At 40.2% G+C, this 72,089-nt stretch overlaps 3 protein-coding genes across 6 annotated transcripts; 1 reads left to right on the top strand and 2 right to left on the bottom strand.

Moving 5' to 3' along the window:
- Nucleotides 1-22,627: 22,627 nt before the first annotated feature.
- LOC140852227 (uncharacterized) lies at nt 22,628-23,263 on the bottom strand. The gene has a single exon (XM_073245200.1). The coding sequence runs from the start codon at nt 23,261-23,263 to the stop codon at nt 22,628-22,630; it is 636 nt and encodes a 211-aa protein (XP_073101301.1).
- Nucleotides 23,264-39,423: 16,160 nt separating this feature from the next.
- Nucleotides 39,424-49,427, top strand: LOC105052184 (very-long-chain aldehyde decarbonylase GL1-11). Of its 4 annotated transcripts, XM_019853157.3 has the most exons (8): nt 39,499-39,637; nt 40,537-40,692; nt 40,832-40,969; nt 43,876-44,021; nt 44,301-44,420; nt 44,491-44,703; nt 44,788-44,868; nt 48,874-49,412. In XM_019853157.3, the coding sequence occupies exons 4-8, from the start codon at nt 43,957-43,959 to the stop codon at nt 48,938-48,940; spliced, it is 546 nt and encodes a 181-aa protein (XP_019708716.1). In that variant the 5' UTR covers nt 39,499-39,637; nt 40,537-40,692; nt 40,832-40,969; nt 43,876-43,956; the 3' UTR covers nt 48,941-49,412. The 4 variants fall into 4 exon arrangements, with proteins under 4 accessions (XP_010931225.1, XP_010931226.2, XP_019708716.1 ...); XM_010932923.2 differs by lacking the exon at nt 40,537-40,692 and having other exon boundaries at nt 39,424-39,637; nt 48,874-49,417; XM_073244236.1 differs by lacking the exon at nt 39,499-39,637 and having other exon boundaries at nt 40,531-40,692.
- Nucleotides 49,428-51,619: 2,192 nt separating this feature from the next.
- LOC105052185 (probable protein phosphatase 2C 68) lies at nt 51,620-53,717 on the bottom strand. Its single transcript, XM_010932925.4, has 4 exons — nt 53,058-53,717; nt 52,621-52,953; nt 52,418-52,523; nt 51,620-52,335 (listed from the first exon to the last, which is right to left on the bottom strand). The coding sequence occupies exons 1-4, from the start codon at nt 53,589-53,591 to the stop codon at nt 52,019-52,021; spliced, it is 1,290 nt and encodes a 429-aa protein (XP_010931227.1). The 5' UTR covers nt 53,592-53,717; the 3' UTR covers nt 51,620-52,018.
- Nucleotides 53,718-72,089: the final 18,372 nt, after the last annotated feature.

Genomic DNA, 72,089 nt, shown 5'->3' with positions numbered 1-72,089 from the left:
AAGAGACAGCACCGGCACCTGAAGAATGTTGGGTTCTCCACGTAGACAATTCCTTGGATACCATGGGTTTAGCAGTTGGACTGATCTTGACCAATCTTGATGGGGTGATTGCAGAGAATGCACTACACTTCGAATTCTCCACTTTGAATAATGAAGCTGAGTACGAGGCATTAGTGACTAATCTACGAATAGCAAAAAAATTGGGAGTTTGGCATTTGAGGGTCCATAGTGACTCTCAACTCATCGTCGGTTAGATTTAGGGAGAATATGAGGCACAGAAGCCGAACATGATGAAATATCTACAAAAAGTCAAGGGCCTTGCCTCCAGTTTTGTCACCATGAACATCCAACAAATACTGAGATCGAAGAATGTGAGGGCTAACCTCTTGTCTAAGCTCGCGATGCTTGATAAGGCCGATCTATAAAGAAGCTCGTACCTAAAAACTCTTGAGAAGCTGAGCACTGAAGAGTCCCTTATGATGCAAATAGATCCTAAGTCAAGCTGGATAGATCCGATCTTCCAATATCTATAAGATAGAGTGTTGCCAGCTGACCGAGATGAAGCCAAGAGGCTAAGGCATTTTGTACCCCAATACCTCATATATGATGGGAGACTCTACAAAAGGTCCTTCACTCAAACTTTACTTCAGTGTCTCCATCCCTCAAAAGCAAAATATGTCCTACGAGAAGTCCACGAGGGGATCTACGATAATTACTTGGGGGGTAAGGTGCTTTCCCATAAGGTGCTATGACAAAGATTTTTTTGGCCGACCATGCAGAAGGATGCTGTTGACCTAGTGAGCAAATGTGACCAGTGCCAGAGGAACTTGAACATCCATCGCCAACCTTCCACCCCTCTGGCTCCAATCACCACATCCTAGGCCTTCACTCAATAGGGGATGGACGTCCTCAAATCTTTTCCCATTATGGTGGTATAGAAGAAATTTTTACTCTGAGCAATCGACTATTTTATCAAATGGGTAGAAGCGGAAGCATTGACCACTATCAATGAGGCCAAGATTTGAGACTTTATGTGAAAGTTAATCATCTATCGGTTCGGCTTATCTTCAGCCATTATCATCAATAACGGGCGTCAATTCAATAATCCGAAGTTCACAGGATTCTATGAAAGGCTCAGCATCTCCTACAGGTTGACTTCAGTAGCTTATCTCCAAAGCAATGGTGAAGCTGAGGTGACAAATAGGACCTTGCTACAAGGATTCAAGGCTCACCTAGGCCAAGCTAAAAGATTATGGGTTGAAGAACTATACCACGTACTTTGGGTATATCACACAACTCTGTGAGTTCCAACCATAGAGACCCCCTTTAAACTGACTTCGAGACTGAGGCCGTCATACCTCTTGAGATCGACTTACCCACATTATGAGTGGAAGAGTTCGATGAAGATAGCAACTCTATTGGGCTGAGAGCGAAGCTAAATTTACTGAAAGAAATTTGAGAAGGAGCACGTATTCGGATGGCCAACTACCAACAAAGAATAGCTCGGTACTATAATTTATGAGTTAAGAGAAAAGTCTTTTGAGTCGATGAACTTATCCTTCGAAGAGATGAAGTTTTACATCCGACTAAATGATCAAAGCTCATACCAAACTGAGAGGGTCCGTACCGTGTTGATGAAACAATTCGACCAAGAGTTTATCGTCTTCATCGACTGGATGGAACTCCGATCCCTAAGACTTGAAACTCCAACAATTTATGTATTTATCATCCTTAAATTATAATTTTTATTAAATTAAATAATAAAAAAATATTTTTATAGATCTACATGTTTACCTAAAATAATGCGTGCTCCTCGTCCATGGATGAGTTGAGTGGAATACATCTCCAAATAATCTCTAATAAGCATTTCTCGTCCATAGATGAGCTGAGCAGAATACATCTTCAAATAGTTTTCAATACGCACTCCTCATCCATAGATAATTGAGCAAAATGCATCTCCATGCGGTTCTCCAACACCCACTCCTCATCCACGAATGAGCTGAGCAGAACATGTCTCCAAATGGTCTCCAATCCATGCTCTTCGTCCACAGATGAGCTGAGCAGAATGCATCTCCAAACAATCTTCAATGTGCGCTCCTCATCCACAGACGAGCTAAGTGGAATGCATCTCTAAATTATCTTCAATGCATGCTCTTCATCTACGAACGAGCTGAGTAGAATGCATCTCCAAATGATCTTCAACACATGCTCCTTATCCATGGACAAGTTGAACAGAATGCACCTCCATGCGGTTCTCCAACATGCGCTCCTCATCCATGGATGAGCTGAGTGAAACGTGTCTCCAAAATATCTCCAACATGCACTCCTCGTCCATGGATGAGCTAAGCGAAATGTATCTCCATGTGGTTCTCCAATGCATTTTTCTCATCCACAAACGAGCTAAGCAAAATGCATCTCTAAATGGTCTCCAATGTGTACTCCTCGTCTATGAACGAGCTGAGTGAAATGCATCTCTATATGGTTCTCCAACACTCGCTCCTCGTTTATGGATAAGTTGAGCAAAATGCATCTCTAAATGATCTCCAACATGTGCTCCTCATCCATGGATGAGCTGATCGGAATGCATCTCCATGTGGTTCTTCAATGCACGCTCCTCATCCACAGATGAGCTGAGCAGAATGCATCTCCAAATGATCTCCAACGTATGCTCCTTGTTCATGGATAAGCTGAGCGGAATGCATCTTCAAACGATCTTCAACGTGCGCTCCTCATCTATGGATGAGCTGAGCGAAATACATCTCGATGCGGTTCTCTAACGCGTGCTCCTTGTCCACGGATGAGTTGAATAGAATGCGTCTATAAGAGATCTCCAATGCGCGCTCCTCATCCACGGACGAGCTGAATGAAATGCATTTTTTATAATCTCCTACAAGTTCTTCATCCTCCTACGAGTTGATTGATCAGCCCCAAACAATCTCAAACTCGATGTTCTCCCTACCGAAGTACGATCGCTCAAAGTTTGAGTCTATTCAGGAACATCATTGGTTTCTACATTTCATCTGTGAAAGATGATCTAAAGGCGACGGGTGCAGTTCTAACTAATGACTACCTATGACGATATCCAGCTAAGGTCAGATACCAAACTCAACTCATCTCATTAACCGACATCCATGACATGTGAAAAAAGTGATTTCATTAAAGAGAAATTCTTATAAAATTTTGTTCGATTTGGTACAAAATACCTTGGCATCCAAAAGAGACCGACCAATAATCAAGCCTGGACATGCTCGAGCAGAAGTACAAAAAATTCTAAGCCCCATCAGGGGCATGGACTCACCGGCATCACCAAGGTCAGAGAGGATGACTGCAGGAGGCTGAGTTGATGCTACTTCCTCAACTGCCTGATCTCCATGAGTTGGGTTGAAGAAGTCCTTGACTTGCACTCCATCATCTCTGACCTTGTCGACCCCCTCCTTATCATCTGACTCCATAGGCTTGAGGTCAAGGTTGGGAAAGCAGCTCCTAACCTTTTCCTTGAAGTCCACGACCCCTTGCAGATATAAGGCAAAGTCAAACTCCACCTTGATATCTCAAAATTCATTGGAAGAGTGGAAGGCTTCGATCGTGGCAACTTTGGCGACTTCCAGCTTCTCTCACCACTTATAGTTCTTGATGGATAGTCGAGCCTTGGAAAGCTCAGACTCAAACTACTTTACCTTGGCCTTCAGTGATGTGGCCCCTTGTTTGGCCTTAAGCCTTGAGAGTTGGGCATCATCCACCCTTCTGATAGCCTAGTTGGCCTTTTCCTTGGCCTTCCGGGAGATCCGTCGAGCTTTTCGGATCATCTCGACCAAGTGATCTATGTGATGGATGAGCTAAAAAAAAAAGAAAGAGATCAGAAAGCATCAAATAGAAAAATTGGAAGAACTGAGAATCGGTGGAAGATCATTGCTTACTCAGAGAAGAAAATCATATGACTTATGGACTCGAAAAGCACTACCTTCAGCATCGAAGGCCTCAACGTCGACAGGTGTCATTGCCGACCAAAGTAAAGTCCGAGCAACTCGATAGTCCCCTATGCCCTTCCCATTATCTTAGGTTTCAGCATCCAATGGAGCTCCCACCAGTGGAGAAATCTCAATCGATAGGTCGGCTGGGTGCGATGACATTCACACTGAAATTCGAGGGGCACCCGAACTCTGCTGCGATGAGGAGGTGGAAGGATAGTGGGCTGAATTCCCTGGAGTGGCAGATCTAAGGGGTTGCATAGCCTTCAGCATCGAAGACTTCTTCCTTAGAGGAGCATGACTGGGCTTCGAGAAACCATCGACCGCGGGCTGGGCAAGAACGACCTCAGTTCGGCCGCACTTTGAAACTGGGGTTATGCTTGCCTTCTTTCTTTTGACAACTTGATGAAGAGCTTCAATATCCTCAGATCTCATTGCTGCATAAAAGATGAGGTTAGCCGGAAAGAAAGAGCATTGAATTAAAAATAAGATCAAAACCTACTTACTCGCAAGGTCAGTCGGGCTCAACCTGACCTTGAACAAATTCTCTTCGACAAGGAGCTTGGATAATGGAGGGAGAGTGAGACTGAAGATTTACACTAATGTCTCCTTCTGTTGGGGCTCTGACTACTGACCTTTGAGGTCGACCCCATGACATATTGAAGTTCCAAGATTGCTCGATCGAGACAAAGAAAAATTGCTCCTTCTAGTTATGAACCGAGAAAGGAGCACCTCGAAAGAGACATTACCCCTTCCGAAGAGATGCGTACCATCACCTGACCTCTGTAGGATGCTTCTTCAATGTGAAGCATGCCCTGAAGAGGCAGGAGGTCGGTTCGATCCTGAAGAGAAGATAATGGGTGAGAAAACTTAAGATTTGATGCCATGAGTTCAGCACTATGCTATAAGGACTTACTTGGTACAAGTTGAGAAATTCTACAACTAAACAATGGAAGGGTAGCCTAAGGCTGGCCTTCAATGACTATTTGTAAAGGCTTACTTGACCTCGACATAGAAGAGCTATGCACTCCTTAAGAACAACAACCTCCGGTCTGAATTCGATTGAAATTTGGTACTTTAGTCTGATAACCTCCAAATCCTCTGGGGTGAGGATGGAGTTCATCCTAAATGGACCAAAGTCCGATACCTCGCTTGCTTCAGGTCTATCCGAAGAAAAAGCTACATTGGACTCAGGGTCTGCACCTCTCAGATCATCATTTGAACTCCAAGTGGATGGGGATGAACTCGATGCACTCATAGTGAGGATAGGAAACTAACCTATGGGGATGATGCGGTCGAGCAAGACAAAGGATGAAGATGGGGTCGATCATAGCTCAGCTTTAGTCGAACAAAATTACCGAAAGACAAAGTCCCAGAGCTCCCTCACTGAATAGCTAGAATGGTAAAAAAGTAAAATCTCAACAGTGCCTATTTATAGGGGCTTGGACGGCTCCGATTTATTGGTGAATTACCTCCTCCTATCGATATGCGCCAAGTGGAAGCCCATGATTGGTTGGAATGTGACTCTTGTGGATCCGATGATTCGACGGTCCAGATTTGCTGATGGTTCACCTTAGAAAGTCGATCCTTGACACATGTCAATAGAAAATAGTTCGATAAAATCAGCCTCGACCTCAGACTAATACTCTCTTCGACCAATCTTATACAACTTCGATCTTGAGAGTGGGGGGCATCTATTATGGATCTGTACCTCGACCTCGGCTAGAAGGATCTTTGGCTCTAATCGAGCTATGATAGATGGATGCTTGTCAGATCATGCATGTATGACAGACATGAAGGTTGTCGAACACACCCTATTAGCAGTGATTCCTGTTCATTACCCCGTACCCAGTTCACCTCAGCCTTGATGAGTTATTCTAGCTCGTCCACGATCAAGCTATGTTTTCCTTCAACCAGATCCACCTCTCTAAAATTGAAAAAAATCTAAATAGAGAAGAATTCCTCCATGATTGAATCTCCCATAAAAAAAAATAACTTCTCTGAATCAATTTGCACGTCAAATCCGAAAAGCTATCATGACTTTCGAGATGTATACTACTCCAATTCCTCTCTTATAAATAAAGGGTATTGAGACTCTCAAAGTAAGCTCTTGACTCCCTACTCTCTCCTTTTCATTATTCTTCATCTCCTGACTTGAGCGTTGGAGGATCTTTAACGAAGGACATCTCGGTAAGAACTTTTTGCAGGTATTCGAATGGAGCTCCAATAGTAGTTCACCTTGGCCATCTCCATCTCGATGGTCCGATCTCAAGTGGGGAGATTAGGAGCAACAATAGCAATGGTTATTTCTTTAATTAGATACATTGATGAAGAGCTAGATTTGTATTGTTTACACATGAATTTAATCAGGATCTTAGGTATAGATTGTATCTGTTGCCATCAAAATTCAAGTTGAATGATGGAATATGAGGTAAAGCAATGAGATCGATCAAGCTAAGAAGTTCGATTAAAGGAGCTCTCATGGCATGTCTGATCCAATTTGAAATCATAAAAGAAAGTTTAGTTAGTAGAGTTGGTCTGACGAAGGACTCTCCAATACTTAACTTTTTCGAATTCTGGTGGAACAAAAGAGAATTAAAAGAGTTGTAGAGCATGGGTGAGTGTAAGAGCTTCAGAATGTAATACTCAGAGGTCCTCTTGATGCACCTTATATAGGAAAGGGACCATTATCCATTACACAATAAGACAAACATGGGCCTCAACTCCTCTAGCTCCTTAGTAACAATCTCCATGTCATGCACATGGAGAGTCTTAATTACATTGATAGTGCAACAATTATATATCCACTTGGGATGAGTTGTAACCACCTCTCTATTAGCAGAATTGTGTTCGTGCCTTTAACAACTGTTGCTGTCGATCTCCTCACCTGAGATTGGTCATTGAGGTGGAACTGCCGCTGGAGCTTTGCTCGAATGCCTGGTGTTGGGTATAAAATGCCCATAGCCGAAGTCCTCAGTGGAATCGACTACACGACAACTTCGCCCGGGCTCCTACGGGAGCCAGGCTCCGTCACCAAGAACTCCAACAACTTCAGCCGCAAGCAGACTCCGCCCGGACTCCTACGGGAGCCGGGCTCCGCCGCCGACATCGACTACAGGATAGCTCCACCCGGACTCCTACGGGAGCCGGGCTCCATCCTCAGCGTCAACTGCTGGTAAGCCATGTCCGGACTCCTACGGGAGCCGGACTTCGCCTTTAACCTTGACTGCAGGAAAACTTCGCCCGGACTCCTATGGGAGCCGAGCTTTGTCCTCGACTCCAAAGACTGCAAAGCAGACTCCGCCCGGACTCCTACGGGAGCCGGGCTCCGCCGCCGACATCGACTACAGGACAGCTCCACCCGGACTCCTACGGGAGCCGGGCTCCGTCCTCAGCGTCAACCGCTGGTAAGCCTTGTCCGGACTCCTACGGGAGCCGAACTTCGCCTTTAACTTTAAATTGCAGGAAGACTCCACCCGGACTCCTACGGGAGCCGGGCTTCATCCTCGACTCCAACGGCTGCAGACAGACTTTGTCCGGACTACTACGGGAGCCGGACTCCGCCAACGACATCGACTACAGGTAGACTCCGCCCGAACTCCTACGGGAGCCGGGCTCCGTCCTCAACTTCAACCGCTGGTAAGCCTTGTCCGGACTCCTACGGGAGCCGGACTCCACCTTTAACTTTAAATTGCAGGAAGACTCCGCCCGGACTCCTACGGGAGCCGGGCTTCATCCTCGACTCCAACGGCTGCAGACAGACTTTGTCCGGACTCCTACGGGAGCCGGATTCCGCCAACGACATCGACTACAGGTAGACTCCGCCCGAACTCCTACGGGAGTCGGGCTCCATCCTCAACATCAACCGCTGGTAAGCCTTGTCCGGACTCCTACGGGAGCCGGACTCCGCCTTTAACTTTAAATTGCAAGAAGACTCCACCCGGACTCCTACGGGAGTCGGGCTTCATCCTCGACTCCAACGGCTGCAGACAGACTTTGTCCGAACTCCTACGGGAGTCGGGCTCCATCCTCAACATCAACCGCTGGTAAGCCTTGTCCGGACTCCTACGGGAGCCGGACTCCGCCTTTAACTTTAAATTGCAAGAAGACTCCACCCGGACTCCTACGGGAGTCGGGCTTCATCCTCGACTCCAACGGCTGCAGACAGACTTTGTCCGGACTCCTACGGGAGTCGGATTCCGCCAACGACATCGACTACAGGTAGACTCCGCCCAAACTCCTACGGGAGTCGGGCTCCGTCCTCAACATCAACCGCTGGTAAGCCTTGTCCGGACTCCTACGGGAGCCGGACTCCGCCTTTAACTTTAAATTGCAGGAAGACTCCGCCCGGACTCCTACGAGAGCCGGGCTTCATCCTCGACCCCTACGACTGCAAGACAGACTTCGTCCGGACTCCTACGGGACCCGAACTCCGTCACCAGCCCCGGCCACTGCCGAGCTTCGACCGACGGATCTACATTTCCAGGCTGTATCAACGGTCATGATTCTGCCCCACTCATTGCGGCAGACCCTACGCGACTCCATTATTCTCTGACAGGCTGTATCAACGGCCATGATTCTGCTCCACTCATTGCGGCAGACCCTACGCGACTCCATTATTCTCTGACAGGCTGTATCAACGGCCATGATTCTGCTCCACTCCCTGCGGCGGGCGCCGTGTGACTCCACTGCCTGTAACAGATTTCACGTGGTGAGCTACGACGATAGCCACGACTCTGCTCCACTACTCTTCGCAGTAAATTTCTCTTGACTGTGGGCGGCCCACTACCTGACGGTTACAAACATCGCCATCGATCCATTACCTCCCCCGCCTATAAAAGGGGGGACCCAGATACGTTATTCTATAAGCTCATTTTTTATCTCAAAACTCTGCTAAATTCTCCGTTCGAGCACTCCATTCTTGTTGAGGCAGAGAACTGACTTGAGCGTCGGAGGGTCTTGCCGGAGCAACCCCACCTCCGGTTTAGACTTCCTTTGCAGGTCCCGACGGTGACCGCGGCTTCCCCAACTCCAGCTTCTCCGGCGCAAGCAGATTTTTGCACCAACAGGATTGGCGCTAGAAGAAGGACGTGAACCCTCGCAGTACCCTTGTTCTTAAAGGAGTGTTCAACGGAGCCGCCTCCGATCGTCTCTCCGACACCCACTCTTAATTTTCCCCCGTGAGATCCACGCTCGATGCCTCCGCGCAAGGCATCCACACGACGGTCCACGGCCTTCGCGGCCAAATCTCAGGCTCCGGCCTCCCCTCCTGTTTCCCAGCCTCCTCCTCCTCCTCCGGTGGCGGCGGTCGGTGCGGAGCAATTTGACTTGCTGGCATAGCAGGTCAGAGGCCTCATCGAAGCTGTGCAAGCAATGCAGCAGCAGCAACCGCAGGCGTCGGCGCACCCGAAAAGGGCATCTCCGGAATGTCAGAACTCGGCGGCAGGGCGGGCCACCTGGGCCAGCCGCCCCGTCCTTCCCGGGAAAATAAATCCAAGAGTAGAGAGCCCTCAATCGGACCATGACTCCACCCCTGGAAGATCCCTGCCCCCGCTCTGCCAGAGGACCCTCGAGACTCGAAATCGAGAGAATTTTCTGGACCGGAGGCTCCAGGAGATGAACCGACGGATTGAAAAACTCCGCCACGCGCCCCTCGCTCATGGTGAGGATATTTGTACTGACCCTCCTTTCTCTCAAATGATCATGCAGGAACCGATCCCGCCAAACTTCAAGCTTCCCCAGTTCGAAAGCTACGACGGGACTTCAGACCCGGTTGATCATCTGGAGGCCTTCCGGACGATGATGCTGCTTCACGGCGCTCCTGACGCCATCTTATGCCAGGCTTTCCCATCTACTTTGAAGGGAGCAGCGAGGAACTGGTACTCGGCTTTGAAGTCGGGTACCATCTTTTTCTTCGATCAAATGAGCCACCAATTTGTGGCCCATTTTGTCAGCAGCCGGTGCCCCCGGAAGGGTTCGGAGTCCCTCATCAACATCAAGCAGAGGGAAGGAGAGTCCATACGGGCCTACGTCAACCGCTTTAACATCACGGCGTTGGAGGTCCGAAACTTGGACCAATCAGTTGCCATGGCCGTCCTGAAAGATGGCCTTCAGAAGAATGATCTTTTGTTCTCCCTGGAGAAGAAGTACCCCAGGAATTTCGCCGATTTACTGGCTCGGGCTGAAGGATACGCCTGAGCGGAAGAAGCCTTCAAAATGAAGGACGAAGAGACAGCAAGGGAGCGGCAAGCGGGAGATTCGAGTAAGCCCGCAGTTGAGAAAAGGCCAAAGGAAGCCCGACCGCGTTTTCGATCTCCTCCTGGACATAAGCGCGCCCATACTCCACCCCGGGCACGCAGGCAGAGAAGCCCAGACCGCGGGGTTCGGCGGGGCTCCCCACTAGGGAGATTTCGCAACTACGCCCCCCTCAACGCCTCGAAGGCCCAGGTATTAATGGAGGTCAGGGAGCAGCTCCCTAGGTCGGAGAGGATGCGCACACACCCCGGGAAGTGCAACCCCAACAAGTTCTGCCTCTACCACCGCGACCACGGCCACGACACAGAGGAATACATCCAGCTCCAGGATGAGATCGAGGAGCTCATTCGGCGAGGTCGACTCGACAGATTCATCCACCGCAGGCTTGAGGGTAGAGGAGACCGGTCAAGAGCCCTCCCACAGCCTGAACCGCAGAGAAGGGAGGAGCAATCCGAGGACTGGCCTCCCATCGGGACCATCGACTCCATCACCGGAGGGCCTCAAGGAGGAGCGAAAAAACTGTAAATGTATCACTTACGATTTCACCTGGAATCTACTTTCCTTTCTACCTAACGTGCCCTTCCCACCTGGCGTGAATTTATTATGACTGGATATGATCCCTCCAAAAATAAAGCCATGTCAGGAACAGGAGGAGAACCTCGTCCTGACATGAGCAAAGTCAAAGGCCCGGTTCTTTTAGACCGGATGGGGGGAGAGGCCTTACAACGCCCTAATGTGCCCCCACAGCCATGTCAGGAACAGGAGGAGAACCTCGTCCTGACATGAGCAAAGTCAAAGGTCCGATTCTTTTAGACTGGATGGGGGGAGAGGCCTTACAACGCCCTAATGTGCCCCCACAGCCATGTCAGAAACAGGAGGAGAACCTCATCCTGACATGAGCAAAGTCAAAGGCCCGGTTCTTTTAGACCGGATGGGGGGAGAGGCCTTACAACGTCCTAATGTGCCCCCACAGCCATGTCAGGAACAGGAGGAGAACCTCGTCCTGACATGAGCAAAGTCGAAGGCCCGGTTCTTTTAGATCGGATGGGAGGAGAGGCCTTACAGTGCCCTAACGCACCCCCACAGCCAGGCTGGTAACGAGGGGAGAACCTCACACCGGCTCGAGCAAAATGGAAGGTCCGGACTCCTACGGGAGCCAGGTTCTGTTCACGACGCAAAGGAAGACTTCACTCGGACTCCTACGGGAGCCGGGTTCCGCCCGCGAGGAAGACTTCACCCGGACTCCTACGGGAGCCGGGTTCCGCCCGCGAGAAAGACTTCACCCGGACTCCTACGGGAGTCAGGTTCCGCCCGTGAGGAAGACTTCACCCGGACTCCTACGGGAGTCGGGTTCCGCCCGCAAGGAAAACTTCACTCGGACTCCTACGGGAGCCTGGTTCCGCCCGTGAGGAAGACTTCACCCGGGCTCCTACGGGAGCCGGGTTCCGCCCGCAAGGAAGACTTCACCCAGACTCCTACGGGAGCCGGGTTCCGCCCGCGAGGATGACTTCACCCAGACTCCTACGGGAGCCGGGTTCCGCCCGCGAGGAAGACTTCACCCGGACTCCTACGGGAGCCGGGTTCCGCCCGCAAGGAAAACTTCACCCGGACTCCTACGGGAGCCGGGTTCCACCCGCGAGAAAGACTTCACCCGGACTCCTACGGAAGTCGGGTTCCGCCCGCGAGGAAGACTTCACCCAGACTCCTACAGGAGCCGGGTTCCGCCCGTGAGGAAGACTTCACCCGGACTCCTACGAGAGCCGGGTTCCGCCCGCAAGGAAGACTTCAGCCGGACTCCTACGAGAGTCGGACTCCATCCACGACTTCTGCAGCAAGGGTTAATGGTGGCGAAACCTGGCCAGCTAACAAGATCAGATGAAAGGAAAAAGCCCCCTCCCAATGATGTCAACATCAGGCAAGACAGATGGCAAGAAAGGTTCGGCAGACAGCAATATTAGTGCAGCGCGCAGACGAGGTAACACAAAATGCCCTTTTTATTCCATTTTCGATATACACACTACAAAGCCAGGAAGGCCAAGGAAAGGAGGGCAAAACGACAAAAAGGAAGTAACTACATGATAAGACAGAAAGGCAAAAAGAGCACTAAGGAGGCCTTGCTCCCTCCGACCTAGAGTTATCTATTCCGTCCCTCAACTAGGACTGCCTCAGATTCTCTATTTCTCCTTCTAGCTCTTTCCTCTTCCGCAGCGCATCCTGGAGCGCCCGACGAAGTTGCTGGCTCTCAGCCTCCGCTTCTCGACGCCTCTTCCTCAAAACTTCGGACTCCACCTCTGCGTCTGCGACGGCCCGCCGCTCAAGCGCCAGTTGGATCTTCACTTGTTGCAGCTCAGCTGTCTTCTCCCCGAGGGAGACAGAAATCCCTTCAACAGTGCCTCTCAGGGCTTGGAGCTCTTCAGAATCTTGGGCGGAAGTAAGCTGCATCCTGTTAGCCAGCTGTCTCTGGAGACGAACGACTTCGTCGGTCGCCGTCCGGAATCTCCCTTTATACTCTTCCACCTGCCGGCGCCAGCTGGCCCGCTGCACGTCGTGGCTCATCTCGGCGTCTTGGAGCTGCTTCTGAAGGTCGGAGACTTTCTGCGACCACTTCTGTTCATCATCAACCCGGGCCAAGAGCCGGGATGAATTTCCTTCCAGCTGGCCGATCTTCCTCTTCACAGCTGACAGTTCCACCTTAAGGGCGCTGATCCTGGCTTCTTGAGCCCAAATACGGTCGCTGGTGCTCTTCTTGCACTCCTCGAGTTCCTTTGCGAAGTTCTCCTTCCTCCGGCTGTAATCCATGATCGCCTTCACATGGAGACTCCGAAAGTGGATGGCCTCAGCGGCGGCTTCAGAATGGCCTTCTCTCGATTTGCGGAGTTCGCCTTCCGTCTTCTTCAACTTCTTCGTCAGGTGAAGGACCTCCTTTTTCAACCGCTGGATTGTCGATTTCAGCGGGACCCCCAGGGGCAAGGGGAGTGCTTCTGCAGGGCACTGCCATCGGAAGGCAAAAGCATCAGGGAACGACTCATTGCAAGGAGAAAAGCAGAAAGAAGGAGGAGGGGGAAGGAGAAGCCATCCACAATAAGAAATTCGACTTTATTGATTAAATAATTGTGAAGACAAACAGAAAGAAAATATTGCGACAAAATAAGGGCACAAGATCAGAGGTCTCAGACCTCAAGGGTGGGAGGTGGAGAACCCGGCGTGGGGGGTGCGACCGTAGTGGCGGCAGACGAGGGGCCGGCCTCGTCTTTGGACTCCTCAAGGAAGCCGAGGTCGAGCTCGGGGAATTTGCTGGCCACCTTTTCTTGGCAGAGCTCGAACCCCTTGGTGAACGCCTCCTGGCCGAACTGGATATTCAGGTTCCTCATCTCCGTGGAGGCCTTGAATTCCTCCACTGCAAGGGCCCTGGCCTCCGAGACCAGGACCGGAGTTTGCTCGACCAAATGGGCGACCTCGGCCTCCGCCTTCCTCGCCGACTCCTCCAAGATCTGCCTCTCCTCCTCCCGGGCTTGCTTCTCTCTTTTCAGGGCCTCCTGGAGGGCGGCTACTTCAGCCAACTTCGCTTGGAGGCGGGCAACCTCGGCTTGGCAGCGTTCCTCCGCCTGGAGGATGTCCCTCCTCATGCGGCTCACCGCCTCGATGTAGGCGAAGAGCTGGTGCCCAATCTGCAAGGACGGATAGAGAATTACGACAGAGGCCGAGTGACCGTATAAATAAAGATCTGTTTACCTCGAGGAAGGACCCCAAAGAGTCCCAAGCCCGCTGCTCAGGATCGGCGCGGTCGATCCTCCCCACGACGTCGGACAGGATGCAGCCGTCGATCAACCGCCTGATCAAGTCTCTGTCGTTGAAGGGATTCTCCGATCCCTCCTCGGAGTAGACGGATTCATCTACAGCAGCTCGGTGGCTACTCGCCCTGCGAGCCACCGATTTCCTCCTCCTCCCCGCGGCGGGCGCCTCCGTGGAGTGAACCCCCAGAGCGGGGGCCCCAGTCGGCGGGCTCCTCGGGGAGGCCCGGGGAGCCACTGGCTCGGCATCTGAGGGAATGTCGATGGCCGGGGCCGCCTGGACGGGCGCAGCCAAGCTCGTCTCCTCCGCCCTGGCCCTCTTCGCCGATCCAGAGGCCGCCGCGCCCTTTCTCTTCTGAGCTCTCATGCCCCTGGCGAGCATCCGCGTCGCTTCGGCGTCCATTCCTAAAAAAAAAAAAAAAAAAAAAGAGAAAGAGAAGAAAGAAGAAAAAGAAGCAACACCGATCAATCAAGAGTCAAAAAAAAAAAAAAAAAAGAGAGAAAGAAAGAAAAAGAAGAGAGGGGGAAGGAAAAAGAGGTAAAGAGAAGAAGAGGAGAAAGGCAAGAAAAGAAAAGATAAGATGAATACTCGCTGGATCCTGGGGGCTCAGGCCGATGTTGAAAAGAAGCTGCTCCCTCAGAAGATTAGGAAAGGAAGGAAGCGGAAGCCGGAGTCCGGCACGGAACGCTTCCTGATACAAACAAAAGCGATCGGGAGGGAGAGTGCTGGCCCGGTCAGAGGGGCCAGGTAGCTCCAGGTCGTACTCCGGAGGAACCCCATACTGAACCCGTATCAGAAGGAGTTCCTTCGAAGTCGAGGAACATGGAATAACGCCCGGTGCGAAAACCGGACGAAGCCCAGCCCCAGACGCGGGTTCGTCCACAGAGACAGGGACCTGGGGGTTTGAAGCAGAAGAACTCTCGGAACTGCTGGGAGCAGAAGAGCCAGAGGACATTTTGAGTAGTTTTGAAGGGGGGATCTAAAGGACCCTAAAAAGACGGACCGAAAGGGGAACGAGAGGCCGAAGACTAACTCGGAGGGATGCACAAAAGTAATGACGAGAAAAGAAGCCCCTAGGCGGTGAGAGGAAGGTTGGCACTAACCTATATTACTCTAAGGGACCTGAAGGACGAAAAACGGGAGGCGCCTACGGCTCGAGAATACGCTCACTGAAGCAGGGCTCTCGAAAAGAAGACAGACACTAGCAAGAACTCAAGAATGAAGTAGGACACCTAAAGGTGGGAGGATGAGTTTAAATAGACCCTGGGATCCGACGCCATAATGATCGCGAATCCCCCAGGCCAGTCCGCATCCGACATGTGTCCCACTCCCCCTGACAGACGGCTAAAAGCGGCTGACGGTTGGTAGGATCATAATTGCGCCGTACCTAGACCAGTGTACCTACGGGAATTTCGAAGCGTCCCTTCGTACCGCTCCAATTCAAAAAGATTTCGGCACGCGCACATTTAATGCCAAAATATATGGAGGCGGCAGTGCGCAGGATTCGAAGGGACGGTTTCGGCTGTGCCCATCTCTCTCTCTCTGTACTTTCTTCATTTGAAATTCAAACTCGAAAGTAGGGGGACTGGTGTTGGGTATAAAATGCCCATAGTCGAAGTCCTCAGTGGAATCGACTACACGACAACTTTGCCCGGGCTCCTACGGGAGCCAGGCTCCGTCACCAAGAACTCCAACAACTTCAGCCGCAAGCAGACTCCGCCCGGACTCCTACGGGAGCCGGGCTTCGCCGCCGACATCGACTACAGGACAGCTCCACCCGGACTCCTACGGGAGCCGGGCTCCGTCCTCAGCGTCAACTGCTAGTAAGCCCCGTCCGGACTCCTACGGGAGCCGGACTTCGCCTTTAACCTTGACTGCAGGAAAACTTCGCCCGGACTCCTACGGGAGCCGAGCTTCGTCCTCGACTCCAAAGACTGCAAAGCAGACTCCACCCGGACTCCTACGGGAGCCGGGCTCCGCCGCCGACATCGACTACAGGACAGCTCCACCCGGACTCCTACAGGAGCCGGGCTCCGTCCTCAGCGTCAACCGCTGGTAAGCCTTGTCCGGACTCCTACGGGAGCCGGACTCCGCCTTTAACTTTAAATTACAGGAAGACTCCGTCCGGACTCCTACAGGAGCCGGGCTTCATCCTCGACTCCAACGGCTGCAGACAGACTTTGTCCGGACTCCTACGGGAGCCGGACTCCGCCAACGACATCGACTACAGGTAGACTCCGCCCGAACTCCTACAGGAGCTGGGCTCCGTCCTCAACTTCAACCGCTGGTAAGCCTTGTCCGGACTCCTACGGGAGCCGGACTCTGCCTTTAACTTTAAATTGCAGGAAGACTCCGCCCGGACTCCTACGGGAGCCGGGCTTCATCCTCGACTCCAACGGCTGCAGACAGACTTTGTCCGGACTCCTACGGGAGCCGGATTCCACCAACGACATCGACTACAGGTAGACTCCGCCCGAACTCCTATGGGAGTCGGGCTCCGTCCTCAACATCAACCGCTGGTAAGCCTTGTCTGGACTCCTACGGGAGCCGGACTCTGCCTTTAACTTTAAATTGCAGGAAGACTCCGCCCGGACTCCTACGGGAGCCGGGCTTCATCCTCGACTCCAACGGCTGCAGACAGACTTTGTCCGGACTCCTACGGGAGCCGAATTCCGCCAACGACATCGACTACAGGTAGACTCCGCCCGAACTCCTACGGGAGTCGGGCTCCATCCTCAACATCAACCGCTGGTAAGCCTTGTCCGGACTCCTACGGGAGCCGGACTCTGCCTTTAACTTTAAATTGCAAGAAGACTCCGCCCGGACTCCTACGAGAGCCGGGCTTCATCCTCAACCACTACGGCTGCAAGACAGACTTCGTCCGGACTCCTACGGGAGCCGAACTTCGTCACCAGCCCCGGCCACTGTCGAGCTTCGACCGATGGATCTACATTTCCAGGCTGTATCAACGGCCATGATTCTGCCCCACTCATTGCGGCAGACCCTACGCGACTCCATTATTCTCTGACAGGCTGTATCAACGGCCATGATTCTGCTCCACTCATTGCGGCAGACCCTACGCGACTCCATTATTCTCTGACAGGCTGTATCAACGGCCATGATTCTGCTCCACTCCCTGCGGCGGGCGCCGCGTGACTCCACTGCCTGTAACAGATTCCACGTGGCAAGCTATGGCGATAGCCACAACTCCGCTCCACTACTCTTCGCAGTAAATTCTTCTTGACTGTGGGTGGCCCACTACCTGGCGGTTACAAACATCGCCATCGATCCATTACCTCCCCCGCCTATAAAAAGGAGGACCCAGATACGTTATTCTATAAGCTCATTTTTTATCTCAAAACTCTGCTAAATTCTCCGTTCGAGCACTCCATTCTTGTTGAGGCAGAGAACTGACTTGAGCGTCGGAGGGTCTTGCCGGAGCAACCCCACCTCCGATTTAGACTTCCTTTGCAGGTCCCGGCGGCGACCGCGGCTTCCCCAACTCCAGCTTCTCCGGCGCAAGCAGATTTTTGCACCAACACCTGCAAAACAAATTCACACCGGAGGGTGTTCTCTAGTGTAGACCCTCCGATGCTCAAGTCAGAAGATGGAGAACAATGAGAGGGGAGAGTGAGGAGTCGATTGATTGCATATCTTGGAAAGGTCCTGAAGCCTTAATTTATAGGGGAGGAGTTTAAGTCGCATCTGTCTCGGAGCCTTAATTGATTCAGAGAAGAATTTTTTTTATGGGAGACTCAACCTTGGAGGAGTTCTAATCTATCTGGACTTTCCCAATTTGAAGGAAGGATGGATCAGTTGATGAAAGAAATAGCTCAGTCACCATCGATCTAAGATGGGTCGTCGGAGCCGATCCATAATAGGTCATTGGAGCTAACCTATGGTATGTCATCATGGGTGAGGTACCAGAGCGTATGGAGCTCATACTTGTCTTCTTGTTAATTGGCATAGGTCGGTCGAGTGCAAGCTATGTCAAGTCATCCAAAATTGAGGTCATGGAGATGAGTGGACATCGATCTCTAGTTATAGGGATTGGTCGGCCTAGGATGACCTAAAATAGATTGTCCAAGACTGAAGAGATGAGATTTGTTGCTAATGAGGTCTTCTACCTCTTGTCGCATTTGCATCCATGTTAGGTCATCCACTTCCCATTGCTCGACAAGAGGTTTGCTCAGTCGAGATCGAGATATAGGTCTACAATAGATGCCCCCCACTCTCGAGGCCGAGCTACTTATAGATCGACCGAAGAGAGTACTAATCCGAGGTCAAGGCTGACCCAGTCGAGTTGTCTCATACTGACACATGTCAAAGATCGATGCTTTGAAGTGAATCATCTTCAAATCTGGGCTATTGGTTGCTTGGATCCATGGGAGCCATGTTTCAAACATCAATCGGGGAAGGTAAATCGATGATAGATTGGAATCATCTTGGATTTCTATAAATAGGGCCAGGGTAACTTCATTTTTATTGTTTCTACTGTTCAGAGGGGAGAACTCTGGCACTTGACGATTCTACCCAATTGCTCGGGTAAAGCCAAGCTATTTCTGATCATCTCCCCATGATTGCTTGGTTGCCTCATCTTTAGGTCAGTCCCTTCTTTACCATGGGTGAGGTTAGGTCATCCTCCACCACCTGGAGCTCGAGTGGCAGCATTAGGAGTGTGGAGCCTGAGTCATGGAGCTCGGGTGATGCCGTTAGGAGTGCAGATCCTCAAACTGATGTTGCTTGTTCTTCGGGTAGATCCAAAGTTCTAGACTTCAGTCCATTTAGAGTAAACTCTGTCCTCACTCTCGAGGACTTGGAGGTCATTAGGTTAAAATACCAAATTTCAGCTGAGTTTCAGCTAGAGGTCGCCGTTTCTAACGAAAGAATAGCTCTTCCTCATCAGGGTCGGGCTAGCTTGTATGAGGAATCCTTAAAAGCTGGCGTACGATTGTCCTTCTACTATCTCATAGTGAAATTTCTTAAATTATATAGAATAAATTTCTATAGCATTGCGTCAAACTCATGGCACCCAATTATAGGCTTCTTTGCTCACTTCTTTCTCCTCAGGGTCGAACCGACCTCCCGTCTTCTTCGTGCTTGCTTCACATTAAAGGAGCATTCTATGGAGGTTGGGTGGTGGTACGTCTCTCTTTGGAGAGGACGCCATCTCTTTCGAGGTGCTCCTTCCTCGATATATAGTTGGAAGGAGTGCTTTTTTGTCTCAACCGAGCAACTCTGGGACTTTAATACGTCGTGGGATAGACCTTATAGGTCGGTGGTCAGAACTCCAATTTTGTCAAATATTGAGGAGGAGGTATTGAAGCAGATCCTCAGTCATACTCCCCTTCGGTTGACCAAGCTCTTTATCCAGAAGAATTTATTCAAGGTCGGGTTGAGTTCAACCGACCCTAAGAGTAAGTGTCCTGTTAATAATACTTTAGTTCGATGTCTCTTTCCCTTTTTTTTGACTAACCTCATCCTTTATGCAGCAATGAACCCCAATGACATTGAAGCTCTTTGTCAGGCCGTGAAGAGGAAGAAGGTGAAAACCGTCTCGACTCTGAAATGAGGCTATACTGAGGCCGTTCCTGCTCAGCCTGCTGTTGGGGGCTCCTCGAGATTGAGCAGTACTCCAAGAAGGGAGTCTTCGATGCCTACCAAGGCAATGGTGCCACTCCAGTCAGTTGCACCGAGGGGACCTGACCCTCGACCTTCTGTTTCCTCGACTCAACGTAGTTTAGGCAAACCCTGAATCTCAGTGTGTATGTCCTCACGGTCGTTCGATGATCCGATCGAAATCTCTCCTCCGATGGGAGTCCCCTCAGAGGTTGAACAAGACACTCAGAAGGGTGTTGGTGACTACTGAGCTATGCAGTCTCTTCTTCGATCGATCCTTCTGTCGGTCGATGTCGAAGCCTTCAATGCTGAGGGCAGTGCATTCTGAGTTCAGGACTCGTATGATTGCATACTTCAGGTACATGATGACCTTTCTATATTCTTTGGTTGTCACTGATCTTTTCATTTGATACTGATCTTATATATATACATACATATATATATATATTACTTATTTATTTATTTATTTTTAGCTCGCCCACCATGTTGACCACTTTGTGGAGGTGATGCGCGAGGCTCGACATATTTCTAGGGAGGCTGAGGAGAAGGCCAGATAGGCCACCAGAAGGGTGGATGACGTCGAGCTCATGAAGTTGAATGCCGGGGGTGAGGCTAGGTTGTTGAAGGAGGAATTGAAGTGACTAGGGTCTGAGCTGTCCAAAGCTCAGACTGAATTTGAAGCTCGACTGTCGGTTAAGAAGAAGAAGTATGAAGAAAAGCTGGAGGCCATCAAGGTTGCTGTGATTGAAGCCTTCAAATCTTCGATTGAGTTTCAGAACATTAAGGCGGAGTTCGACATGGCCTTGTACATGCAGGGGGCAGCTGACCTCAAGGAGAAGATCAAAAAGGCTGCCCCTGATTTCAACCTCAACCTCCTAGAGTCAGATGGCAAGGAGGAGGGGATCGATGAAGTTAAGGATGAGAGTCTGCATGTCCAGGAGATTTTCGACCTAGCACAAGAAGATCAGGTGGTCGAGAATGCAGCATCGGTTCTGCCTCCGATCGTCATCATCCTCTCCGATCATGCTGAAGCCGACGAGCCACATGCCCCTGAGGGGGCTTAAGCTTTCTTTTTTTTTTCTTTTTTATATGCAAGCTCGGGTATGTCCGAGCTTGAACATAGGTTGGCCCATTTTGTAGACCTTGACATTTGTCGGGACATTTTGTATCAAATCTAACCAAAGCTATAAAAATTTTCCTTCAATGAAGATTCTCTTTTCCTGCAAGCTGTTGAGGTCGGTATTCGGTCTTTAGGTTACTTTCTAGGCAATGAAGAACAGAAATTACTTCTAAATAGGACAACTATTATATCTCGATAGATAAAAGATCAGACTTTAGGGCGTTCGATCTTCGACCATGCTCGAGGATCGTGCATTGATGTAGTGATTTCGAAGTTCATGTGAGGGCACGTTCTTCTCCTCGATCGTAGCCGAGGATCACATATTTTGAAGAATCGCAAAGAGAATGTTTAACTCCTCGGTCATTGCTGAGGATCGCATGTTTTGAAAAATCATATGGAGAACACGTTCAGTTCCTCGATCATAGTCGAGGATCGCATGTTTTGAAGAACCATATGGAGAATACATTCTGTTTCTTGACCGTATCTAAGGATCGCATGTTTTGGAGAATACATTCTGCTCCTCGATCATAGTCAAGGATTGCGTGTTTTGAAAAATCGCATGGAGAACACATTTTGCTCCTCGACTGTAGCCGAGGATCATGTATTTTTTGAAAGAACACAAAGTTTAATAAAAGAAATACTTTATTATTTGATTAATAATAAAAATTATAATTCAAGGTGGTAGATACGTAAGTTGTTGGCATTCCAAGTCTTGGGGATTGGAGTTCCGTCCAGTTGGCAAAGTTGATAAATTTCTGATCAGACTATTTCAGCAATGCAGTAGGGGCCTTCCCAATTCAGTGTAAGTTTCGATCATTCTGTCGAGTGAAAAATCTCAACTCGATGAAGAACTAGTTGTCCCATCAAGAAAGATTTTTCTTTAACTCGAGAGTTGTAGTACCGAGCTACCCTCTGTTGATAGTTGGTCATTCGAATCGGTGCTTATTTCTGAGTTTCCTCCAGCAAATCTAAATTCACTCTCAGTCCAAATGAATTATTATCCGCTTCAAATTCTTCCACCCATAGGGTCAGTAAGCCAATCTCAAGTGGTATAATAGCTTTAATTCTGAAAGCCAGTTTAAAGAGGGTTTCTCTTATTACAAGCCGCTAGGTTGTGTGATATGTCCATAGCATATGATATAACTCTTCAACCTATAGTCCCTTGGCCTACCCCAGACAAGCTTTAGCCCTTACAATAAAGTCCTGTTCATCACTTCGACTTCGTCGTTTCTCTGAGGATGAGCTATTGAGGTCAGCCTATGGTTGATGCCCAGTCCATTACAGAACCCCTTGAACTTTGGATTGTCGAACTGTCGTTCGTTGTTGATAATAATTGCTCGTGACAAGTCGAATCGACAGATGATTGACTTCCACATAAAGTCACAAACCTTGGCCGAAGTGATAGTTGCCAGTGCTTCCGCCTCTACCCACTTGGTGAAATAATTGATGGCAATGAGCAAAAATTTTTTCTACGCCACTGCCATTGGGAAAGGCCCGAGAATATCCATTTCCCATTGAGTGAAGGGCCAAGGGGTCGTGATCGGAGCTAAAGGAGTTGAAGGTTGGCACTGAATGTTTGAAGTCCTCTAGCATTAGTCGCACTTATTCATTAGGTCAACAGCATCTTTCTGTATGGTTAGCCAAAAGTACCCCAATCACAAGATTTTAAGAGCAAGGGCTTTGCCCCCAAGTGATTGTCGTAGATCTCCTCGTGAACTTTTCATAGGGCATATTCAGCTTTTGAAGGACGAAGACACCGAAGTAGGGGTAGAGTGAAAGATCTTTTGTACAGCCTCCCATCATACATGATGTATTGAGGTGCGAGGTGTCTCATCTTCTTGGCTTCATCTCGATTGGTAGGTAGCACTCCATCCTATAAATAGTGTAAAATAGGATCTATCCAACTTGGCTCAGGATTTGTTTGCATCAGAGCAGGCTCTTCAATGCTTGGCTTCTTAAATGTTTCAAGGTATGAGCTTCTTTTTAGGTTGGCCACACCTATCATTGCAAGTTTTGAAAGGAGATCGGCCCGCACATTCTCCACCCTTGATATTTGTTGGATGTTCATGGTGGTGAAGTTAGAGGCAAAGTCTTTGACTTTCTGTAAATACTTTATCATGTTTGGCTCTCGAGCCTCATACTCTTCCTGAACTTGGCCTACGATAAGCTGTGAGTCACTGTGAATCTTGAGGTGCCGAACTTTCAAATCTTTCGTCATTCTCAGCCCGCTCACCAGCACTTCATACTCGGCTTCATTATTGGAGGTAGGAAACTCGAAGCGCAAGACGTGTTCTGCGACTACTCCATTTGGGCTTATTAAGATCAACCCAGCTCCCGAACCCATGGTGTTTGATGAACCATCCACATGAAGAACCCAACATTCATCAGTCATTGAAGCTGCTTCCTCAGTATTCTGCTCCTCTTCTAGGGTGGTGCATTGCAGGATGAAATCAGCTAATGCTTGAGCCTTGATGGATGGCCGAGGTGGTGAGTCGATTGAGCACGCCATCCTGTGCTGTCCAAGAGCCAAGCTGATTTGGAGGAGGACAGGCGGTCAACCTTAGGACACGATCGGAGACCATTGGCTGGTGTCTTTTTTGGATATGATCCATCGAAATATTGTTGACAGGATGACCTCCACTTGTAGGGGCAGGCTGGTCTACATTGTCTACCAAATTTGACTTTCTAGAAATAATTTGATCTTCGATGGTAAGGTGTTCCTACACATCAGGTGCTGGAGAGAGCGATCTATTTATCTGTGGAGTACAGTCATTTCAATGCTGCTAGCCCATCCCTTGATGCCCCCATTCTTTGGGACTCCCTTGCTACCCCTGCAGCGATCCGGAGGATCATTTTTATTTCCTAGGAGCCCCCTCCTTTTGAATTTGTCAAGGTGAACTTTGATGGCAGTGTCAGAGATGGAGAGAAGGTGAGGGGTTTGTTATTCGAGGTTTGGATGCTAGGCTGTTGGCGGCTGGAGGTTTTTATCTCTTTGAGCCTTTAGTTCTAGGGGCTGAGCTTCATGCCGTCTGGGCTGATATTATCTTTACCAGATAGGAGCTGCGGACGGAGAGGATCTTCATCGAGGGTGATTGTACTCTCATCATTGGATGGATCCATGATAGCATAAAACAGCTAGAAGCTCATCCACTCCTCACTGATATGTGGATGGTACTTCACCTTGCAATAAGAGTGGTGGTACGGCATGTCTATCGAGAGATAAATAGTGCGACAAACTAGATCACATCTTTTGTTGCAGAGTACTTTGAAGATTGGGCTTGGCAATAGGATGATAGTGTTCTGTCGGCTCTACGAAAATTTTTATATTCTGATTTTCTGAACTACTCTCATACTAGAATGGTGTGATAGTCCGTATTGTTAGAATTTGGAGTTTGAAGCATGCATATGTATTTCAAAAACTTAATTTTCTAAACACTGTAGTGGAGAATAAGATTAAAAAAATTTTAATCTGAATTTTGCATGTATAAAAAATATAAAATCACATGGATCTATTTCATATGCTGAAATTGATATATGCTGAAATTTAAATTATGATCAAATCACATACCATTTTCATAATCTCTTTCTTCAAATCTAGATCTGAAAGAGACAAGGCTCTCTGTTAGCCGCATAAGTGTTTGGTCTCTACAAGTATCCACTTAGGATCAGCCTGAAATAGTCCTCTAAGATCTAAATTTTGATTCTCCAAAATTCAGCCTGCTGAATCTGAACAAAGCCTGGATCGCGATCAATATTTGATCTTTCTCCTTGATCCTTATCTTTTCTTCTCTAATCTTTTTTCCCTGCTTATGTGCCACTACCAATACTAGAAACTAGTAATCAATGGACGCTCAACACCTTGGGCATGTGCAAAACTTGGGATGCACATCCCAAGTAGTATGGCATGGGGACGCATAAGGAGAAGAGAAAGAGGGAGGAAGAAAGGGCGTTGGAGGTTCTCTTGGGGTGGAGAGGGGCTGGCTTGGATGATTTTAGGACCTTAAGGAGGTCTCCTTTTATAGACACAAAGATTGAATCCTATTCAATCATTTAATATAAGTCCTACTTGTATTAGGATTCTTATTAACTTAAGTTATCCAACTTACATTAGGAAGCCCATTAGACGGCAACTATTAGAGCCCTTGCACCCATAAATAGACACCCTATTTTGCACCCAAGAGATACCCCATATGAGAACTAAAGGTTCTTTAATCAATGGATACGTCCAAATTGAACAATTCAAAGTGGCACCCCATAATAACTATCAAGGAGATTCATAAGGGACTTGCACCCTTAATTTATGTGATCCATAACCTTAGACACCCAACAATTAGAGTCTCATGAATCTTATTCATGTAGATAATTAGCAGGTAATTAAGTTAGAATTAACTTATCAAATAAGTAATCCCAACAAAAAGAAGAATTGGGTCTAACCATGTGCTAGTAAGGTTACCATGAATCCAATGGATTTCTCTAAACCCAATTGACACTTCATAAGTTCAATTTCTTATTCCAAGCCTAATCCCTTTGTTGTGTGACCCCATAGGTTCAATTCTATCTGGTAGTGAGACATACAATGATCTCTATCATTATATCATTGAAACTCTTTTCAATGGATCGGAACAATTTCACTCTAACTTAGCAAGGATTGTCGATCCGAAACAATCCTAGTGAGCTCTCACAATCCATCAGTGACACCTAGTAGTATATGGTGGCAATCCAGTAGAACTGAAATGAACCTCTAGGTGTAGTTAACATGTGATTCAGTCCCTCTATCGTGAGTCCCGACTAGATGACAGATCATGGATAAATCGTCAAACCTCAACATCAGTCATATGATAGATTCGATTAGCTCAAGTCTAGATGTGATATCTATGAAAATTTTTTTTCATCAATCACTCTATTGTGACCACAGATTCATGGACTTACCTTCTTAAATCTCATAGGACTACTCCTTTCTATCAAGATTGATAGATCCTATCTTGATGTGCACCTTACTCCTACAGTAGATCAACTATCGTCAATATCCACTACAAGAGCTCATTGAGATCCATATTTATATATCAATCAAACTTCAGCAGCCTCACTGCGAGTAGTAATACCATCTCAAGTTAAAAGATCAGTTACATAACTCAGCATCGAGACAATCACTGACATTTGAATCGAAATCCAAGTGATCTCTCGTATGGTCACACTCAGTGCTAGTTGTTCTCTAACAACCACCTGTACTCATCGTCCTGTGTCTTTACACAGTAGATTAGAGACCTATCTATCTCAAAAGAAGTGATTTATATGCCAGTCTATCTGAATCTATCACCATCCTCATGATGATCCTATGATCAGAAGCCTTTAGAAATTAAATACATATCTCTAATTCTCAACATCTTGAGAGTATGTATCGAAACTAATTTCATGGACGATTCAAGGACATATTATACTTGAATAAAAAAGAGTTTGCCCTTTTATTGATCATATCAATATATTAACTATAAAATTATGTCCTAGATTAATTACAATGTGTCAACCATATTGGCTTCTAGGACATACATCTAACAATCTCCCACTTGGACTAAAATCAATTAGCCATAAATCTAAGTCTCATCTTTTCAAGGTGGACTTCCATTTTCGGTTGGCTCAGCTGCTTGTCAGTGAATCTGCCACATTATCTGTGGAGTCTACTATTCGCACCTCGATATGAGGTAGTCATGTATATTGATGCTCTATGTGTTTGAACTTTCGGTGAGACTTTGACTCCTTAGCAAGGGCTATAGTGCTATTGTCTTTACAGTACTGTGTCATGGCATGATATCCAGTTCTACAGCTAACATTAAAATCAAAATTTGTCCTGCACATCTATAACACACTCAGCCTCCGTTGATTGATTACTCAGAGTCCCTAGTAGATCGAACAAGAATACACCTTCGAATCGCAACTCAGAATCATCTCCAAAGATTAAGAATAGATCTTTAGTCCTTCTTAAGTACTTAAGGATATTCTTCATAGTTGTCTAGTGCTTTTCATCTGGATTCAACTGATATCTGCTCGTGACACTCACGGCAAGGACAATATCAGGTCAGGTACATAGCATGACATACATGAGGCTCCCTATTGTCGAAGCATAAAAAATCTTATTCATGCACTGAATCTCCTCAGATGTGATCGGACACATCATCTTGGAGAGACGAATACCATGCCTAAGAGGTAAAAGACCTCTCTTGAAGTTTTTCATGCTGAACCTCTTCAGCACCTTCTCTATGTATAGCTTTTGTGACAGGTCAAGCATCCATTTAGGTCTGTCCCTATAAACCTTTATTCTGAGAATATAGGATGTTTCTCCTAGGTCTTTCATGGAGAATTCTTTGGACAACCATCTTTTGACCATGGTCAGCATCAGAATATCATTCCCAATAAGGAGAATATCATTTACGTATAATACGAGGAAGGTGATCGCGCTCCCACTGACCCTCTTGTATACACAAAGTTTCTCTTCATTTTTAATGAAATCAAATGATTTGATTGCCTCATCAAAATGATGGTTCCAACTCCAAGAAGTCTGTTTTAATCCGTTTATGGACCTTTGCAGCTTGCAGACTCTATGATCACCATCACTAGACGTGAAACCCATAGGCTACTTCATATAGATATTTTCTTCAAAATATCCATTCAAGAAGGTATTTTTCACATCCACTAGATACAATATCTTTAGGTGGATCCACTAAAGTCCATATTTGGTTCGAGTGCATCGAGTCAATTTCTGACTTTATAGCATCTAACCATTTCTCGAAATCGATGTTAAACATTGCCTCATCAAAGGTATTAGGATCATCAGTATGATCCCTATCTCCCATAAAGAATATTTTCTTCACTTTCTCCGTAAGCATACCCATATACCTTTCAGGAGGTCGGAAGACCCTGCTAGATCTATAAGGTGGTAGAAGAATATCAACTACTGGCTCATGAATTACAGATTCTTGAGGATCTATAGCTCTGAGCTCTTCAGAGACCTTCTCTTCGAGCTCCACTAACCTCCCACTGCCGTCATTCTGGATAAACTATTTTTTTAGGAATATGGCATTTTGACTCACAATCACATTGTGATTTTGTAGAAAATAAAAGTAGTATCACATAGATTCTTTTAGATATCCTATAAAATGAGCTATAATAGATTTATTCTCCAACTTTTTCGCTATCTGTTGCTTGACATAGGTTGGACATCCCGAAGTCTTAAGATAACCCAGACTCGGCTTCTTACCGAACCATATCTCATACGGTGTGGTAGGAATGGACTTTGAAGGAACCCTATTCAATAAGTGAATGGCAGTTAATAAGGCATATCTCCAAAAAAATAAGGGTAGATCAGTGAAGCTCATCATGGATCGGACCATATCCAATAGAGTCCTATTCCTCCTTTCGGATACCTCGTTGAGCTGAGGTGTTCCTGGAGGGGTCCACTAGGAGACTATACCATTTTCCTTAAAATATCTCAGAAATTCGTGACTAAGATATTCACCTCCTCGATCAAGTCGAAGAACCTTAACGGGTTTACCCGTCTGCTTCTCTACTTTATGTCTGAATTCTTTGAACTTTTCAAAGACCTCAGACTTGTGTTTGATTAGTACACATACCCGTACCTAGATAAATCATCAGTAAAGATAATGAAGTAGGTGTAACCACTCCTGATCTGCACATCAAATGGCCCACACACATCAATATGTACCAGGGCAAGTAGCTCTGTGGCCTTTTCCTCATGTCCTATAAAGGTAACTTAGCCATCTTTACTCGAAGGCAAGATTCACAAGCTGGATATGGCTCTGGACAAAGAGAGCCAAGGATCCCATCATTTTTCAGTTTGTTTATCCTATCCTTTTCAATATGACCTAGTCTATGGTGCCACAAGTACTTCTGGTTAATTTTATCTCTGAGTTTTTTTTGACCTACGGCACTCACTATTTGCTCGTTTAGGTTCACATTCACATTAACATGCAAGTGATAAAAACTGTCAATTAAAAGACCTCATGTAATCAATTTATTTCATAAATAAATATAACAAAAATCTTTATTAAAATTAATTTTAAAACCTTCCTGTGCTAGCAGAGACATGGAACTTAAATTCTGACTAGCTACAGGAACATAATAACAGTCTTTCAAATCTAATCTAACACCAGACGGTAATCAAAGAGGGTAAGTACCAACGATCTCTGCAGCTATCTTTACTCTATTGTCGATCCGAAGGATCATGTCACCTTCCCTCAACCTCCTACTTTCTATCAGACCCTGCATTGAGCTTCACATATGAGCACTCGAACCAGAGTCCAATATCCAACTAGAAGTAGAAGAAATCATAAGGTTAGATTCAATTACGAGCATACCTTCGAAAGGTTTATCATCCTTTTTAGTCTTTAGGCTCTCTAGGTATTTTGGACAGTTTCTCCTCCAGTGGCCTTCAGCATGACAGTGGAAACACTTTTCCTTTGCCTCAGCTGCCTTTGGACCATTCTTTTTCGGCTTACTCTCTTTCTTTTGCTTCTTTGCAAATTTAGCCTTCTTTTTTCCAACAGACTTTTTCTTGGAAGAAGAAGTCTGCTCCACAGCAAGAACAGAGTCCCTTGAACTCTTTAAGGTACCCTCCGTTGTGACCAATATGTTGACAAGTTTGAGATAGTGCAGTCAAGTTTGTTCATATAAAAATTAATGATGAATTGACTATATGAACTGATAAGAGATTGAAGGATCAGATCCATCTGCAATTCCTTTTGCATATCTAGCCCGAGCTTCCAAACATCCTCAATGTCCTTGATCACTGTCATACAATGCTCATGGATAGACTACCCTTCATGCATCTTCAGGTTGAAGAGTCTCTTAGACACTTCGAAGTGCGTAGTACGGCTCTACTCATCATACAACTCTTGTAGGTGAGTAATCATGATCTGGACAGTGGGCATATGCTCGTGCTGATTTTACAACTCATTTAACGTAGACGCCAGCATATAGCACTTAACCCAACTATCTTCATCCATCTACTTCTCAAAAGCAGCTCTCTGCTCAGCAGTAGGATGGTTTGGCAACACAACGAGATCCTGATCGAGAACATGGCTTAACTTTTCTGAAGTCAGGATAATCTTAAGATTTCTGAGCCGATCTTTGAAATTATTATCGATCAAACGATTGATTTCAAAGATGCGAGCTAGAGGATTTGAGGCTGATATAATGGTTTAACTACAAGAGTAAAGATTCAAGTTAGACTTTTGTACTTAACTTTTTAATTTACTTCTAGGGACTTTAAGATGTAAATAATGACTTCCACTAATTTTTCAGATCCCTCCACTCTCCGAAAAGCAAACAAAAATCCTGACGCAACAAAGAATTTCTAGTGGGTGCTGTAGTCCCACCGATGACATACACCTCACCTAATAGTTATTGGTAACATGCACACCGATGCGTAGGCAACTCCTTGCCCCGATGCTTTACTAAGCATGTTACAGCAACTTGATCTCTAAGTTATGTGGGCTCACCTAACAGTTATTACCCATATTTTTTAGTTAAGTCCGACCCACCATTCACTTCTCAAAAGCAAGACCATCATTGGATCTCTCACCTAACATTTATTGGGTCCAATCCCATCTTTACCTTAGAGCAACTCTTTGCTAATAGAGTGGTTGCGTGTTCTCGATGCAACTGAACCATTGTGACCAGCTGAGAACAATCAACGTCGGTAGTATGCCCGCACATCTACAACAGTGGAAGATCTATGGACTTAATATTTATGGAGAGATTTGGGTTTAGATCTCATCTAATCAGTCATCATATGATTGATCTAACTAGCATGGGCTAAACCAGATTGCTAAGCAACCTAATTTAAGACCCAATCTTTCAAATTGACCAGGTAAGTGGAGAACGGTGGGGGTCCCCCTGTTGCCTTCTTTAGACACCAATGAATTGATCAGATTGGCTAATGTAATCAATTAAATAACCATATCTCATTAACTTGTCTTAGACACCAATAGGTTGATTGATCAGAATTGATTAGCTCAAACGTATCAGACTCAAACCAGCGAGGCAAATTAGGTCCTTAAATTAATCGATTCTACATATGGGATTCATTCAATTTGATCAATAACAATTATATGATCATTAACTTAATTGAGCTGATCTTTATCAATACTTAACTTGATTTGATCAATTATTTAATCGAGTTAGACCCATATGACTCAAATCAAAAACCTTAGATGTAATCCTATTACATGGTCTTTTTTTTTTTTGATTTTTTCATGACCAAAATCTTTATGCACAAACATAAATTTTAGATTCTAAAATTATATTTCAGATCTAAATTCTTTGCATGAAAGTAAATATTAAAATATGAAAATAATTTTCAAGTTCTAACATACAAACATATATCACATATATGCATTTAAAATCAGATCTAAATAAAATTTTAGATCTAAATATGATATCATATATCTCATATACTAATCATAGATCAGATTAAAGCTAAATTTATGATCTAAATATGTAATCATATATCATATATATGAATCAAAATTTATATCACAAAAAAATTCAGATTTCATGCATGTAACTATTTCATATGAACTAGAGCTCTTTTTAGATCGATTTTTAGATCTATGCATGCATCAACATATCAACTATATATTTTAGAATTAAATCTAAAATTAAATTTCAGATTTGAAGATCCATCCATACATCTTATGTATTAAGAAAAAAATTAATTTTGAAACCTTTTCAAAAATATGTATATCAAAATTTACTATATGAAACTCCGTGGCTCTGATACCACTGTTAGAATTTGGGGTTTGAAGTATGTATATGTGTTTCAAAAACTTAATTTTCTAAACAACGCAATAGAGAATAAGATTAAAATAATTTTAATCTAAATTTTGCATGCATAAAAAAATAAAACTACATAGATTTATTTCATATGCTGAAATTGATATATGCTGAAATTTAAATTATGATCAAATCACATACCTTTTTCGCAATCTCTTTCTTCAAATCTGGATCTAGAAGAGACGAAGCTCTCTATTAGCCATACAAGTATCTGACTTTTATGAGTATCCACTTGGGATCAGTCTGAAACATTCTTCTAAGATCTGAATTTTGATTCTCTAAAATTCAGCCTGCTGAATCTGAACGAAGCCTGGATCACGATCAATGTTTAATTTTTCTCCTTGATCCTTATCTTCTCTTCTCTAATCTTTTTTCCTTGCTTATGTGCTACTACCAGCACTAGAAACTAGCAATCAATGGATGCCCAACACCTTGGGCATGTGCAAAACTTGGGACGCGCATCCCAAGTAGTATGGCGTGGGGACGCCTAAGGAGAAGAGAAAAAGGGAGGAAGAGAGGGCATGAGAGGTTCTCTTGGGGTGGAGAGGGGTTGGCTTGGATGATTTTAGGATTTTAGGAGAGGTCTCCTTTTATAGGCACAAAGATTGAATCCTATTCAATCATATAATACAAGTCCTACTTGCATTAGGATTCTTATTAACTTAAGTTATCCAACTTACATTAGGAAGCCCATTAGGTGCCAACTATTGGAGCCTTTGCATCCATAATTAGACACCCTATTTTGCACCCAAGAGATACCCTATATGAGAACTAAAAGCCCTCTTATCAATAGACATGTCCAAATTGAACAATTCAAAGTGGCACCCCATAATAACTATCAAGAAAATTCATAAGGGACTTGCACTCTTAATTTATGTGATCCATAACCTTAGACATCCAACAATTAAAGTCTCATGAATCTTATTCATGTAGGTAATTAGTAGGTAATTAAATTAGAATTAACTTATCAAATAAGTAATCTCAACGAAAAGAAGAGTTGGATCCAACCATGTGCTAGCAAAGTTACCATGAACTCAGTGGATTTCTCTAAACCCAATTGATACTTCAAAAGCTTAATTTCTTATTCCAAGCCTAATCTCTTTGTTGTGTGACCTCATAGGTTTAATTTTATCTGGTAGTGAGATATATAATAATCTCTATCATTATATCATTGAAACTCTTTTCAATGGATCGAAATAATTTCATTCTGAGTCAGCAAAGATTGTCGATCTGAAATAATCTTAGTGAGCCTCACAATCTACCAGTGACACATAGCAGTATGTAGTAGTAATCCAGTAGAACTGAAATAAATTTTTAGGTGTAGTTAATGTGTGATTCAGTCCTTTTATTGTGAGTCCCGATTAGATGGCAGGTCATGGATAAATCGTCAAATCTCAACATCAGTCATATGATAAATTCGATTAGCTCAAGTCCAGATGTGATGTCTATGAAAATTTTTTTCCATCAATCACTCTACTGTGACCACAGATTCATGGACTTAGTTTTTCAAATTTTATAGGAATACTCCTCTCTATCAAGGTTGATAGATCCTATCTTGATACACATCCTACTCCTATAGTGGACCAACTGTCGTCAATATCCACTATAAGGGCTCATTGAGACCCATATTTATGTGTTAATCAAGCTCCAGCAGCTTCACTGCGAGCGGTAGTATCATCTCAAGTCAAAAGACTAGTCACACAACTACAGCATCGAGATAATCACTGACGATTGAATAGAAATTTAAGTGATCTCTCGTATGATCACACTCAGTGCTAGTTGTTCTCTAATAACCATCCGCACTCATCATTCTGTATCTCTACACAGTAGATTAGAGATCCATCTATCCCGAAAGAAGCGATTTATGTGTCAGTCTATCCGGATCTGTCACCGTCCTCATGATGATCTTATGATTGAAAGTCTTTAGGAATTAAATACATATCTCTAATTCTCAACATCTTGAGAGTATGTATCGAAACTAATTTCATGGATGATTCAAGGACACATTATACTTGAATGAAAAAGAATTTATCCTTTTATTGATCATATCAATATATTAAGTACAAAATTATGTCCTAGATTAATTACAATGTGTCAGCCATGTTGACTTCTAAAATATATATCTAACACACATGTACTAAAAAAAAAAAACAACTGAACCGACAGACCATGAGGCTGTAGACAAAAAAAACCCATCAAATGAAGCTTCTCCCTATCTATGCTACTGTGGTTACCCAGAAACATCCCTGGGATTATATAAACCCACTTTTTCGTTTGTTCCATGGTGTAGTTGGGGTGTTGATTCACGGCCAACGATGAGGTTTTGTAAGGTAACATTTGGTACCATTTTCTATTTTTGATTTTTTATTTTTAAAAAATCAAAAATTATTTCTATTTTTTTTGTATTGTATTTTTTAAAATCTATTTAAAAACCAATTCAACAAATACTGTTATTTTTTGAAAATGAATAAAATAGAAATACATGCACCTTGAATTATAAAGTTCATAACATAAATATGTAAAAAATTAAAAATACATCAGTTTAGAATCTAAATTCGACCATAAAATACTAGAAAACATTAGTATGATTCGAATCCAACAAAAATACAAAAAAAACATGAATATATGAGCACAACTATGAAATTAATGCCTATTGTAACTATCCCATAATTGTTTTGCGATGCGATCTTAAACATTAGCCATTTGACAAAGTTGGCTTGGATTAATATTAACACTAACTCGATCAGAAGTGCTTGCTCCATCATTTCTATGGTTGTCTTCCAACTCAACATTTTTATCTGCATACTCTATGAACAAAGGATCTCCTTGTGAATACATTCTAATAAAGTTATGAATAGTGCAACAAGCAAGAGCTATATATTTTTTTTCTTTAAGTCATATGCAGGCATTGATTCAAGAATAGCAAAATGAGCTTTTAACGCATCGAAACACCATTCAATGACATTACACAATGATAAATGCCTATAATTAAATATCTCCTTTGGATCTTGTGGATTCCGTCCTTGTCGATAATCACATACGTAAGTGATAGCGCTCTCTACGATATGGTGTAAGAAATCCAGGCATGTTGATGTAGTCAGAATCTACCACATAATATTTTCCTCGAGGAGGCATCGAAAAATTATTTTCTGGATTAGTTACAGTTTCTAAAAAAATTTTAGAATTATTTACAGTTCCTTCACAACTAGTCATAACAAATGTAAATCGCATATCAAATGAACATGCACATATTATATTTTAAGTGGTTACAATCTTCTTTTCTCTATATGGAATTTGCTTATCAGTTGGAACACGTGCAGAAATATGAGTACCATGAATAGCCCCTACATATTTCTATCATTTAAAAAAAATTATAACAATATTAGTTGAGTTTTATTATAGAATAGTAATTTAATATAATATAAATGAGTGAGTAAAAAAAATACCTTGAAGAATGGATAGTATTTTGGATTGTTTCTTATTTCTGGAGGAGTTTCATCAAATGAGGGAAGAACAATGATATCCTTGGTAAGTGACAGACGGCATACAAAACTCTCTTAAAATATTTGGAGGTTGTTTCGATAGAATGTTGAAATCGATCTCCAATAACCTGATGTCTTTTGAGCGATAATGAATAGAAAAATTGCCACTTGTTCTTGAATTGAAATAAATTTTGAAGCTTTTATCTTACCTACTCGCTTTAACTCCTCGCAAAATTGGATAAAACATGATGGTTCCATTTGAAATAATTGATAGCATGTCATAGGATGACCATTTAATACTTCAACCATGCACTCATGTCCCGTTAACTTTGAAATTCTTTGTGGTCGAGGTGTTTTCTTACATAGTCTGCTATACTTTTCACTAGCATAAATAGTGACCGATTGCTCAATTTCATCATCAAAATCTGATAAAAATTCTTCTAAATCCATATCTCAATCTCTTCAAATTAAACCTATAAATAAATAAAATAGAACAAATAATTTATAATCATAAAAATAAATATAATGAGAATAATAGAAATTTATATTCTCATAAAAGATCATAACAAAAATATCTAATACATAAGATCCCAATAAATGTGTTCAAGATATTAGACATAAGACAATTAGACGAAGTCTCTAAAAATTTCACAACAAAAGATAATAAAAAAGATATTCTCAAACTAAAAAATTTGCATTCTCAAATATTGAGCACCCAATCCTTCTTTCTTTCTTCCGGTATGTGAAGGAACATACTTCTTTATAAACGATCATCATGTATATACTTGGTTGCTTTTGCATAAGACACTCCATCTATTCCTTCAAGCGCATTGAGTATATTCATGCAAGCAACAACATTCTCTTGATCTTGCCTAGATTAAGATCCAGAAATATCTCTACTTTCATTATTTGAAGTAAAAGATGTATTCATTCTTTTTTCCAACAACTCTATTTTCTTCTTAGAGTTCTCCCCTATTAGAGTCAAAGCATGAGCACCATTGCAAATTGAACTTGATCTCTTATTTTTCGACGACTAGTTCCAGAACTATTTGAAGTCTTAGCTTTCTTGCTTGCATGGGTATCTACTTCATCTTCATTTGAATTCTTAGATCCTTCATCGTTATTGTCTGATTCCTCAGTAATGGAGAGACTTTTGGTAGAAGCATGAGCATTAGCTCTAGTTGCAGTAGTATCACCATAAATGGTGCACAACTTATTATAATGTTTGCATCCTTTCTTCCTAAATCTTCTTGCTTGTTTATGCACCTATAATATAACAAAAAATTAATTAGATAGTAAACTAGCTAAACCTAATAGATTACATATAGTGAACATAGTATTAAATTAATGCACACCTCATACAACTTCTTTCACACTTCTTCAGTAGCTGTAACTTGAAAGGTTATTGGATTGTATCCAATTCCCGTTTCACTCAATAGCTTATTAAAATCCTTCTATCTACTCTGAAGTGAATTAAACTTATTCTTCAGTTAGTTATGTGTATAGTCTTTTCCAAATTTCTTTTTTAACTCCTCTTTAATAGTTTTCCATGCATTTTTAGAAAAAATGATTGTTTGTCTATTTTCTTTCTTAACTTCCTCTTCCATCAAACATATGAAAAATGATTCAATAGGTTTAGGCCAAACTCCTCCAGCTTCATCAACTTCAAGGACTTCATCATCATCAACATCAACTTCTTGGTTTACCGTTGCCATCTATCCAAATTATATATAAATACAAAATCAACCTATTGATAAGAAAACGAAGGAGAGCCATAGGTTGCTACATTTTTTAAGGAACACACATCATAAGAAAAAAGAAAATTGCAAAACAAACAAATGATTCAATCATGACCAATATATAGCCAAAATATAGTTGCAACATGAGTATTACATACATTTGAAAGAATTATAAAGCCCAAGGCAAAAAATACTAATAAACTGAATACCTACGGTATGACGGGAATATGCATTTCAAAATTTACCACAAGCACTTTGAACTCCCGCATGTTACTTGTTGGTCAACAAGAGAAAGCCCTCAGATTGAACTCAGGTGCCTCATGGAAAGAAAAGTTATATATGCAGAATGGCAATTTGCTTCTTACATTCTAAAGACAAGACACTACAGATTTAGGATCTTAGAAATCCCACATTCAATGAAGTTTCCGGGCACAATGATATAACCAATGACCAGAACAACATATAAATTACAAATGACAAGGTTAAAAAAAAAGAAATTAACTGACTGCCTACAGTTCCAGAAAAATATAGAGTCCAAAATTTATATGATCTACGAACTCATACATGTTACTAGTTGGTTGACAAGGAATGGCCTTGCAACCAAACTAAGATGATCGGCACAGTTTTAATAATGAAATAAAAACTTCAAAATAACCCCCATGATTGTCAGACACCTGAATTCCTAGATTATTGCCAAATACTAAGAATTTTTTTCACAACAACAAATCTCCAAAACAAGCCAAAACTTACAATCCATATGCTTCCTTAGTACCTTTTCTTTTAACCAAAGCATTTTCTGGGATTTTTGTATCATGGCAGTAAAATAATAAATAACTTTTTTCTACTCATTGCTGATCAATTTAGCAGGACGTTTTCACATAAAAACACAAACAGACAGGTGCATGCACCATGCTAATTGAATCTAGGAAGAAAGACAGCTTACAATTAAATTAGCGGAGCAAAGGAGTAAATCTTTGCCATATTTGGGCCATTCAAATGACCATCTATTTGTCTATGAGAGGTAAGTATAGGTAAATACATAGAAAGCTCCAAACATAAATACATGTCCCATAATTCTCTTCCATCAGGTTTTGAAAAAAGAGAAAAAATTGATATGTGATACACATGTCCCCATCACATCTGCATCCCATGAAACATAGAGATGCTTCAGGCATCCCAAGAACGGAATTTTCAGGGAGATTAAAAAACATGTTCTTCTTCTATGAAAATAGTTCGAGGCAAAACAGAGCCTCCAGTACTTTGTTTCTGAATGAAAAAAACGAGATTTGATTCCATAACCTTGAATTTGAAAAGCAGCGAATCAAGCTATAACCGATGCTTAAAGAAATATGAGGCTCTTAGAAGTATGCTTAAAAGCTTGTATTTCCGGTTACCATAACAAAGTCAGGCAAAACAAGAGAGGACGTAGGAGAAAAGAGTACCTGTGTTCGTTCCTTCTGATCCTATTCCAACCTGATCTGTGTTCCCCGAGAAGAGCGTGACCGAGAGAGAGAGAGAGAGTGTGTGTGCGTGTGTGGGGAGGGAGGAGAAAAGAGAGGTATTTGAGAGAAAGAAGAAAGAACGCTAAAAAAAAAAAAAAAAACTAAAAATCATTTTTTAGCGTTTAGGAACATGTTTTTTTTTTTTTAATGTTATATTAATTGAAAGACACTACTACTTATTATTTTTTTTAAAAAATAATAAACCAAAAACCTCAATGATACCACACACCACCTTACATATTTTTATCACATCTATTTTTCAAATCAATTCTTAATAATATTTTTTTAAAATATATAACTTTATTTTGTTTCTTTTCCATATTTATATTAAGTTGGATTGTCTAAATCAATCCAAAATCTTTCCTTTATACTAACATATATACGTAACAGTAGGAATTAATATGAGTGTATAAATTATGTATTGTAGATGAAAGCATGAGTTTTTTTTAAAAAAAGTAAAATCTAGTTAAAATATTTCTTGATTTGAAAATCATTATTTTTTAACATTATATACTGCAAACAGACTCCACTTGGGACTGTTAATAATGAATTTAAATTATGATTAAAAAATATTAATTTTTCTTTCATAAAAATCAAGATTTATCATTTTCTCGACATATATTCGATTAGAGGGAGTTGGATCTAGAATAATGAGTGTTGAGGGGAGTGGGGGATTTTAATTTCGCATCAGTTATGAGTCAGGAGTACATTATCTTATATAAGATTGAAATCCGTTCTTCTCTCAAGAAGTATTTTTTGGATCGAAAGTCCAGAGAGGTAAAATTGTACGGTCTGTGTGGTTAAAGCAGACAATATTTCTTGCGAGGTCGAGACCAATGGCTCTTTCACTTTCTACTATAACTCGAGGTCCTTTATCCACAACGATAGCTCAACAAGGGAGAAATAAGAATGCTTGGGTTTTTCAAAATTCAATCTCTAATTTTTTATAATATCCAAATATCATTCAAATTTTTGTTACGAAACAAAGGTGTTAGAAAATGATGATTCGGATCTCTGTTCCAATCCATTTCATTCCGGTTCTGGTTAGATTCTAGTCACGAGCCAAGCAGAGTTGGGATACATTTGGGGTCGCGTGGCCTGCCCCTTCTCTTGCCCCACGATGCACCAACATGTGGCCGGTCCGTCCTCCCACGAGGCCTCGTCGTTTCCCGACTCGTTATCTATCCAATCTCTCTCTCCCCTGTTCCCCTCAACGTTCTCCAGTCTTCCCTCTACAATCTCGCTATCGGGAACGGGCCCCCTCACCGCCCCCATTTCCATGGCGTCGTCTCTCCTCGAATCCGGATGGCTGGTACCAGTCTCTACTCTCCTACATTCCTTGATTCCACTTCACAAACCTTGGGGCTTGATTTGATACTGTACCCCTGTTGTATTTTAGAGTGTTAGCGTTTCTCTGTGTGTTCTTACGTGGCGGCTTACTTTTTGATCTTGGACTTCTGGAGTAATCACCAGGGTTGTGCAATGCTCGTTAGGAATCCTCTGATTCCAGCCGGCGCTAGTAGTTTCGATCTTGTTCCGTACAATCCTGCGTTCTTTTTGATTTCTGGACTAGCCATTAGGGTTATGAAATGCTTGTCAGGAATCTTTTGATTCCTGTAGGTGATCGTAGGTTCGATCTGGTTCAGTTAAAATTCTAGTTGATAATTTTGGGGGTTCTTCTTCTTTATTTGAAGGCTTGTATCTTCTTTTAAAAGTGTTGGGCTGATGGAGTGACTGATTCCTTGTGTACCGATACATTGAAACATTATATTATGAGCTATCCTCTCAGGGATCTCAGCAAATATGCCAGAAAATTTTGGTGATGCCTTTTAGACGAGCAATTATTGTGCCATCTATATCTGATATGTCTGTGTTGTTTTCAATCATATAGTTGTGCTTGTGACACTGTCATATGAGTTAATGTACCGCGAGGCCCTTCTAGTTTGGTAAATCAGGATTTTAGATATTCATGTTATGCAGGGCTGATCTCCTGAATTCATCTAAATATCTGGAATGGTTACCAAATTGAATTTTATTTGTAATCTTTTGATGTTCCAAACAAGTTTCATTCACCACTTACAAGGGTTCAGATGTGGCAGTAAGGTCTAGGAGCATGCTAGTCTTCTGGCAAATATTAAGAAATTTTATACGAACTGAAGGGACTTCATGACTAAGAGATACACCAGTCTGATATCCTAGGATTGCCTGCAGCATGCAGATGAACTTGTTTTCCACAACCCATCACCCACACGGGCCTCCCAACTGTGAGACACGACAATGCCGAGCACATATATAGGTGTGCCAACAAGCAAACTGCTTCACAATGACCTATGAAGTAGTCGTCTTACTTGGATCAAGTTATATCATGTATGGTGGATTCACTTTTTTCAACAATTTCATCAAGAATTTTCCTATCTGTTTGAGTTCCCATATTCTGTTCTTTTCATTGAATGCCAAGTGCTATTCATTTGGGTAATTTATTAATATTCCTTTTTTTGTGGTGCAGTATCTAATCACCAATTTCAGTGAATTTCAATTGGCCACTGTAGGCACTTTCATAATTCATGAAAGTGTCTTTTTCTTGTCTGGACTTCCATCTATTTATTTTGAGAGGTCAGGCCTTTTCAGCAAATACAAGATTCAGGTTTGCTTAGCTGAATTACCCAACGTAAATGTGGATAGTTGTCAAAAATACAATTTGATTTAAGAATTAGATTTATTTTCTCTAAATTAACTAGTTTTATCTGCATGGCTAGCTGCATGGTAACTTTTGATATGGAATTAATCTTTCCCTGTATTTGGTTCTCTTTGGAAAGAAGTTCTTAGTTCTTCTTAGTCTTCTTTTTTCTCATTTTAGAATTAATAACATGCCAATGCATTCTTTCCTTTTCTGAAAATTGAAAATAAATACTAGACAGTACCAGTTCTGTTGTCATCAAGTTGTCGTCTTTTGCTTTGACTAGGACCTTTAGCACTTGTGACAATTCATGGATGAAATGTTGTTTTTTACGGTTATTGGATATCATCTTGTTGATATCCTTTTCTGTTACTAGAAAACATCATTTTTGGAGAAAAGCATCTTATATTGCTCCCCATTTGTAGAATAAACCCCATACTGGAGGTAACATGGATTTATTCCTGCTTTCATAATAAATTCTGCATTATGGATCTCCTTGACCTATTTACCCCAAGTGTGTTATAAACCTTCCATTCCTTTAATCAGCTGCAATAGTTTCAGCTTGGAGACTTGGTGCTTGTTATGAGCCTGCACTTGAGTTATTGACATAGAGATTTATGGAGCTCTTTGTTACTGAATTTGGCTTCTCGAACCACACTGTTCATTTTCCATTCCATTTTTAGTTTTCTTGTTCTTCTTTTGTCTGATTATTTCAAATTTTCTGGCATACCATTCCACTGAAAGTTATGAGTGATGCAGCTGAGGTAGGAGATCCAAAATATCTTTAGAAGAAAACAAAAGACTTGAGATTGAATGTTGACTGAGGCTGAAAAGATGAGCACAATGTCTGTTGGCATAGGCCTTGTGCATATCTGAGATATTCAACCAAATATTTTTACCAACCAGAATCCAATCTAGTTAAAATTGTCATTTTACTCATTCTTTCTTAAGGGCATATTAATTTGTTTCAAGATATCACTTTAAAAGGCCTTAAACATCTAAAACCAAGCAATAGGGGTGCACATGGGTTGGGTTGGTTTGGTTCGATTTTAGAGGGTAACCTAGAACTGAGCCAATACCAATCGGTTCCCAAATTTTGGAACTAGAACTAAACTAATCGTTGTCATAGCCTATGCAACCAGACCCAATTAAGATCAGGTTTTTATGGTTCAGTTTTAGGGTTGTCAAACAGTTTTAAAGAAATCAGTAGTTAAATAATTTTTTTATTTAAAAAATAAATCAACAATGGAAACTAAATTGCAAACAGCAATATATAATATATTCCAAGGCATCTAAAGTAACAAAATAAAAATATCTATAAATCGAGAATATAATATGTCACACATTACCCTCACAATAAGCTGATACTTTAATTAGAAAGGCAATAGCAAACCAAAATCATTAGTGAAAACCCTATAAAAATAGCATCAGTAAGGTTGCTCCATCATGACCTGAAGGTCATGTGTTCGAAACATGAAAATAGCCTCTTTGTATGTGGGGGTAAGGCTAGGTATATCCCTCCCTCCCCAAACCTCACAATGGCAAGAACCTTACGTACTAGGGCATCCTTTTATATGATTAATATATTATCAATAATTTTTTGATATACATACACACATATGTGTATGTACAGGGATCTAGTCAGTTTGGGTCTTGGTTGTCCAACCCTCTAACTCAAATCCAAACAAATTTAATCGGTTTCCGAATACTGAAACCAGAACCGACGCAATCCTGTTTTGAACCTGAACCAAACCAATGTAAGATGTCCAATTTGGTTTGGTTTATGGGTTGATCCAAACCTGTATGCACCTGCATGTAGTAGCAAACTACATATGGAAAACCTAATTAGAATTTTCAGTGTTCAGTTAAGTAAACTACTTATATGACATCTAATTGAATGCTTTTGTTCATTTCCTTTTAGTAGCACTGGGATTCATGATGAAAATCTAAATATCATGGATTTTCATTTGACTGGCTTATAACTTTTAGTTATTAAAATTGTGATTATAGATATATATAAATTGTCTACTAGATGATGCACTTTCTTCTCTGATCATCCATGCAAGGCATATTTCACCATACCTGTCACAGTTACCAGAAGTTTGGTTGCATCAATCAACCCATATATAACTGGCATTTGGAAATTTTAAGATTTATAGGCCTTGCAGAAACCTTGATATCCATTTATTACATCAGACTCTGTTAAAAAAATAAAATCACACTTCAAAGGCACATATCCACTTTGTTCACCTTGCATTTGTAGCTTGTACTACGGTTGACATCCTCACTCCATCATAGGGCTTCTTAAACCATGGTATCAAAAGCATTTTTAAAGTTCTTGTTCCTCTACGTATGCATTAACATTAAACCAATGCTTTTCTTCCAGGGATATATGTGCTCTGATGTTTTGGTTGTGAACAGTTGGCATTTTCTTATTCAAAGATATGCTTTCTTTAATCACAATCTAATTTTGATGGTTGTTATATTGGATATGCGACTAAATCACTGACTACTGCTCAGTATTGTGATTGGTGTGCTTTATACACAGAGCAGTCTGTGGTCTGAAAAGCATGAATCTTAGCTTAGCTTTATCTTTTCTAACATGCTGATCATACATGTGCTTATTGCAACTTGAGCTGTATCAGAATGTATCTATACATTATTAGTACTACTGGGTATTACACAGCTTTTGAGGATTGAGCTTCTAATTTTCGACACACAATCATCTCTTTCTTCTTTTGCATCAGTTTCTAGCTATAGATTATAGGCAATTTTCATTTCAATCAGCATCATGTTAAGTTTTTTAATGATGAATTATTTCTTTGCTTGGGTGACATATCTCAAAGAATGATATAAAATGTCTCATTTTGCAGAAGAAAAATAACACTCTAGATGCGCAGGAGAAATGCATTTTGCGACTAATCCTGTACCATGTCTGTGTGAACTTACCAGTTATGATCCTTTCCTATCCCACTTTCAGATACATGGGCCTGAAAAGCAGTCTTCCATTGCCACCCTGGTATTCACAGATTTCCCTAGACTTCAAGCTTTGAGACTGAGTTGTTCCTTATTGAGCTTCGTATGCTTTTTTGCAAATTCTCAAGCAATTTCTAATAAAATCAACCCAAAAGCATTTGTGGAATTCATGAAGTTCTGATTATATGCCTATATATGTGAATGGATCTCGAAGTTATAAGATCAAAAGGCAACATAGTTAGATGGAACATGACTTGTCAATTATGATTTATCATTGCATGCTATATTTGAAGTGATTGTTAATAATCTTTATTTTCTGTAGGAGTGTTGTCCTCTCTCAGATACTCTTCTACTTCATCCTGGAGGATTTTGTGTTCTACTGGGGGCACAGGTTACTGCATACAAAATGGCTGTACAAGCATGTTCACAGTGTTCATCATGAGTAGGTATCATTCTTCCCATATATTGATCTTTCAGTGCTTCTTTTCTTTTATGGGATGAATTATGTGCAGATATGCGACACCATTTGGATTTACTTCTGAGTACGCCCATCCTGCTGAAATTTTATTCCTTGGCTTTGCTACCATTATTGGTCCTGCTCTCACTGGTCCTCACCTATTTACCCTCTGGTTATGGATGGTATTGAGAGTCTTAGAGACAGTTGAAGCTCATAGTGGGTATCACTTCCCATGGAGCCCCTCAAAGTTCTTACCATTGTATGGAGGGTGAGTAACAGACTTCACTGATCACAGGAGTCTCTAGGGTTGTATGGTGTTCATCACTTTGACACATGATGGTTTCTTTTTCAGTGCGGAATTTCATGACTACCACCATCGTGTGCTTTATACCAAGTCTGGGAACTACTCATCGACTTTCATCTACATGGACTGGTGAGGGTTTTTTATTTTTTAATAAAATAAATATAAATGCTAAATGATTATAAGAAACATTTTCAGTAGCCATTAAAACTTGCACTGCAAATAATGCATGATAAGACTATACAACAAAGTGCCTATTTGTGGGCTCTTGGCCCTGCCCGGTTGGGGATTTGTCAATGAGGATGGGCTGCCCCCATTGCATAGCCAAGTTAAGCCTGTGGGCTTAACTATCTCGAAAGAAGGGGTGACTTGGGAGAAGAAGGAGAAGAAGATCATGATTGCGATACTAAATATTAAAAATATAATCTTTTTAAGAAGATCGGACATGATCAATGTGCAGTAGCCAGATTTTTTTCAAATTTCTTTTAGCCTCTATTTTCCAGATTTATTGAGTATAATTGATGCAAGTCTCTAATTCCTAGATAAGAATAGGGCCTAGTGTTGGAACTCATGATCTGTTTCTTTGATGATTAAACCATACTAAAAAGATGAGTTATATAGGATCTGGAAAAGCAATTTGCAAGGTATGTATTAACCCGAGTGTTTTAGATCCTAAACCTGCTGCTACCGGCTAGAAGACCTTAGTAAAATACATCAATGAGAACTCTTTGGAAGTTGGTCATTCTGGGAAAAGAGAGTGCAAGGTATGTATTAACCATAGCGTCTCAAATCCTAAATCTTCTGTTTTTCTATTTTTTATTTTTTATTTTTATTTTTTAAACCTTAGTAGTATACATCAGTGAGAACTCTTTGGAGTGTCATCTTTCAGGTAAAAGAGAGTGCAAGCTATGTGTAAACACCAGTTTTTCAAATCCTAATCTTTTGTTTTTTTTCCTTTTCTTGAAGACCTTAGTAATATACATCAGCAAGAACTCTTTGGAGTGTTGGTCTTGATCCACAGATAAGTTATCTGTCAGTTATCAAGTGTTAGTGTATATATATGTCCAGATAGGGAAGCTTAGGAGTTAGAAGATCGCTAGGGTTTTCAAGTGTTAGTGTGTGTGTGTGTGTGTGTGTGTGTGTGTGGGTGGGTGTGGGTTCGGATAGCGGGTACCTGAGGGGTGAAAGTCCTAAACCCATTCGGGTTTCAATGTTCAATCCGAAACCCATCCCAGACCCTATAGGGTATGCTAAACGGATCCTATTAGGGTTTGGGACGGGTTGGGTATCCGGAAATATCTGCCCGACTGCCATCCCTATGGATAACAGAATTATCTGTCAGATTTCTTTGGAGTCTCATTTTTTAGTCCTTGCACTGCAGGCCTTTGTATGAATAAAGCATGATTTCATTTTTTAGGTCGGTCAATGATGATATTTCTTTAAATTAGGACTCATTAAAAATTTGAAACATATGGACTAAAAATGAGTCAAAATTAGATTTCTTTTAGGGTCGAGAAACCTGTATAGTGCATATTTGATAGTTCTTTTGGCAACGCCATTGCATCATGATATGATAACTAATTTCAACAATGCTAATTCAGAATTAAATAACTATCTAGAACATGTATTTTCCTCCAGAACTACATTATTGAAGCTACTCAAAAGAATGACTTAATAAGCATGCTTTTGTAGCTCCTCTTGAATGTTTTTTAGTTCCTTATAATGCTAGTCAGCCATTTATTCTAGGTTGATGTCATACTCTCTCGTGCTGCTTATGATTTACCATGGAACTCACGGATAAGATATTGCAAGGAGCAGTCTATGTCTTTATTATTATGGTGTTAGCAGGAGTGGTGCATTGTTCGATTTTTAAAAGATCACGTTGACTATATTTTCTTTGCAAATTCAATCTATCAATACTTTGCATCCTGTAGTCCAAGGGTAGCCAAGTAGTGCCCCGTTGAGTTGCAAGACACCTGCATCCATAAGTAGGGGTGCAAATGAGTCGGGTCGGACCGGGTCATGAGTAACGTTGATCCGACCCAGTTTCTTAATCAGGTTTGAATATTGGATCCAAACCTAGCCCAATAGAAGATTGGGTTGGGTCCATGATTAAATTTTTTGACCCAATGGGTCATTCGGGTCGGATCCATGTATAGTCTGGCCCTGATCCATGAAATTAGAGTTCAGTTCAGGTCCGGATTCGAATGCAGATCGGTTTGGATCCGGGTTATAAGAAAGAATAATAAAAAAATTGTGTAAGTAATAATATGGGGTTCACTCATCCATCCAAACTTCTTTATGTATTCTAACTCATACTTGATCCAAACTAATGATCATCAAGAAAATTCATTGCAAACCTATGGATCCACATACTGATCTTAATGTGTTTATCTTGTAATAAAAAGAAGACATGGAACAGTGAGAAACTTCACATTGGAAAACTCCAACGATGCTACAAACCTGGACAACATAATTGCCATACTGATCTTGGGCCAACATGCAAACAGATTGCAAAATTTCATCCATCACAATTTGTTGAGTTTTAGGATCATCACAGTGCTCTAATACCCTCTGAGTTAGGAAAGCAAAATTGTTAAAGTCCATGAAGCACCGACTAATATACACATTTAAGTATCAATGCAAGCAAGTATAAGAAAGCTCATAAAACATTTTCTATACATGTATCACACAAAAACCATATGGATGAGCTGATAAAGTCACGACTTGATCATAGAAGGTAGAGATGATAAATTGAATGGCATCGTGAAGGACACACTCAATACATTTTTGAATAACATGGTTTCCATTTTTGATCACGCACACAATGCATAATGTGGCCATCAAGCTCTGTAACCATTTTTGTTTTCTGGTCCAAATCAACTTCTATTCCCTGCAGCAATAGTATGTACATAGAGTTGACTTGCACCCACAAGAATTACACTCAGCCATCTATTTGAGAGACAGACTTGGGAGTTAGGATGGGTTTGGGTTCAGGTGAGTTCGGGTCTAGTATTGGATTCGGGTCAGGTCGAGTCGGATAATTTATCTCAAAATCCAAATTAATCCAAAAGTCTCCATGGATTGAGTCGGGTCAGGTCGGATCTAAATTTAGTGAATCCAGATCCAATCCAAGAAATGAAATGGGTCCAATTTTAGAACCCGACCCAGCTCCACGGGTCCTTTAAAACGGTTCGGGTCGGGTCCATATGAGTCAGATCGGATCGGGTCACGGGTCAACCCACCCAATTTGCAGCCTTACCTACAAGGAAATGAATGGGTGAACCTGATGGAGGAAGGGGTCAGACTTTTGAATGAGCAGGTACAGGAGCCTGCCATTTAATGGGTGAAAATTTAATAGGAGAAACTATCAATGTTAATATGGTGTTTCGTGACCAAGTATGCACTAGTCAATGATGCTATTGGTTCTTTTATGTCATGTTGCCTCTGCAAGTTTATTGTGAATGTGTGTATCATGAAATTTTTATCATATGGAAGTAAACTCTGCTAATTTGAATTCTCAAAGTTTACCTGGGTAGACAGATCTATCCTACTAATGCATTTCTGGTGTCTCCTGGATCTCACTCTGCAAGCTTTTTTATGTGGAAACATTTTGGTGACTGTCACACTAATTTTTTGGGTTTCTGGAATATCCAGCTCATACCTGTCATCCTGCTGGAGAATCAAGTTTCCACTGTTTTTGAGAAAGCAGTTAATTTGAACAAGAGTACTAACAAACTCTATTACAATGAATCATTTTGTTTATCCATTAGGAAGTATTCTTCCAAGTACAATTAAATGAAACTGATGTTCCTGATCATTGCATATGCACTTTGCCAATGTCATATTACATATGTAGAACATTCCGAGTGCTGCCACATCTAATGAGACACTGGAAGAAATTCCTTGTCTTATATTCAGAGAACATGGTTCACATTCACACGGCATGTCATATTAAATCCAACATCTTTTCAGTTATTCTGATTCTCATTTCTTAATAAACCTGATCTATGATATGTGCTTGAGAAGCTAGCATCTCGGATTTGTTTTCTGGGAACCAGCATGCTCCATTTGCAGGATTCTGATTCTTATAATCACTCATTATGATTAATACAACTTTTATTTATTTTCTATAAGGTTATTCGGTACAGATAAAGGCTATCGAAAGCTGAAGTCCCTTGAGGAGGAAGGCAAACAATTATAAGTTGCATGAGGTATGCATGTCCTTCCTAGCCTCTGCACTGGCCCTGAGAGAATCTGCAGATGCTTGTAACTGTCTTCTAGCACATTTGAATGGCACAAGGATGAGCACAAAATTGTAAGGTGGAAAGCAAAACCCTCATGGAGATTATGCTGTAACTGTTCATATGCTGTTACCACCTTAAGGAATGGAAGCTTCTGATGGAATTGATGAAGGAATGTAGCAACTCTTTTTTATAAGTGATGTTTTTTTTTTTGAAGGAAAATTTTTGTCGGTGATGTTATCTGAGTTGTTTCTTGGTTTGCTTGAGAACCTGAGCAAATATTGCTGTTCCTGAAGCAGCATTAGATAACTGATATTTCAAAAATCTTGCTTATTCTAAACTGCTTAGAAATAACTGTGAAAATGCTGGTCAGCATTCGTATATGTGGAGAACTGGCTATTATGTTAACGGCCATCTGATGAATGTGCCAAGAAGGTGTTATAGATGGCATGGGGATTTGCTAGAACTTTTTCAAATACCTCTAGCATGTGAAGTCTTATAAATCTGTTCTCATATGGTTCAACGTTTCCCTTTGTTTTTTTTTGGTAGAGCTGATAGACTTTATTTATGATGTATCAAAAAGTTACAGAGCCAAAAATACAGCTCAGGTTGCAAGTTACATTTATATGTACAAAGGTAAGATACAGAAGATACAGTAAGATGGCCAAAAGGGAACGCTTGAGGACGTAGCAGTCATTAGCAGCACATTGCTTGGGTAATGTGAATGAAGTGGAGGGGTGAAGGGCAGATATCCAGGTAAGTCTCTGAAGTAGGTGACAATAACAGAAGAGATAACAGATACAGCTTCCACAAGAAAATGAAGTGTGAAGAAATATACAGTACAAATTTATCATGATTTGCCATTAAAAGGTATTTGTTGATGAAGGCAACATACAGCAGTAATACCCTTGGTAGTGAAAGAAGCATGTAACAGTAGTATTGTAGTAGAATCCTTCAGGAGAGATAATCATGGCTGATTTCAAAAGAAGGCTCTGAACAACCACCCTCGCAAGTTGAATGAAGGTGATTAGTATTTCTGTGGTCCACAAGATAGATATCTCCTGCCAAACCTTTACCAATATGAAAGGCTCATATATAGCAGCATAGATGTGTAAATGTAGAGAATTTAAAAGGTTCCATAATTGAGATACAACAATACATGGATCCTTCCCATCAATTAAATTTAAGTTGTGAAACATCATTTGGGATATATAATTCATAGCAATTTAAAGCCTCAAAGATAAGTAAATCGTTGCCTGTTCCCATTAATACCCACTTGCAGTGAAATATCATTTGGGATGAAATAATAACTATAGCAGGGTCCATGTAACTAGCAAAAATTATGTGATAAATGTCTCATTTGTAATATATACCAAACACTACTTGGAACTACGTTTGAATTGAAGTAATTATAATGGACCAATGCCTGATGCATAATGGATATTTGAGGTATGGGCTAGCTTTCATCAGTAACAAAAATATAAGGAACATCATTTGGGAGATAAGTGAAGTGCCAATCAAAATTCCATAGCATACTAGAAGAGGAAATTAAAATACAGACACAGATCCCATCAATTAGAACATCTGAGACCTTACCTCTTGTTGTGCTCCTATTAGGTCTTCCAGCTGACTTAGCTGCATTTTATCTTTGTTCAGCTAGATAGCTAGATATCTAAATGGATGGTATTTTATGGAGCTACAAGATAAGGCATCACATATTTTCTGGTTGATTATAATGGACGTGCTTCCTCCCCTGCCCTGGTGCTGAAAATTGGATTGTCGTCCAAGTAGCCGACATTGATTGTGATTTTGCGCACTGATATTCATAATGTTATCACCCATGGATGTTATCAACCATATCTTATGTTTTGGTCTCAGATCGTATCAATTAGCATCTAGAAATTGACTTTGTCGCGTAGCATCAAAATTGTTCCATGTTAGGTGACGGGAAAGAAATTTGATATTTCCATCATGCAGGAGCAAAATATGCTTTGAACAGCTAAAAATTCTCCGGTTGCCCTAAATGTCACTCAACCGTTCTCTAAATTGTCTTCAATAAACGAATTAATGCAACAAATGTTCCATTATTCATATATACTCATAAATAGTCTTTTATTTATAAAATTTTGGTCACAACTTAATCAAGAGAGATCATGCAGTACATATCTCAAAGCATATGCTTGTACCAGTTACCACTCATTCTCGTTGGCACTTGAAATAATTGTTTTCAAATAAATAGCACATACACAAGGATCATAATAATCTTACATTTATGTGATTTTGATAAATACATTTTATTACTGATCTGGCAGGACAATTGCACTTTTTCTAGCGGAAACATCAAGAAATGTCAGATAATTTTTTCTCAGGGTCTAAGTAATCCCAGGATGATCATCCCTGAACTTAAACAAGGCAGGCGATACATTATTGAATGATTGTTTCATATTTACCGAACACATTTAAAATACACTAAATAAATTTACCAAACACCTGATACATCCTTTTTAATGTCAGATACGTAAAGTCTATATAACCAACCCATCTGACACTTGGATCAAAGAGAAGATTTGCCAGGAAAGCGATATTGTTTGTTTTGCCACACAAAAACAGAAATCAGCCATTTCTTGCAAAATCCATGATTAAGTAACTATATTTTAATGAATAATAGTTATTTCATTTTTTAATCATATTTTAGACAATTTTATAAACTTTACACCCAGACAAATTGCCCCAGTTGTTGAACCCGTGACCAGTCTCCTTTCTATGCAAAAAAAAAAAAGAAAAACTCGAAGAAATTGGATTTCACTCCATTAGCCAACCCCATAAAACAGGGCGCTACCTATTCTTCTCCTCCACCTCTGAGGTCTCTTGATATTCATCTTTCCTTTTGTCTCTCTTTTCATCTCCCCATGGATTCCTCAACTTTCAAATCAATCCGGTGGAACCAATAATAACATCTAAAACAGCACCAAAAAAAAAAAAAACAAAACAAAAAATCTAAAATACTCGCATTCTTCGCCCATACCGATGGCCACCGTCTAGTACGAGTTCCTCCTCCTGAGATCGATCACGACGACGCTGATATTATCCGCGCTCTGCCTCGCCAGCGCCAGCTTCGTCAGCAGCATCGCCGCGTTGGAGCAGGCCTTATCCTCCATATACCTCCCCTCCTCAGCCGCAGCCGCCGCCGGTGCGGCGCTCCGCAGGCACATCCGGGCGATGTCGCACGCTGTCTCGTTGTTGACCACGTCCCACAGCCCGTCGCTCGCCAGGATCAGGCACTCGTCCCCCTCCTCCCTAAGCGTCACGCTCACCTCCGGTTCCGATATCACGTACGGCTTCAGGTAGCTATCCCCTGTATACCATGTAGCAAAGGATATGGTATCGGCAAGCAAGTGATGAAAAAGTATATGGCGCAGGACTAGCTAGGGACTGACCGATGGCTCGCGACATGGCGAGCACCCCGAGAACCCTCGCCCCCTCCCAGTAGATCACCCGCCCGCCCGCCACCTGGATCCGCTCCAGCTCGTCCGGTCGATCCGGCTGCGGAAAAAACCGTCAATCCACCGCACAACTCGATGCCAGATCCGATCCGGAAGGCACCAAAGGTTCAGGAGAAACGAGATGCTGCTGCGATTACCTTGTGGTCGGAGGAGAGGGGGATCGGGACGCCGTTGCGGCAGAGGACGGCGCGTGAGTCGCCGCAGTTGGCGACCACGATGCGGGTGGGTTCCACGATGGCCACAACCGCGGTGGACCCCACGTGGTCGCACCTGGGGGTCTGCAGCTCGCACCGGCAGCTGGGCGGCTCCCGCGGGCCGCCGCCGCACCACGCCACCGCCTCCGCGTCCATCCTTGCGAAGCTCCGCTCCATCACCTCCCTCCACTCCTCCACCGGTGGAGGACCCGATCGCATCTTCTCTGTCTCCTCTGCTACTATCTCGTGCATCCGATCTTTGCACGACGCCGCCACCTAAAAACGGCAAGGAACGGAAACGTCACACACAGAGAGAGAGAGAGAGAGAGAGAGAGAGAGAGAGAGAGAGAGAGAGAAAGAGAGAGAGAGGGGTATCTTACGTGCGAGCATCCGTGGCCGTCGTAGACACCAAAGAAATGGTTTCTATCGTAAAGATCACAGCGCCGGAGGAAATCGGGGCGCATGGATACGGCGTCTTCCATTTCTCTCCTCCGGCCGCGAACGGTGGTCATCCCGTATCTCGGGCACAGATCGGATGGGCCCGATCCCACGGCAACATACCTCGGGCCCAGATCGGACGGTACCGATCCCACCGCTTTCGCCTGTGGAGCCTCCGGTCCGGAGCTCGCGTCCGCGTCTGAACTCAACGTGTTCTCGGTTCGGTTACGGCGGTCCGATCGCTCCTCCACGGCGCCCTCGTCGAGATCCTTCCGCAAAGCCTTCGGCGAGGAGGAGCAGTGCAGTCTCCGCCTCTTGCGGCTCAGCTCCTCGTCCACCAGCGCCACCTCCTCCGAGCTGGCGATGAACTTGAACCGCCGGATCTCCATCCTTCGCCGCCTCGCGGCCCGGGACCTCGGCTCGCAGGCGGCGTCGGCGACGGCCATCGCCTCTGTTTCACAGCAAATCTCCGCCATCCCAAATCTCCGAGATCCTATAAACCCTATCAACAAATAAATCTTTTCCCTTCTCACGCCTTCGCCTTCTATTATTCTTCGTGAAAAGAATGACAAAAGAAATATGGTGGGGGGAGGGGGGGGTGGGGGGGGTGCGTGGTTGGTGTGGAGAGAGAGAGGCGCCTTCGAGGGCCGTCTTCGTTTTTTCCAGTAACTGAAAGGGCATCCTTCTTATCAAAAAAAAAAAAAAGGCATCCACCGGGCAGCTGCCTGTCACCGTCACGGGCAGCGCTCGAGAGGCACATTTGGGGTGACGTTGTGCTTAGTCGCATCTCTGCCGTCCATCTTGCTGATTCCTCTCCTCTCTCTTCTCTGTTTCACAACGCGTGGACCGGCCAAAAGGACACGTATACTTCTGTCTCGCCTTCGCTGACACGTATGTTCCCCCCGGTTAATGGCAGGATTAAGTTAATCCACTATTCCATCATCGACCTAATCGAGATTATTGGTTAATAAAGGCTGTTATTTTGGACTGTGATTAGCTCTCCGCTGATACCGACACCCGCCTCACGAGATTCCTTTCTGGCGCGGGGATTATTTTAATAGTGATATCTAGATACATAAATATATATCCAGAGCCTGAGGGACGGAGGACGTTGACACGTGTGAGGGGCGGTCGACATCGGCGACGCTTGCGGAATATTGAGCAGGCAGGGCAGCTGCGTTCGGGTGACACGTAGTCGTTGCTGGCGTGTCCTCGAGTCGGATTGTTTTGCTTGCCAAAGAGGCCACGTTTTCAGTTGCAACCTCTTTTCTATACTTTATTTTCGTAATAATTTATTCTCTCTTTGTACCTCAAAAAACCAATAATTTATTTTCTCTATCCTCATGATGGTTCTTTTTATCTTTTAAATACTTGTTATTTTGATAAGGTAAGTTATGTATTTTTTTTTTTAATGTAAAATTTTTCCTTGTCAATGCAATTTAGTAATTTTAGAAAAAGATGAGCAAGTATCTTGCCGGTGCTTTATTGAGAACCTGATCAATTTGCTAGGCTAATGTATCATATACTTAAATCTGATCGAGAAGCTTATCAATGCCATAGAAAAAGCATCAAGATTTAACGTGATAAAAATTATATTTGTTGTAGTTGATTTTTGGATTGTTGGTGTTGATAATCTTCATTGATCTGCAAAACATCAACAAATTAGAGAATTCATTGAAGCTAGCTCAAACTAAACCCTTTGATGTTTGAACCAGAGAAAGAGAGAGATTTTGGTGGTGTAGGAAAGAAAGGAAATCTGATAGTAGAATTGGAGGGTTGAAAGTTTTCTATCTTTCATGTGAAGGTTTTGGATTAATTTATATCCATAAAATTTGGAGTCCTTTAAGGGTTGCTTTCCAACTATCTGAGATTATATCGTAACCAATTGAGGGTAACCACGAAAGGATGTGCTGTAATTTGTCAGGATCGTACTATAACCATAAAAAAGCATGCTACAACCATCTCAAGTTATTATTATGAGCTTTAGCTCTTGGCATAATAAAAGGAGCATGTTTTTGTATGAAGGGTTAAAGTCATTGCCTAAGATAAAAGGCCTTGATTTGGCTTGAGATGTTTACTGAGCTGAATAATTATCTAATTGAGTTGAAGATTCTATTCGCGCATTAGGCGATGTGTAATCTCGAAGGTTAGCTGCTTTTGGTTTGCTTGGCTTGGCTTTTGATTCACTTGACTTCATTTATAGATTGCTCGAAATTAACTTGCCCTAATTATCAAGGAGTTGCAAAGTGTACTCTAGCTATCATGTGACTATGAACTTGATGAATCCGATTGTGCCATATCATCAACTTATTTCTGGCATAGAAGATCTATTTTGACTATTTGCTGGACAAACTATACTTATATGCAAGACGTAGCTAGGAGGAGATTATGTTATCTTTCTTTGATCCATCAAAGCATACATGTAAGGCTTCGAGGGGGTGGGAATTGGTGAAATACAAGGGATGATGTGGTCCAATACATTGGGCCAATAATATGTTGCTATGTGCACCATTCTAGCCATCTTAGCGAAAGAAAAATATTTCAATAATTGGTCTAATTATTACTTGGACTAGGTCCAAATGGACCATGCTAAATCCCACAGTGGGTAACATGCCCCATTACCCCTTGTATTTTACCAATTCCCGATTGTACATTATCTACCATGCATATGCTCTGAGATTTGCCCTGATCCACTTGGATTCGATCCGTTCAATAATTTCCCAACTAAGTGCCACTTATGTCTATCCTCTTGGTAAAATATCTCTATCCTCTTTTGAACTCTTAGCTTGTGACTTCCACTTCTCGAGTGTCTCTCCTTTCTCCACTTGATCACAAGTGCTACTTTGCCCACTTAATTCCTCCTCGATCTCCAGCTGATGGCAGCCAGGCCCTCAAGGTCCAAATCTTTGCCCCTACATGTTCCACATCAACCCCCTCAATGGTGTCTCCACTCTGCTCTCCTTTGCCATCCAAGTCATTCTTCACCCCCATCCCCTCCCCACTCTCTCCTCTCGCACCCCTTTACAATTGCTTCCTCATTAAAAAAAGCCTCCCTCTTTGCCTCCTTTGATGACTTTAATGCCACCCACACCACCCACCTCAAGTTCACCATATTGGCCCCTTCCTCCTCCATGATGCCACCATTCACTATCTATCACATCTTGAATCCAGCATCTGAGTTGGCCATGCGACGGTTACACACTTTCTGGGTAAGACCCTAAAGAATATGTAAGATCTTAAAATTTATTATAATCTCAAAATTTTATGAATATTATTGATCTCAATTCATAATAAATATTTTATATTAATAAATATTAAACTTTATATAATTTATAAAACTTGATCATCTAATTGATATTGATGATGCTTTACCTAATTAATCTTTTTAAATCGAGATCTGAACCTTAGCCAAGTATCAGCATTCAGTAACTTTAAATAAGAAAAAAAAGGAGGGGATTTGTGAGCTTTACAGCCCAATAAAATCTTCACACATCCATATCAGTATAATAATATAATTATTATCCGAAAAGATAGCAATCGAAGAAGGAGGATGAATTGGATTCTTTAAAAATTTTAACTAAATCTAAAATCTAAACAATAATATGTTTCAATTATGCTATTTTAAGTGATTGTAGAGTCTATGCAATTATATTACAATAGAATTAAGATAATAAAAATAAAGTAAAAATATAAAATAAGAACTAGAAACAAGCACATAAAATGTAATATAAAGATAAAAATTTTATAGTAGTTTGGTATAACTCCACACCTATATCCACTTTGCAAGCTCTTCTTGAAAATTTTACTATAATCAACCTGATTACAATGTATTTCTTTTACCTAAGCTTATAAATAAATCTAGTTAATTTTTTGATATTACCAATCAAAATCGTACATCGATTATTTTTCAGATTCATAATCAATTCAATTGATTTTACGAACTCATTAACTAAAATTTATAATATCCAATTTCGGCTTAGATGGGCCTAAACCTAAAGTTTCTTTCCTCTAAAGAAATTTATAAAGAAAATAAGATACAAGATACAAAAGTTTCAACACAAAAGAAAAATAAAAAATAAACTCTTTTGAAGCTCAGAGAAATTGTTATTGGATTGCTCAAATGATGCTTCAACTTCTCTTCTTAATGTTTGAGAAGATGTGAAAGATAATGTAAAAGTTTGCTCTTGAATGTCCACTGAATTTTATGAACAAATCTATTTCTTTTCTTCCTTTTCAATGATATTCAATGATGGTCTTATAAAATGGGGTGTTTTTCTCTTTAATTTCATTTAATCTCTCTTCTCAAATATTTCTCTAGGTCTTAATAGGCTTGAGAATAGTTGAAGAATGAGTTTTAACTATTGAAAGGACTGAATTAGTCATTATAGATAAAAACTTGCTATTAGAAGTAAATTTACATAGTTTTGAAAATTCTGTAGAACTAGTCATTGAGCTTCGAGTTGATTTGGATAGGATTCTAGTTGACTCTAGCTATTTATGAGTCTACTCAAGCCTTCTATCTTTTTTGAGAACTTTAGCTTAGATATTCGAATCGACTCGAGTTGCCACTTAGACTTTTGTGAGTCCAATCGAATTTTTTGATGTTGAAAAATTATTTTGTCTCTTTTTTTCTAAAGTCAAATCGGATGGAATTTGAGTTGACTCAAATATGTGTTGGTTGAAATTTTAGCATACCAGAACCTTCTTTTCTTTTATTTTTTTTACTTGAGTCTACTCAAATAAAATTTGAGTCAATTCGGATATGTGCCATCTGAAATTTTTTGAATATTTTTCGATATGAATGATTTTTTGATTTCAACTTTTGAGAATCTCTTTCACCTTAATTTTTATGATCTTTCACAACATGTAGGCTTCCAAAAACTTCTTATTGAAATTTTATTTGGGTATTTAGAGCCATTCTTTTAACATTTTAGAATTCTCCTAAAATATTAACTTTATAAAATCATTAGTTCTATTATATACTCAAATATTTTATTATCCATCAAAATCAATCTCTGAGATCAACAATCTCTCTCTTTTTGATGATGATAAAACTTTAAGTATATGCACAATAAAAACGTAATGTGCTTCAATTAATTTACCAACATAGTTATGAAGTGATAAACTAAGCATATGTAAGTATATACTTCATGAATGCTTTAATAGTTATATCATAAACTCAAATATGTGTGTGTGTGTGTGTGTATATATATGTATGCTCATTTTATGTGATTGTTTTAAGCAAGCGAATAACGATCTCAAGCATAATAAATCATATGATCAACTCAGGTATTTCAAGCATATACTCAACACAACATACTCTCTCCCTTTTTGACAATATCAAAAGTATAAGGAGAGATTAAAAAAAATATCATCAAAATTAATTCAGTGTTTAAATTTAGATTTTTTTTTTAGCTTGTGACACTATCTCCCCTTTTGGATCACTTCTCCACTTCTATTTATGAACAATATAAACTCAATAATACTTCTCCTCTTTCTCAAGAATATAGATTGAAAAATATTTGTCTTCTTTTGAATAATATAGATTTAAAAGCACATTTCTTTTTTTTTGAATAAAGTAGATGCATCAAATAAATTTCTAAATTTAGTTATAAAATTACTTTCGACTTTAAAGATCTAAGAGAGATGGGGCTTTTCAAAACTAATGATTTTGAATAGATCATTCAAAGCAAGGCATAAGATGTACTTAGTTTTTCAAGAAATCATTTCTTTCTTTTCTTAAGTAGTATCAATCAATTTGAAGCATAAAGATATCAATCTTATAATTTGTCTTAAGATATAATGTCAAAGATATATTTATACAAAATAGATTTGAGATAATGTATTCTTTTTTTTTTGCCAAAGAAACAAAAATAGAATACAAGGCAATAATGGTCTATTTGATACTAATTATTTTAGTTTTTGATCGAAAAAGATAAATCAATTAAATTCAGATTAAATTATTTTAATAAATTATTTTAAATTGATACCAATAGATCATATAAAATAAATTATAGAAAGATTTTTTGTTTAAATTTAGATCTTTATTTTCCTAAAAAATGTCAATCAATTAAGTTTAGAAAGGATATGAAATACTTGAATTTGTCTCAAATTTTATCAAAAATATAGCTATACAAAATCAAATTTGAGATAGAATATTATTCACTTTTTGCCAAAAGATAAATCAATAAAATACAAGGCAAATTGTAAGATGTTTGGTACTAATTATATGTAGCTTTAAAATAAAAGATAACTTACTCAAGAAGTTCAGTTTGATACCAATTTTAAAAGATTCAAGAAGAGTATTTCTCAATTTTTTTCTCAAAAATAATCAATTGGAATAAAAATAATAAAAATGATGATTCTCAAAATAATATATGATAATCAAAGTATGCAAAATGTGAATGTTCATCAATAATTTATCTTTTAAGATTAATAGTAAATTTTCAAAAATAAATCAAACAATATGAATATTTAAATAAATAAAATAATTTTTCTTGAAGGATCGCAACTCCTAACCAATAAAGATACCACTTAAAGATGCTACTTTGAAGATTTAAGAGTAAATTTTAGAAATAAAGCAATAAAGCAAAATATTTTTTAATTTTTAGCTTAAGGCTCAATGCATGTAAATTATGAATCAGCTCAAATAAATAAAATCACAAAAATATTTGAATAAGTCCATAAGATTAAATCAAGACAAGCTTGATGTGAATATTCATCAATAATTTTTTTAAAAATTAATAATGATTTTTATTATAATACTCAAATAATATTTTCTCTAAAATAAATCAAACAAAAATAACATGAGTGCTTAAATAAATCCATATGACAAAATAATTTTTTTTATTAAGTTCAGAAGTGGTTTCTCTTATTAATATCATTTTACTTTATGATTGATAAAGATATTTTCTTTAAGATTAATAATAATATTTTTTTTATTTTTAAATTTAATTTAAATTTAACTTTTAAATTAATATATATATCTTTTCAATAAAATTTCTCCTCCTTTTTTTTAAAAAAATTCAAATTAAACTTGACTAGTTTTAGAAAGTATATTTTAATTTATTAAATTATTAAATTTTGAACAATATAAACTTGATAGCACTACTCTCCTTCAAAAATAGTCAGAAAAATGCTTCAAGCTTTAAAAATTTAATAAAACTTTTCAATATTAAAAATTTTGAGCATAAAAAAAAAACAAATATAGAATATATTTTATTTTTTTAAAAGACTTCTCTTCTTTTTCTTTAAGAGGTATCAATCCATTAAATTCAAACAAGATATAAAATTTTCAAATTTATCTTAAATAAAATTATATTGAGAATTTGTCAATATAAAATAGATTTGAGACTAAGATATTCTTTCTTTTTTCTAAAAATGAAGAAATATAATGCAAGGTAAGAATGAGCTATTTGATAGCAAGTGTAAAATTTTTTTTAAGAAGAATCTTCTTGATACCAATAGTGAAAATAATTAATTTTATACCAATTATTTTAAAATTAACTCAAATAGTAATTTTTTTAAAATTTTTTTTGATACCAATTGAACTAAAGTTCAGATTGATTAATGATTTTCTTAAAACTTTGGTACCCCTTAAGGATTAAAGAAGAGCAAGTTTTAAATTTATTTCTTAAAAATGATCAATTTTAGCAAAATATGAAAATATGTTTCAAATTCAGCTTGATACCAATTAATCTTTAAAAATGATGATGCAATCAAACTAAGCAAATCATATTAAATGATTAAAGACATATGAATGCTCAAATTAGAAAAAGTATGATATGATTATTCAAGGATTTAAGTTCAAAAATTAATTAGAATTCTCAATCAAAATAAGATTAAGTTAAAAAAATATTTTTCCTTTTAATTTTGATTTCTCTCCCTATTTTTAATAATTAATATCAAAAAAATATTTTTTTAATTTTCTTTCTTTTTCTTTTAAATCATGCACATTCATTTAAAAAAAAATTTTGCAAGAATATATTATTAGTTGTATGTCCTAGAAGCCAATATGGTAGCCACATTGTATTTTTCTAAGATATATATTTATACTTAAATTATTGATTTATCAATAAAATGAGTATTTTTCTATCCATTTTTGTGTAATGTGTTCAAGAATCATGCAAGAAATTAATAACTTAAAGGTATATATTCTCAAAAGTTGAAAATTAGAGTTATGTGTGATTAATTTCTAAATTGCTCTCGATCGATGGATCATCATAGGGATGGTGATTAATCTGATTAGATAGGCACACGGATCGCTTCTATAGTATGGGGGCACTGAGCGAGAGTGTGGGTGGTTGTTCGAGAATATCAGTACTGAGTATGACCATATAAAAGATCACATAGATGTCTACTCACTCATCAGTGATCTTCTTGATGCTGTGGTTGTGTGAATAGTTTTTTAAGCTGCGGTGCTTTGGTTGCTCATAGTGAAGTTACTGTGTTTGATTGCACAAAAATATGATCTCCTAGCTATGGGTCCTTGTAGTATATATTGGCTATATTAGATTCATTATAGGAGTCGGATGCATATCTAGATGGGATCATCGATCTTAGTAGATAAGAAGTAGTCTTATGAGATTTGAGAAGCTGAGTCCTTAAGTTTGTGGCCACAGTAAGATGATTGATGGAAAAAATTTTTTATGAGTTTCACAATTTAGATTCGAGCTAATTGAATCTTTCATATAACAGATATTGGGGTTTGACGAGTTTTTATAACCTCCATCTTGTCGGGACTCACGATAAAAGAACTGAATCATACGGTAACTACATCTAGAGGTTCTATTTATTCTATTCTACTAAATGTCACTACATGCTATTAGATGTGTATCCTAGAAGTCAATATGGCTGACACATTATAATAACTCTAAGACACAATTTTATACTTAATACATTGATTTGATCAATAAAAGAGTAAATTTTATTTTTCATTCAAGTGTGATGTATCCTTGAATCTTCTATGAAATTAATTTTCGATATATATTCTCAAAGTATTGAAAATTAGAGATATATATTTGATTCCTAAATACTTTCGATCATAGGATCATCATGAGGATGATGATCGATTCAGATAGACTGACACACAGATCACTTTCTTTGGGATAGATGAGTTTTTGATTTACAGTGTAGAGATACTGGGTAACGAATGCGGGTAGTTATTAGAGAACAACTAGTACCGAGCGTGACCATACGAAAGATCACTTAGATTTTTATTCAATCGTCAGTGATTATCTCGATGTTGTAGTTATGTGACTGATCTTTTGATCTGAGATGACACTGCTGCTCACAGTGAGGCTGTTGGAGTTTGACTGACACATAAATATAGATCTCAATGGATCCTTGTAGTGGATGTTGGTGACAGTTGGTCCACTGTAGGAGTTGGATGCATATCAAGATGGAATCTATCAACCTTGATAGAGAAAAGTAGTCCTATGAAATTTGAAAGGTTAAGTCTAAGAATCTATGGCCATAGTAGTGTAATTGATGGAAAAAAATTTTCATAGGAATCACATTTGGATTTGAGCTAATCGAATCTATCATATGACTGATGCTAAGGTTTGACAATTTATCCATGACTTGCCATCAAGTCAGGACTCATGATAGAGGGATTGAATCACACGTTAACTACACCTAGAAGTTTATTTCAGTTCTACTGGGTTACCACTATATACTGTTAGGTATCACTGGTGGATTGTGAGAGCTCACTAGAATTATTCTGGATCGATAATCCTTGATGAGTTAGAGTGAAATTATTCTGATCTATTGAAAAGAGTTTCAATGATACTTTGATAGAGATCATTATACATCTCACTATCAAATAGAATTGAACCTATGGAGTCACACAACAAAGGGATTAGGTCTGAAATTAGCAATTGAGCTTATGAAGTATCAATTGGATTTAGAAAAATTCGATTGGGTTCAAGGTAACCTTACTAGTACATGGTTGGACCCAATTTCTCTTTCTGTTTGGATTTCTTATTTGATAATATAATTCAAACTTAATTACTTGCTAATAATCTATATGAATAAGATTCATTTGACTCTAATTATTGAGTGTTTAAGATTTTGGATCATATGAATTAAGGGTGCAAGTCTCTTATTAATTTTTTTGATAGTTATTATGCGGTGCCACCTTGATTGGATCAAGTTGGACGTGTCTTATGATTAGAGGGCCTTTTAATCTGATATGGAGTGTCCCTTGGGTGCAAAAGAGGATGTGTTTAATTGGGTGTAAGGGCTCCAAGAGTTGGCACCTAATAAGATTCCTAATGTAAGTTAAATAACTTAAGTTATTAGGAAATCTAATACAAGTAGGACTTGTATTATGAGATTGAATATGATTCAATCCTCATGTCTATTTAAAGAGACCTCTCCTAAGGTCCCTAGAGCATCCAACCAGCAACCCGACACACTACAAAGAGAAGCCCCATTTCCTCTCTTCTTCTCTCTTCCTCCTCCCCTCTCTTCTCCTTGGGACGTCCCATCTTCCTCACGCCCAAGCTATTGGGCGTCCCTGCTTTGCTGGTTTTCAAAGCTTGATAGTAGCACAAAGCAAGGGAGAAAGGTAAAAGAAGAAGAGAAGAAGAAGATCAAGAAAAGAGATCAAGTGTTGATCGTGATTCAGACTTCGTTCAGATTCAGCAGGTTAAATTTTCTTAGAAAAAAAAATTTAATTTGAAGAGGACTGTTTTAGGCTGATCCTGAGTGGATACTCATAGAGGTTGGATACTTGTGTAACTAAATTTTTTTTTTCTCTTTCAGATCCAGATTTGAAGAAAAAGATTGCGAAACATGTATGTGATTTGATCATATCTGAATTTCAGAATATGTCAATTTCAGCATATGAATTAGATCCTTGTAGTTTTATATTTTTATGTATGTATGATTCAGATTAAAAGTATTTTAATCTTATATTTCACTGTGTGCTTAGAAAATAAAGTTTTGAAACACACATGCATTCTCCAAACTTCGAATTCCAACAGTGGTATCAGAGCCACGATTTCATATTACTGAAATTATCATACATGTTTTGAAAAAAAATTTAAAATTTGATTTTTTCTTGATACATGAGATATATAGATAAATTTTTAAATCTGAAATTTAATTTTAGATTTAATTTAGAGCATATAATTGGTATGTAAAAGCATGCATAGATATGAATTTTTGATTTAGAACGATTTCTAATTCATATTCACATGATATGTAGATGCATGCATAAATCTAAAATTTTTATGACCTGTTTATAATTTATATATGAGATATGTAATTGCATATTTAAGATCATAAAATTATTTTTGATACGATCCATGATTAGTATATGAGATATATGATATCGTAATAGATCTAAATTTTATTTAGATCTAAATTTTATATGCATATATGTGATATATGTTTGTATGTTAAATCTGAAAATTATTTTTATGATTTAAAATTTACTTTCATGCAAAGAATTTAGATTTGAAATTTGATTTTAAAATTTAAAATTTATGTTTGTGCATGTGGGTTTTGGTTATGAAAAAATCATAAATTAGGTCATGTAATAGGATTACATCTAAGATTTTTTATTTGAGTCATATGGGTCTAATTCGATAAAGTAATTGATCGAACTGAGTTAAGTACTGATTAGACTTAGATCCATTAAGTTAAACAATCATACAATTATTGTTGATCAAATTGATTGAGTCCCATATATAGAATCGATTAATCTAAGGACTTAATTCGGCTCGTTGATTTTTGTTCGATTCGCTTGAGTTAACTTATTTGGACCAATTGACCTATTGGTATCTAAGATAAGTAATTGAGATGTGATTATTTAATAGGTTCCATTTGCTTACTTGACCAATTTATTGGTGTCTAAGAAAAGCAATGGGGGGACCTCCACCGATCTCCACTTATCTGGCCAATTTGGAAGATTGGGTCTTAAATTGGGTTGCATAGTGGTTTGGTTTAGCCCATGCCAATTAGATCGATCATATGATGACTGATTAAATGAGATCTAAATCTAAACCTCTCCATAAATATTAAATCCATAAGTCTTCTATCGTTGTAGATGTGCGAATGTGCTACCGATGTTGATTGTTCTAGGCTGGTCACAGTGGTTTAGTTACGTCGAAAACATACAACCACTCTATTAGCAAAAAGTTACTCTAGGATAAGGATGGAGTTGGACCTAATAACTGTTAGGTGAGAGATCCAATGACGGTCTTGCACCTGCTTGTGAACGGTGGGTCGGGCTTAACTAAGAAGCGTGGGCAATAACTGTTAGGTGAGCTCACATGACTTAGAGACCAAGTCACTGTGATATGCTTAGAGAAGCATCTAGATAAAGAGTTGCCTATGCATCGGTATGTATGTTACCAATAACTGTTAGGTGAGGTGCATGACATCAGTGGAACCGCAGCATCCATTAGGAATCCTTCATCACATTAGGATTTTTATTTTCTTTCTGGGGAGTGGAGGGATCCGATAAATTAGCAGGATTCATTATTTGCATCTTAAAGTCTTTAGAAGTAAATATAACAATTAAGTACAAAGGTCTAACTTGAATCTCCACTCTCGCAGTTAAATAATGTTAGCCTCAAATTCTTTAGCCCGCATCCTTAAAACCAATCATTTGATCGATACAAATTAAAAAGACTGACTCAGAAACCTCAGAAGTATCCTGATCTCAAAAAAATTAGGTCATCTACTCGATCAGAAACCTATAGTATTACCAAACTATCCTACTGCTGAGCAAAAGGTTGTTTTTGAGAAGTAAATGAATGAAGACAGTCGGGTTAAGTATTATATGCTGGCGTCTATGTCAAATGAGTTGCAAAGCCAGTATGAGCATATGCCTACTATTAGGGCTATGATCACTCACCTGCAAGAGTTGTATGATGAGCAGAGCCATACAACGTGCTTCGAGGTATCTAAAAGATTCTTCAATCTGAAGATGCATGAAGGACAGTCAGTCCATGAGCACTGTATGACAGTGATCAAGGACATTGAGAAGCATGAGAAGCTCAGGCTTGAAATACAAAAGGAATTGCAGATAGATTTGATCCTTGAATCCCTTACAAGTTTATATATTCAATTTATTATAAATTTTTATATAAACAAGCTCGATTGCACTATACCCGAACTGATCAACATATTGGTCACTATGAAAAGAACCTTGAAGAGTTCAAGGGGCACTGTTCTCACTGTAGAGCAGACTTCTTTCAAGAGAAAGTCTATTGAAATAAAAAGATTAAATTCGCTAAGAAGCAGAAAAAGAAGAGCAGGTCAAAGAAAGAAGTTCCTAAGAAGATTGAAGAAAAGAAAAAATATTTTCATTGTCATGCTGAAGGCCACTGGAGGAGGAACTGTCCAAAATACCTAGAGAGATTAAAGACTAGAAAGGATGATAAACTTTTCGAAGGTATATTCGTAATTGAATCTAACCTTATGATTTCTTCTACTTCTAATAGGGTATTAGACTCTGGCTCAAGTGCTCATATATGTACCTCAATGTAGGGTCTGATAGAAAGTAGGAGGTTGAAAGAAGGTGACATGATCCTTCAAATCGGCAATGGAGCAAAAGTTGCTGCAGAGGCTATTGGCACTTACCCTCTTTGACTACCATTTGGTGTCAGATTAGATTTAAAGGACTGTTATTATGTTCCTGTAGCTAGTTAGAATTTGATTTTCATGTCTGTGCTAGCACAAAATTTTTTTTAAAATTAATTTCAATAAAGATTTTTATTCTATTTATTTATGAAATAAATTTGTTGCATGAGATCTTTTAATTGACAGTCTTTATCACTTACATGTTGATGTAAATATGAATTTAAACGAGCAAATAGTGAGTACCGTAAGCCAAAAGAGATCCAAAGATGAAATTAACCAGAAGTATTTATGGCACCATAGACTAGGCCACATTGGAGAGGATAGGATAAACAGACTGGAGAAGGATGGGATCTTTGGCTCTCTTAATCTAGAGTCATATCCAACTTGCAAATCTTTCCTTCGAAAAAAAATGATCGAGTTACTCTTTGTAGGACATAGAAAAAAGACCACTGAGTTACTTACCCTGGTATATACCGATGTGTCTGCACCATTTAATGTGCAGGCCATAGGTGGTTATACCTACTTCATTACCTTTACCGATGATCTGTCTAGGTACGGATATGTGTATCTGATGAAACATAAGTCTAAGACCTTTGAAAAGTTTAAAAAATTCAGACATGAGGTAGAAAAAATAAATTGATAAACCCATTAAGATTTTTCGATCTGATCGAGGAGGTGAATATCTTAGTCGAAAATTTTTGGAATATCTTAAAGACAATGGCATAGTCTCTCAACGGACACCTCCTGAAACATCTCAGCTCAATGGAGTATTCGAAAGGAGGAACAGGACCCTATTGGATATGGTCAGATCTATGATGAGCTTCACTGATCTATCCTTATATCTTTGGGGACATGTCTTGTTAACCATAATTCACCTGTTGAATAAGGTGCCATCAAAATTCGTTCCTACCACACCGTATAAGATATGGTTCGATAAGAAGTCGAATCTAGGTTGTCTTAAGACTTGAGAATGTCTGACCTATATTAAGAGATAGATGGTGGATAAGTTAGAGGATAGATCTATTATAGCTTGCTTTATAGGGTATCCTAAAGAATTCATGGGATATTACTTCTACTTTCCACAAGATCATAATGTGATTGTGAGTCAGAACACCATATTCTTAGAAAAATAGTTTATCCAGGATGGTGGCAGTGGGAGGTTAGTTGAGCTCGAAGAGAAGGTCTTTGAAGAGTCAAGAGCTATAGATCCTTAAGAACCCATTGTTCATGAGCCAGTAGTAGATGTTCTTCAACCAATTCATAGATCCAGTAGGATCTCCCGACCTTTTGAAAGGTACATGGATATGCTTGTGGAGGAAGTAAAGGAAATGTTCCTTATGGGAGATAGGGGTCATAGTGATGATCCTCATACCTTTGACGAGGCGATGTCTGACATCGATTCTGAGAAATGGTTAGATGTTATGAAGTCAAAAATTGACTCGATATACTCGAATCAAGTTTGGACCTTAGTGGATTCACTTGAGGGTATTGTACCCATTGGGTATAAATGGATCTACAAAAAGAAGATAAATATCGATGGTAAGGTAGAGACCTATAAAGCTAGGCATGTGGCTAAAGGTTATAGTCAGCATGAGGACATTGACTATTAAGAAATTTTCTCGCCCATAGTTATGCTAAAATTCGTTCGTATTTTGCTTGTTGTTGCAGCTTACTATGATTATGAAATCTGACAGATGGATGTGAAAACTGCCTTTCTGAATGGATATCTTGAAGAAGATATCTATATGGAGCAGCCTATGAGTTTCATATCTGGTGCTGGTGATCACAGAGTCTGCAAGCTGTAAAGATCCATATACGGATTGAAACAAGCTTCTTAAAGTTGAAACCATCATTTTGATGAAGCAATCAAATCGTTTGATTTCATCAAAAATGAAGAAGAACCATGTGTATATAAAAGGGTCAGTGAAAGTGCAATAACATTTTTCATATTGTACGTGGATGATATTCTTCTCATTAGGAATGATATTCCCATGCTGACCACAGTCAAAAGATAGTTGTCCAAAAAAATCTCCATGAAATACCTAAGGAAAGCATCCTATATTCTCAAAATAAAGATCTACAGAGATAGACCTAAACGGATGCTAGGCCTATCACAAAAGCTGTATATAGAGTAAGTGTTGAAGAGGTTCAGCATAAAAAACTCCAAAAAAAAACTTTTACCTCTTAGACATGGTATTAATCTTTTCAAGATGATGTGTCCAACCATATCTGAAGAAATACAGCACATGAGTAGGATTCCGTATGCCTCAGCAATAGGGAGCCTCATGTATGCCATGCTATATACTCGATCTGATATTGTCCTTGTTATAAGTGTTACAAGTAGATATTAGTTGAATCCAGGTGAGGAGCACTGGATAGCTGTGAAGAACATCCTTAAGTACTTAAGAAGGACTAAAGATTTGTTCTTGATCTTTAGAGGAGATTCTGAGTTATGAGTCGAGGGATATACTAACTCAGACTTCATGTCTAATCCTGATGATAGAAAGTCTACGTCAGGATATGTTTGTTTGCAATGGTGGCGTAGTTAGCTGGAAGAGTTTCAAGCAACCCATCATAGTGAATTCGACCATAGAGGCTGAATATGTCACTGCTTCGGATGCTGCAAAGGAAGGCTTCTGGTTTAAGAAGTTCATCGCGAAACTTGGAGTTATAACATCGGATGCCATACCGCTCTACTGCGATAATAATGGAGCCACAGTACTTGCTAAGGAGTCAAGGTCTCATCAGAAATCGAAGCACATTGAGCGGCGGTATCACATCATATACGACAACTTTGAAAAGAAATATGTCGAGATGCGAAAAGTAGACTCTGCGGATAACATAGCAGATCCGCTGCCTAAGCAGTTGAGCCAACCGAAAATGAAAATCCATCTTGAAAAGATGAAACTTAGATTTGTGGTCAATTGACTTTAGTCCAAGTGGAAGATTGTTAGATGTATGTCCTAGAAGTCAATATGGCTGACACATTGTAATAACTCTAGGACACAATTTTATACTTAATACATTAATTTGATCAATAAAAGGATTAATTTTTTTTTCATTCAAGTGTGATGTATCTTTGAATCATCCATGAAATTAGTTTTCGATACATATTCTCAAAATGTTGAGAATTAGAAACATATATTTGATTCCTAAATGCTCCCGATCATAGGATCATCATGAGGATGGTGATCGATTCAGATAGACTGGTGTATAGATCACTTCCTTTGAGATAGATGAGTCTTTGGTCTACAGTATAGAGACACTGGACGATGAATGCAGGTAGTTCTTAGAGAACAACTAGTACTGTGCATGACCATACGAGAAATCACTTGGATTTTTATTCAATCGTCAGTGATTATCTCGATGCTGTAGTTATGTAACTAGTCTTTTGACCTGAGATAGCACTCTGCTCATAGTGAGGCTGCTGGAGTTTGACTGACACATAAACATAAGTCTCAATGAGCCCTTGTAGTGGATGTTGGTGACAGTTGATCCACTGTAGGAGTAGGGTGCACATCAAGATGAGATCTATCAACCTTGATAGAGAGGAGTAGTCCTATGAGATTTGAAAGGCTAAGTCTTAGAATCTATGGCCATAGTAGTGTGATTGATGGAAAAAAATTTTCATAGGAATCATATTTGGACTTGAGCTAATCGAATCTATCATATGACTGATGTTAAGATTTGATGATTTATCCATAACCTGCCATCAAGTTGGGACTCACGATAGAGAGATTGAATCATATGTTAATTATACCTAGAGGTTCATTTTAGTTCTACTAGATTACCACTACATACTGCTAGGTGTCACTGGTGGATTCTGAGAGCTCACTAGGGTTGTTCTGGATCTACAATCTTTGATGAGTTAGAGTAGAATTGTTCCAATCTATTGAAAAGAGTTTTCATGATACTTTGATAGAGATCATTATATATCTCACTACCAGATAGAATTGAATTTATTGGGTCACACAACAAAAAGATTAGGTCTGAAATTAGCAATTGAGCTTATAAAGTGTCAATTGACTTTAAAGAAATCTGATTGGGTTCAAAGTAACCTTGCTAGCATATTGTTGGATCCAATTCCTCTTTTTATTTGAATTCTTATTCGATAAGATAATTTAAACTTAATTATCTATTAATAACCTATATAAATAAGATTTATTTGACTTTAATTGTTGGCATGTCTAATATTTTGGATCATATGAATTAAGGGTGCTAGTCCCTTATTAATTTTCTTGATAGTTATTATGGGCTGCCACCTTGATTGGATCAAGTTGGACGTGTCCTATGATTAGAGAGCCTTTTAATCTGATATGGAGCATCCCTTGGGTGCAAGGGTTCCAAGAGTTGATGCCTAATAGGATTCCTAATATAAGTTAAATAACTTAAGTTATTAAGAAACCTAATGCAAGTAGAACTTATATTATGAGATTGAATAGGATTCAATCCTCATGCCTATTTAAAGGGACCTCCCCTAAGATCCCTAGAGCATCCAACCAGCAACCTCACATGCCACAAACAGAAAGCCCACTCCCTCTCTTCTTCTCCCTTCCTCCTCCCCTCTCTTCTCTTTGGGACATCCCACACGTCTCCCTTATTGGGGCATCCCATCTTTCTCATGCCCAAGCTGTTGGGCATCCCTCCTTTGCTGGTTTTCAGAGCTTGGTAGCTGCATAAAGCAAGGAAGAAAGGTAAGAGAAGAAGAAGATCAAGGAAAGAGATCAAGTGTTGATCGCGATCCAGACTTCGTTCAGATTCAGGAGGTTGAATTTTCTTAGAGAAGAAAATTTAATTTGAAGAGGGCTGTTCCAGGCTGATCTTGAGTGGATACTCATAGAGACCAGATACTTGTACAGCTAAAAATTTTTTTTTTTTTTCTTTCAAATTCAGATTTGAAGAAAAAGATTGTGAAATAGGTATATGATTTGATCACAATCTGAATTTCAGCATATGTCAATTTCAGCACATGAACTAGATCTTTATGGTTTTATATTTTTATGCATGCATGATTTAGATTAAAAATATTTTAATCTTGTATTTCACTATGGTATTTAGAAAATAAAATTTTGAAATACACGTGCATGCTCCAAAATTCAAATTCCAACACATGATGCTAGGCATCATGAGTGGATTATAAGAGCTCAGTAGGATCATTTTGGAATGATGATCCTTGTTGGGTGAGAGTTGAAAATATTCTAATTCATTGAAAGATGATTCGATGATGCTATGATGGAGATCATGGTATGTCTCACTATTAGACAGAACAGAACATATGGGATCATACGCCAAAAAGATTTGATTAGATTTGAATGGTTGGATCATAATCAAATCATCAATATGATTGATAATTTAGATCAATTTGTAAAAGTTATAAG

The sequence above is a fragment of the Elaeis guineensis genome, chromosome 10 (genome assembly GCF_000442705.2).
Source record: "Elaeis guineensis isolate ETL-2024a chromosome 10, EG11, whole genome shotgun sequence".
Classification (NCBI taxonomy): domain Eukaryota; kingdom Viridiplantae; phylum Streptophyta; class Magnoliopsida; order Arecales; family Arecaceae; genus Elaeis; species Elaeis guineensis.
Note: the sequence above shows the minus strand (reverse complement) of the source record. Positions and strands in the feature narration are given on the sequence as shown.

What these genes read in the sequence shown, in the direction of transcription:
- LOC140852227 (XM_073245200.1), bottom strand. Translation starts at nt 23,263, where the DNA reads ATGGCGTGCTCAATCGACTCACCACCTCGGCCATCCATCAAGGCTCAA.
- LOC105052184 (XM_010932923.2), top strand. Translation starts at nt 39,446, where the DNA reads ATGCACCAACATGTGGCCGGTCCGTCCTCCCACGAGGCCTCGTCGTTT. An exon ending in GTTCACAGTGTTCATCATGA is followed by an intron (nt 44,421 to 44,490) that starts GTAGGTATCATT and finishes AATTATGTGCAG; the next exon opens with ATATGCGACACCATTTGGAT. An exon ending in TTCTTACCATTGTATGGAGG is followed by an intron (nt 44,704 to 44,787) that starts GTGAGTAACAGA and finishes TTTCTTTTTCAG; the next exon opens with TGCGGAATTTCATGACTACC.
- LOC105052185 (XM_010932925.4), bottom strand. Translation starts at nt 53,591, where the DNA reads ATGGCGGAGATTTGCTGTGAAACAGAGGCGATGGCCGTCGCCGACGCC. An exon ending in CCCTCTCCTCCGACCACAAG is followed by an intron (nt 52,524 to 52,620) that starts GTAATCGCAGCA and finishes TTTTTTCCGCAG; the next exon opens with CCGGATCGACCGGACGAGCT. An exon ending in CGCCATGTCGCGAGCCATCG is followed by an intron (nt 52,336 to 52,417) that starts GTCAGTCCCTAG and finishes CATGGTATACAG; the next exon opens with GGGATAGCTACCTGAAGCCG.